This window comes from Myotis daubentonii, chromosome 2 (assembly GCF_963259705.1).
Source record: "Myotis daubentonii chromosome 2, mMyoDau2.1, whole genome shotgun sequence".
Taxonomy (NCBI): domain Eukaryota; kingdom Metazoa; phylum Chordata; class Mammalia; order Chiroptera; family Vespertilionidae; genus Myotis; species Myotis daubentonii.
The window spans coordinates 86285213-86357301 of NC_081841.1; positions in this window are offsets into that span (position 1 = coordinate 86285213).

Here is a 72089-nt window from a genome sequence, read left to right on the forward strand (position 1 = left end):
AGAGCAGGGCTGATCAGGGGGTTTGGGCGCCTTCCCCTGTCATGAACACAGCAGGGCGGATAGGGAGGTTGTGGCCCCACCCCCTGTCACACACAGAGCTGCAGGGTGATCAGGGGGTTTGGGCACTGCCCCCTGTCACGCTGATCCCGGTGCCGGGAGGCCTCTCAGCTCCGCTGATCCCTGTGCTGGGAGGCATATTACCCTTTTACTAAATAGGATCGAGGCATGGTGCACAGGTGGTGGCCGGTTGGTTTGCCCTGAAGGGTGTCCTGGATCAGGGTGGGGGTCCCCGCCGGGGTTCCTGGCCAACCTGGGTGAGGGGATGATGGCTGTTTGCAGCTGGTCACACACCCTTCATGGTGGGGGTCCCCACTGGGGTGTCTGGCCAGTCTGGGTGAGGGTCTGAGGGCTGTTTTCAGGCTGGTGGGTGACTGAAGTTCCCAACCGCTCCTTTGTGTCTTTTTGTTTTTATTCTCAGCTTTAGCTCTGAGGCTTGGCTCCAGCTCTGAGGCCTTGGCTGCTGAAAGCAGGTATCTGGTTTGTTTGGGTTCTATAATCGAAACACTATCAATTCCAGCTCTGAGATCCCGGCTGGCTAAAAGCAGGTTTCTGGGGTTTTGTTTAGCTTCTATATTTGTAACAATGTTTCAAACTGCAGGCTCAGAGGCCTGCAGCAGCAGGCGGGGAACGTTGGTTTCCTCCGTCACTGAAGCAAGCAAGCCTCATGTTCGTTTCAAGCTGCCTGGCTTCCGGCCGCCATCTTGGCTGGCAGTTAATTTGCATATAGCCCTGATTAGCCAATGGGAAGGGTAGCGGACATATGCTAATTACCATGTTTCTCTTTTTTTAGATAGGATACTAATAAAAGGAGTGGGTGGCAGACCTCTTTGGAAGACTCAAATAGTTAAACCTCTCCCCACTCTCACCTTTCAGGAGTACGGCTGACATTTATACAGAATAGAATTGTCCTCTACTGGCTAACATGTATGGGCACAGGTATGTCTGCTGGGGTTAGGCTTGTCTAGTGGTTTTCAGGGTCTGGAGTAGTGAAGAAACAGCATCTATGATAGGTTAGACTCATTTAGAGTCTTGGGATGGTGGACAGCTTAAGCTAAAGAGAATGGAGTTGTCCAATCTCTTTGTTGGTTGGTTCTGATATAATAAACTTTTTTTTTTTCAACATTATGATTTTTATTTTTTTTAGGTCTATTTTTTTAAATTAAATCTTTATTGTTCAGATTATTACAGTTGTTCCTCTTTTTCCCCCCCTGTAGCTCCCCTCTACCTGGTTCCCACTCCACCCTCTGCCCTTACTCCCCCGCACCACTGTCCTCATCCATAGTTGTACGATTTTTGTTCAGTCTCTTCCTGCACTCCCCACATCTCTTCCCCCCCGAGAATTGTCAGTCCACTCCCTTTCTATGCCCCTAATTCTATTATATTCACTAGTTTATTCTGTTTATCAGATTTTTTATTCACTTGATTTTTAGATTCACTTGTTGATAGATGTGTATTTGTTGTTCATAATTTTTATCTTTATCTTTTTCTTCTTCTTCCTCTTCTTAAAGAATATCTTTCAGCATTTCATATAATACTGGTTTGGTGGTGATGAACTCCTTTAGCTTTTCCTTATCTGTGAAGCTCTTTATCTGGCCCTGAATTCTGAATCATAGCTTTGCTGGGAAAAGTAATCTTGGTTGTAGGTTCTTGCTATTCATCACTTTGAGTATTTCTTGCCACTCCCTTTTGGCCTACATAGCTTCTGTTGAGAAATCAGCTGACAATCATATGGGTACTCCCTTGTAGGTAATTAACTGTTTTTCTCTTGCTGCTTTTAAGATTCTCTCTTTGTCTTTTGCTCTTGGCATTTTAATTATGATGTGTCTTGGTGTGGTCCTCTTCGGATTCCTTTTGTTTGGGGTTCTCTGTGCTTCCTGGACTTGTAAGTCTATTTCTTTCACCAGGTAGGGGAAGTTTTCTGCCATTATATTTTCAAATAGGTTTTCAATATCTTGCTCTCTCTCTCCTTCTGGCACCCCCATAATTCGGATGTTGGTACACTTGAAGTTTTCCCAGGGGCTCCTTACACTATCTTCATATTTTTGGATTCTTTTTTTCTTTTTGTTTTTCCATTTGGGTGTTTTTTGCTTCTTCGTATTTCAAATCTTTGACTTGATTCTTGTGATCTTCTAGTCTGCTGTTGGATCTCTGTATATTATTCTTTATTTCAATCAGTGTATGCTTAATTTCAGGTTGGTCCTTTTTCATATCTTTGAGGGTCTCGCTAGATTTATTGAGGGTCTCACTAAATTTATCGGTGGTTTCTAGAAAATTGTTGAAAAACTTTATAACCGTGGTTTTGAACTCTATATCCAATAGTTTGCTTTCCTTCATTTCTGTCATCTTTCACCTGTTTCATTGTCTCCGCATTTTTTATGCTTCCCTGTGTTGGTAGAGTGGCTTTGTGTGCTAGGTGTCCTATGGGCCCAGTGGCTCAGCCTCCCCAATTACCTGAGGTGGACACTCTTGGTGCACCCCTTTGTGGGCTTTGTGCACAGTCTTGTTGTAGTTAAGCCTTGATTGTTGTTGGTATCAGTGGGAGGAATTAACCTCCAGGCCAATTGGCTGTGAGAATCAGCTGTGTCTACAGTGGGAGAACTTCTGTGCTGGAGACACCCTTCTGGGGCAAGACTTGCTTCAGTGGGGCTTTAGTGCTCTCTGAGTCTGCCCCCAGAGTGTGTCCCTTATGGATCTGAGGAGTTGTAACCTGGATGGTCCCACTCTGACCACTGGGTACACTGGCTCTTGGATCTCTAAGGAGGTGCTAATTTAGTCTCTTCCTGAGGCTACCCAGCAGGATCTATGGAGAGACCTGCAGATTCCTCTTCTTTGTTTGGGGTTTGTAGGTGCCCAGATGAGGCCCAGCTGTGAAGCAATGCAAGCTGCTGTGGGGCCTTGGGCCTTCTTTTGGAAGTTCTGGGTCACTCTGACCCAGCTGCAGTTTGTTAGGTAATTTTAGATTGCAAAGGGCCAGGTCATTCATATGCAAAAGCATGTGCACACAGCTTGGGTGGGGCGGGATCTCAGGGAATCAACAGGGCAGAGCAAACAGCTATGGCTGATCCTCAGCCCTGCCCTAAGAGGCCCCGGGTCTCATTGTCCCTGTCATCGCTGCAAGCACCTCTGCGAGAAAGCTGCCCACGAGTTCCTCCTGCTGCCAGACAGTCAAGTTTCTCCCCTTATGAGTCTTGGGTCTCCAGAGACTCACCCAGAACTGGAGTTCAGAGCAGTCAAGAGCTTGAGACTCCCTCCCAATTGAAAAAGACAACCTAGTCCTCAGTTGCCAGCCTCCGTACCTCTGTATTTTCTTTCTGCACTCCTCTGAGTCTCAGTGTGCTTTTCTCTTTCCTCCTAGTTGTAGAATTTCCACTCAGCCAGCCTTCCTGTGGTTCTGGATGATGTCCATTTTGTCTTTTAGTTGTAGTTTTGAAGTGGTTTTGCGAGGCAGCAATTTCAGGTGCTTACCTATGCCGCCATTTTGGTCTCTCTAGTTAGGTCTGCATAATAAACTTTTTAAATTTCTTTATATTGTGTCTCTTTCTCAGCACTTATCCTATCTAATAGAATAGTAATATGCAAATTAACCATCACTTCACAATAAAGATGGCAGTGCCCACAGCCAATAAGGAGGGAATATGCAAACTGATGTGACAGGTGGAGAGTGGGCAGGAAGGCTTGGCTTCCTGGGTTGCCCTGGTGACCCGGGATGCCAAGCCTGGCCGGAAAGTGGGAGAGTGGGTGGCCCAGGAAAGCTTGGCTTCCCCAGGCCACCCCAGCAACTAAGGAATGGGGCTAGGGGTGATCAGGCCAGGAGGGGAGGGCAGTTGGGGGCAATCAGGCCAGCAAGGTGGGGAAGTTGGGGGGTGAAAAGACCAGTTGGGGGCCGTTGGGGGCGAGCAGGCTGGCAGGCAGGTCAGCAGTTAGGAGTCAGCAGTCCCAGATTCCGAGAGAGTTCAGGCTGGGTTGAGGGACACCCCCCCCCCACCCCTGTACGAATTTTGTGCAGTGGGCCACTAGTATTAAAATAAGAATATGCATGACAAAAGACACATGTACTTATCACTGTGTGTTGCTCTAGATGATGGTATGTTCTCACACTGTAGAGTTTTATGATCTAATAGCATTGTGTAAAATCCAATGAGGGAACATTTTAGGAAAGTATATCTTCATATTACAATGGTTTTATGAACTCATTTTTAGATTCTATACTCACAAAATTATCTTACATTTATATTTGTTTCTTTACCTTGATAAGCACCACAGCAATGGTGGTAAAGTCTTTAAAATGCTTTTGTTTCTGATTTAATTTTTTAAAAATTACTTTTGCATGTTCTTTAAAAAGTTAAATAGGTCTAAAAGACATGCTATACCTGCTCCCTTTTCTGGTTCCTCTGCTCCCCACCACCATTTAATTTTTACATGCCAGAAATAGCATTCTTAAATGAACATGTTTTTGTTTTTCAGTTGTAGGCAATTCTCAATATGAAGGATAAGATTAGGTTTCTTTCATCCCCAAGGCACTTCCAAATGCCACCCCCACCCTCCATCTCCCAAAACACACATTCTACATTTCTTCCTTTCCTTGCAATATGGCTAGCCTTTAGTGTTTATATTATTATTGCTGCATAAACACTTTTACAGGTGAGCCATCTTTTATATTATGATGACATTTCTCTCTGGTAAACTTTATTATCTGTGGATTTAGTAATTGTCTCATTTCCAAGTGTTTACTTTTCCTTGTATCTCTTACCTAATGACCTCTAAGTCATTCAAGCTAATAAACAGACACTTATTTTGTCAATGCATTCTTCTTAGTCTCATGATCTTGAAGCCTTCTGTTCTCCTGCTCAAATCATATTGGAGAATGTCTAAGTCTGCTACCAAACTGCCATCCTGGGCCATTTCTCCATCACCATTGATATTCTAATTGCCTCTTTTCTTATTCTATCCCATTTCCTTGACCCCACATCCTTCTTATACTTGGTTCACATTCTGAGTTTACATCTGGACATAAAGCAATAAAATCAGCCAAAATAATATTGATTCAAGTTTTGAGATATTTTAAATGTTTAATAACCCTGACTGTATGTATCATGATCAAGTTAATTAAAAAAATTAAAATCAGTCTTTAAGATGATTACTGACCCCACATACTTTGATTTGTTTAATGTGAGTTACCCATACACTGCAGATTATATTTCTTATACTTTGTTGATTCCAGGTTAATGGAAAAAATTGTCCCCCCCACCCCCTGCCACACACACATACATCTTTACCTTGCAATTCAACTTGTAAATTTCCTTATATTTTTTTTAGTGATACTAGCTACAACTCACATAATACTAAGGATACAGAGTTCTTTTCCTTGTTTCTTAATAATAAAAGTATAAAAGGAAGCCCACCCTAGACACTTACATGATTTTTATTTTTTCTTTTCTTCATATCTTCAAGTAGCTGCCAAATTTTGGATCTTCTTTCTTTTGTAAAAAATATATTTTTATTGATTTCAGAGAAGAAGGGAGGGGAGAGAGATATAAACATCAATGATGAGAGGATCATTGATCATCTGCCTTCTGCACATCCCACACTGGGGATTGAGCCCACAACACGGGCATATGCCCTGACCGGGAATCAAGCCATGTCCTCCTGGTTCATAGGTTGACACTCAACCACTGAGCCACATGGCTGGGCAGTTCTTTTATTATAACATCTACAGAGACTTACTCCTCCTTTGCTTTTCTTTCCTTTCCTTTGTAGGATATACTTGAGTACATTTTGAGACAGAAACTTGATAACTGATTCCTGGAATACCCTGGCTCATATCCATATAAAAGAGTAAATGTACAAAATTGATAACAATTATTGACTAATCTTCCTGTTTGTCAAGTGTGGTCCCTTAGTCCATGTACATGACCAGGCTAATCAAACCTGGGTGGTTTATTTAATCATTCTGTGGACCATTTGTTGTTTTCTTCTCCAAACATTCAGCAAATACAAACATATAAGTAGTTTCTTGTCTTAAATATGTTTTTAACCAGTATATTTTTAACATAGCCCTTATTTCACTTTCAGAGGTTGCTACTGCCAATACTGCTTATGTATTATAGGTCTAATCCACCCACATCCTATGAACAAATGACCAAGGGTTTCCAAGGAAATGATAGAAGGAACTGAAAAAGAAAATCAATGTATCTTGTGTACCTTTTATGTATCATGCATTATGTTTGAAACGTTCTTATTTCACACCTATTAGAATGGAAACTATGTGGACAGGGGTTTTGTTTTGTTCACTGCTATATTTTAGGTATTTGAGATAGTGCCTGACACAAAGTAGGCTCTGGATGATGAAAGAATGGATAGATGAATGTTGTATCTTGTTTAAAATCTTGACAGTAGCCTTTGTGATGTTATAAATGGCTTAAGTAATTTGCTTTCTTTCTCATAGCTAATAGTAATAATTTACAGGTGGGATTCAAATCCACACCTATATGACTCCACATTTATGCTTTTTATTATATTGGGCTTAATTAAAAGGTCTTTCTTGTTTAGAATTGGTTTTCATATGGTAATCATACACACACACACACACACACACACACACACAAACAAGAAAATGTCAAATGTGCCCCCCAAAAAAGAAAGTTTCCTTACATAATTTTAAATACTTCCATTTATTAGTTTTAGTCTTGCACAGAACTTAACACTTATTTAAAAATTTCTTTTAGCACAATCTATCCTATTGTCTTCTTGTGAGTCTTAGGAGAGTTGCCAAAGGGTGTGGTTCACCATGGTTAGATTTTCAGAAATCACTCATGTTGTTTACTTCAGCTTTCATTGTAATTAAACAATGACCTGCTTTAGATATTATCACTTGACAAAGCAGCATACAAAATACTATATCTGCATCTGATAAAATTCAGAATTCAAAAAATATCTATCACTTTATTCCAGAAATTCCTGGTATAACTCATTCCAAGATCTTAATGCAGTTTATATAAGCTCAAAGCTATGGATAAATGAAAATTTACTGTTCTTGGTATTTAATATGATGAACAGATCCTATGTATTACATGTTCCCCTATATGAAGTCATATTCAAGATTCCATTCCTAGTTTAGTTTTTATTTTTTCAATTACACACAGAAATCTCATTTTTGAAGGAATTGCATTGCTATCCTATAAAGAGCAATGGGCTTGGCAAAGCAGATCTGTATCTGAGTCAGAGCCTGGCCAATCCAAAAGCTGTGAGAACTTAGCAAGTCATGCAATTTCTGTGAATCTAAGTTAATCCATATGTAAAATGTGGACTGAGATTCATGTGTTAACTGTCCCTTGGGGCTGTTGTGAGCGTTAGATGAGAGAATGTATATGATAGAACTGCCTTATATATTGTAAAACATTAAACAAATGCCTTTTATTAGTAATAGTATAATAGCTAACATTTGGATTCATGGCAACTTTCTTGGTGAGATGTTCTCAAGCCTTATGAATGGTATATTTTTACACTTTCTCTATAATCAACAATCATCAGCTCCCTTCTTTCCCTTTTTCATCTTTCTTCTTCTGAAAACAGATTTCAGAGGGGTGGCAAACAAATTTAGGTACATTATGATTAGCAAACAGATATGAACAGTTTGGATAAAGAAAAATGAATTCTAAATAAATACTAAGAGTTCATATGGATAATACCAAAACTGAGTATAAATTTTGGATTTTAGAACTTGATGTTAATAGTATGATAACTGCTGTGTGTTAGAATGATATAGCCTCTATATTATAGAGGCACTAAGAGTTTCTGCACAGGATTCTGATTCATCTAAGAAAAATAAATCTACTCATGTTCCTTTGACTGTGTCTTCACACATTCAGTTAATATATAATGAGCATTTATGATGTGTCATACACTGTGGAAGGTACTGAGTGAGCAGTGGGGAACCAAGTGGACATGCATTGACCTCAAGTCAATTGGGGTGAGGGATACAGATATGAATAAAACATACGGTAATGCTTAAAATATATATTCTTATAAATTGTAATACATAATTTGAAGGAGAAGAACTGGATTGTGTGAAAGGGGACAAATTATTTCAATTTGTGGAGAAGGTCAAAAACAGGTTCTCCAAGGAACTATTTGATGTATTTTAAACATTTATAACTAGCTAAAAAGGGCTCATTTGCTCTTTTGTTCGCTTATTAATCCATTTATTCATTTAACTAATACTTGGGGAATCTTCTCTATAGGCATAGAAGTAAAAAAATAATATTAAAGGGATTGGAGGATGGGTGAAAAAAAGAAGGGATTAGGATGTTTAAATTGCCAGTTATAAAAACAGTCATAGAGAGCAGGTAACTGTTAAGGAACCAGATCTGGATAGTTGACCTCTCCAAATCACTTTTAAGTGCGATAGAGATGCCGTATAGCCTCAGAGGCCAACCCCAGAACACTGCCACCCAGAGGCTGAGCCACAAACTGACTCTTTGCTAAACACAAAATAAGGCAGTCTGGGAAACAAATACGGCCTGCTTTAAAATAAGGACTGTGGTTTACAACACAGAGGAACAGTGTATTGCAGGGAAACTCAACACTCTCCTGAATACCTGGCAGGACTAAAGGCGAGCCAGACTGAATAGAAGAACCGAAGGACCTTCAATACTGCAATTTTTTTTTCTTTTTTCATCTTTTAACTAAGAAACCATTTTTTTTCCTTCTTCTTTTTTTCTTTCTTTCTTCTTCTTTTTCCATCACCTGATTTTACCCTTTTAATTACTACCTTCTTATTTTTAACCAGTATTATTACTGCTGCCATTTTACCATTTTTTAAAGTGCCATTTTATTTTCTCTTTATTTTATTTTGGGATTAGTGTTCTCCATTCTATTTTCATCGTTATATTATTGGTTGTTTCAAGTTTGCATCCATCTCCAGGGAGCTGTTGCTGGAATTTGTTGGGATTAGTGGCGGTTCTATAGGAGTATTCTCCTCATATAAAAAGTCTCTTCCCCTCTTCCACTTCATTCTCTCTTTTCGCTCTTTTTTTTCTTTTCTTTTCTCGCTTTTATTTTCCCCCCTCCCTTTTCCCAATTTCATTTTTGCATTTCTTTTTTTGGTCCCTACTTTTCTTTTCTTTTTTCTCTTTTATCTTCCTTCTTCCTTATCCCCTAATTCTCTTAATTCGGGCAGTCACCTTTATTTGGGGTTATTAATATCGTGAATATATTTGTGTTTAGTGCCTGGTACATGGTGCCTTGTTGTGTTGTATTTTGTGCCTTTAAATCAACTCAGCAGATCCAAGCAACAGCAGCCTCCTGAGCACCACATCCTCTGCTGAGGAATAGCAGCTGTACGTGAAACCTCCCCCCACCAGCCAGAAGAGCCACCACAGCTGTGAACAGCACCCACCAGAGGAGCTGCTGCCAACTGAAGAGCAGCTGCTACCGCAACCGCCCGAAAAGCAACCACAGACCAAGGAGTCACTGCCACCCAGGGAGCAGTCACTGAACGACTCAACATCTAGATATGTCAGTGAGATCAAACATGGGTAGACAAAGAAACCCCCAAAGGAAAGAGAAGGAGGACTCTCCAGAAAAGCAGCTAAGTAATACAGAGGCATGCAACATGACAGAAAAAGAATTCAGAATAAGGGTCTTAGAGTGCATAAACCGGATGGAGGAAAAAATCGACAACCTCTGCAAGAAGCAAGAAGAAACAGATGAAAAAATCAATAACATATGGAAGAAGCTAGAAGAAACAGATGAAAAAATCAACAACTTAAGTAAGACCCAAGAAGAAATGAAGAGTGATATAGCAGCAATGAAAAACACCATTGAAAGTATCAACAGTAGACTAGGAGAAGCGGAGGACCGAATTAGTGAATTAGAAGACAAGGAAGCAAAACACACCCAAAATGTACTGCAATTGGAGAGAAAAATTAAAAGACAGGAGGAGAGCCTAAGGGAGCTTTGGGACAACATGAAACGAAACAACATACGAATAATAGGGGTACCAGAACAACAGAAAGATGAACAAGGATTAGAAAACCTATTCAAAGAAATAATATCAGAAAACTTCCCTGAGGTGGGGAAGAAAAAAGTCAAACAAGCCCAGAGAGTCCCAAACAAGGTGAACCCGAAAAGACCCACACCAAGACACATCATAATTACCATGGCAAATGTTCAGGACAAAGAGAGAATCTTACAGGCTGCAAGAGAGAGACAGAAAGTTACATACAAGGGATCTCCCATTAAATTATCAAATGATTTCTCAACAGAAACACATCAGGCCAGAAAAGAATGGATGGAAATTTACAAAGTGATGCAAAGCAAAGGACTGAATCCAAGAATACTCTATCCAGCAAGGCTATCATTCAAACTTGAAGGGGAAATAAGAAGCTTCACAGACAAAAAAAGGCTAAGGGAGTGTATCACCACCAAGCCAGCAATGCAAGGAATGCTAAAGGGTCTGGTATAAAAAGAAGAAATAAAAAGCTCAGAAAGAAAACAGCCACACAAAAAAAGAAATGGCTACAAACAAGTACCTTTCAATAATAACTTTAAACGTAAACAGACTAAATGCTCCAAACAAAAGACATCGAGTGGCTGAATGGATAAAAAAACATGACCCATACATCTGCTGTCTACAAGAGACCCACCTCATTAGAAGGGACTCACACAGACTGAAAGTTAAAGGATGGAAAAATATCTTTCAGGCAAATGGAAAGGAAAAGAAAGCTGGGGTAGCAATACTTATATCGGACAAAATAGACCTCAAAGTGAAGGCCATAACAAGAGATAAGGAAGGCCACTTCATAATACTAAAGGGATCAATACAACAAGAAGATATAACCCTGGTAAACATATATGCACCCAATGCAGGAGCACCCAAATTCATAAAAAAAACTCCTGGAAGATATCAAAGGAGAGATCGACAACAATACAATCATAGTAGGGGACCTCAATACACCACTGACAGCACTGGATAAGCCCTCTAGACAAACAATCAGCAAAGATACAGCAATCCTAAATGGCTCACTAGATCAGATGGACTTAATAGACATCTTCAGAACACTTCACCCCAAAGCCAGGGAATACACATTCTACTCAAATGCTCATAATACATATTCAAAAATAGACCATATATTGGGTCACAAGCAAAGTATCCCCAAATTCAAGAAGATTGAAATCATAAAAAGCATCTTCGCAGACCACGATGGCATAATATTAGAAAGAAACTACAATAAAAACAACCCCAAATACTAAAACACCTGGAAGCTGAATAGCATGCTATTAAATATTGATTGGGTTACCAATGAGATCAAAGAAGAAATTAAAAACATCCTGGAAACTAATGACAACGAAAACACAACAATCCAAAACCTATGGGACACAATGAAAGCAGTCCTGAGAAGGAAGTTTATAGCTCTGCAGGCCTATCTCAAAAAGCAAGAAAAGATGGTAGTAAATCATCTAACTCTACAACTCAAAGAATTAGAAAGAGAGCAACAAGAAAACCCCAGAATGAGCAGAAGGAAGGAGATAATAAATTTTAGAGCAGAAATAAATGACATAGAGACCAAAAAAACAATACAGAAAATCAATGAAACCAAGAGCTGGTTCTTTGAAAGGATAAACAAGATTGACAAACCTGTAGCCAGACTCACCAAGAAGCAAAGAGAGAGGACCCAAATAAACAAAATCAGAAACGATAGAGGCGAAATAACAACAGACCCCACAGAAATACAAATGATTGTTAAAAAATACTATGGACAGCTCCACTTCAACAAACTAGACAACCTGGAGGAAATGGACAAATTCCTAGAAAAATACAACATTCCAAAACTCAATCAGGAAGAATCTAAAAATCTCAACAGGCCAATAACTATGGAAGAAATTGAAGCAGTCATCAAAAAGCTTCCAGCAAACAAAAGCCCAGGACCAGACGGCTTCACAGGGGAGTTTTACCAAACAGTCAAGGAAGAACTAAAACCTATCCTCCTCAGACTACTACAAAAAATTCAAGAGGAAGGAACACTTCCAAGCTCATTCTATGAAGCCAGCATCACCCTAATACCAAAACCAGGTAAAGACAACACAATGAAAGAGAATTACAGGCCAATATCCCTCATGAACATAGATGCCAAAATCCTCAACAAAATCTTAGCAAATCGGATCCAGCAGTTCATCAGAAAGATCATACACCATGACCAAGTAGGATTTATCCCAGGGATGCAAGGATGGTACAATATCCAAAAATCAATAAACGTGATAATCACATAAACAAATTGAAAGAAAAAAACCACATGGTCATATCAATTGATGCAGAAAATCATTTGACAAAATTCAACACCCATTTTTGATAAAAACTCTCAGTAAGGCGGGAGTAGAAGGATCATACCTCAACATAATAAAAGCCATATATGACAGGCCCACAGCCAGCATCATACTCAATGGACAAAAACTAACACCATTTCCCCTAAGAACAGGAACAAGACAGAGATGCCCCCTCTCACCACTCCTGTTCAACATAGTACTGGAAGTGTTAGCCATTGCAATTCGGCAAGAAGAAGAAATAAAAGGCATCCAAATTGGAAAAGAGGAAGTAAAACTGTCCTTATTTGCAGACGACATGATATTATACATACAAAACCCTAGAGACTCCATCAAAAAGCTACTAGACTTAATACATGAATTTGGCAATGTAGCAGGATACAAAATTAACCCCAAGAAATCTGAGGCATTTCTATACACCAATAGTGAACTTTCAGAAAGAGAGATTATAAAAACAATCCTGTTTACCATCGCACCAAAAAAATTAAGCTACCTAGGAATAAGCTTAACTAAAGAGGTAAAAGACCTCTACTCAGAAAACTACAGGACGTTGAAAAAAGACATAGAGGAAGACATAAACAGATGGAAGAACATACCGTGTTCATGGATTGGTAGAATCAACATCATTAAAGTATCCATACTACCCAAAGCAATCTATAAATTCAACGCACTTCCCATTAAAATACCAATGGCATACTTCATAGATCTAGAACGAACTCTCCAAAAATTCATCTGGAATAAAAAAAGACCCCGAATAGCTGCAGCAATCCTGAAAAAGAACAAAGTAGGTGGGATCTCAATACCAGATACCAAGCTGTATTACAAAGCCACTGTTCTCAAAACTGCCTGGTACTGGCACAAGAATAGGCATATAGATCAATGGAATAGAATAGAGAGCCCAGAAATCGGCCCGAACCAATATGCTCAATTAATATTTGACAAAGGAGGCAAGAACATACAATGGAGCCAAGATAGTCTCTTCAATAAATGGTGTTGGGAAAATTGGACGTATATATGCAAGAAAATGAAACTAGACCACCAACTTACACCATACACAAAAATAAACTCAAAATGGATAAAGGACTTAAATGTATGACAGGAAACCATAAAAATTCTAGAAGAATCCAAAGGCAACAAAATCTCAGACATGTGCCAAAGCAATTTCTTCACTGATACAGCTCCTAGGGCACTTGAAACTAAAGAGAAAATGAACAAATGGGACTACATCAAAATAAAAAGCTTCTGCACAGAAAAAGAAACCATCAACAAAACAATGAGAAAACCCACTGTGTGGGAAAACATATTTGCCAATGTCATATCTGATAAGGGCCTAATCTCCAAAATTTATAGGGAACTCATACAACTTAACAAAAGGAAGATAAACAATCCAATCAAAAAATGGGCAAAGGACCTAAATAGACACCTTTCAAAAGAGGACATCCAGAAAGCCAAGAGACATATCAAAACATGCTCAAAGTCACTAATCATCTGAGAGATGCAAATCAAAACAACAATGAGGTACCATCTCACACCTGTCAGACTGGCTATCATCAACAAATCAACAAACAACAAGTGCTGGAGAGGATGTGGAGAAAAAGGAACACTTGTGCACTGCTGGTGGGAATGCAGACTGGTGCAGCCACTATGGAAGACAGTATGGAGTTTCCTCAAAAAACTGAAAATGGAACTCCCATTTGACCCTATGATCCCACTTCTAGGAATGTATCCCAAGAAACCAGAAACACCAATCAGAAAGGATATATGCACCTCTATGTTCATAGCAGCACAATTCACCATAGCTAAGATCTGGAAACAGCCTAAGTGCCCATCAGTAGATGAATGGATTATCAAACTGTGGTACATCTCCACAATGGAATACTATGCTGCTCTAAAAAGGAAGGAACTCTAACCATTTGCAACAGCATGGACGGAACTGGAGAGCATTATGCTAAGTGAAATAAGCCAGTCAATGAAGGAAAAATACCACATGATCTCACTCATTCATGGATAATAGAAACCATTATAAACTTTTGAACAATAATAGATACAGAGGCAGAGCTGCCTCAAACAGATTGTCAAACTGCAGTGGAAAGGCCGGGGAGGGTTGGGGGGCAGGAGGTAGGGGGGTAAGAGATCAACCAAAGGACTTGAATGCATGCATATAAGCATATCCAATGGACATAAGACACTGGGGGATAGGGGAGGCTAGGGGACTGTCTAGGGTGGGGGGGGGAATGGACACATATGTAATACCCTTTGTAATACTTTAAGCAATAAAAAATAAAAATAAAAAAAATAAAAAATAAAAATAAAAAAAAGAAAAAGAAAAAACAAAAAAAGAAAAGAAGACGAGAAAAAAAAAACAGTCACAGAGATATAAAGTACAGCATAGGAAATATATCAATGATATATTATCTTCACGGAGCTCAACAACAAAGAAACAAGAATATGGGGAAATAGCAACAACAAAAAGAGCAAGGCAATGTTCTCAGTCCTAAAATAAAGGTATGCAGATGGAGTTGTGGGGACAAAGGAGAAAACCTATCTCTGACTAGGTAACAGGGCATGCTTCTCAGGGAAGTATTTGTTTGATGTAAGTCTTGAAGTGTGAGAAGAGCTAGCCTAAAAATCTTTTTGCTATTCTAGGATGAATAAAATAATACATTCTTTGAAATCTGGGAGCTGAAAAGGTGAAAGAAGAGGGGGGGGAATCTGCAGGCCTTGAACTATAAAAATAGATGGCTGTTTTAGGGGAACTGTATTGAGTATGGCTTTCATTTCTAGGAAGAGGTTAGAATTCAGGCTGGAGAGATAGATCAGGGACAGACCACAAAGGGCCTTCTGATACAGGCTAAGAAGTTTGTGCTGTACCTCGAGTGCCATGTAAGGAACTGTTCTAAACATAAAGTTCTTCAAAATGAGTGTTAGAATGATCACACCAGCAGCAGCAGCAGCAGGGATATATTGCAATGGGTGGGGTCACAGGTTGGGAGAAGGCTGTGGTAATAATTGAATTGCAAAGAATAAGAGCCCAAAATGAGGCTGTGGAAATTAAAAGGAAGATATGAATTTAAAACCAATGTAAAGGATTTGGGGATCCACTTGGATGTGAGTTTTGAATGAGAAAACTAGTTTAGAATAGTTTTCCATATTTCTCACCAGAGATAGTGAGTGTATAATAATACCAACTACCATATTATAGAAATAAAGGACTAGGATAGATCTGAAAGCAAAGATGATGCATTTAAATCTGAATACAAGGAGTTTGAGATATTTAGGAGATAGCAGATATCTGGTAGGCAGTTGAATGTGATCATGAGTCACTAATGCCAGAGATGCATTCTGAAAATGTGGCATTAAGGAGATGCTGTCATTGTGCAAACATCATAAAGGGCACATACATACCTTAATGGTACAGCCAGGGTACACCTAGGCTGCATATTATAGTCTATTGCTCCTGGGCTAAAAATCAATATAGCATGTTACTGTTCTGAATACTGTAGGCAATTGTAACACAATGATAATTATTTGTGTATGTAAACATAGAAAAGGTACAGTCAAAATACAGTATGAAAGATAAAAATGATAGACCTGTATAGGCCACTTACCATGAATGGAGCTTGCAGGACTAGAAGTAGTTGTGAGGGAGTCAGTGAGTGAGTGGTGAGTGGACGTGAAGGCCTTGGGAATTACTGTACACTGCTGTGGACTTTATACACACTGTATACCTAGGCTACACTGAATTTATAAACCAACAGAAATTAAATCAAGAACAAGAGAAAGTTATGCCATCAAATGATGCAATAAATGAGATGCATGAGGCTGATGCTGCTATAACACAGCATGGTGTTTTACAGCACACCATTTTTTAGTAAGTTGAAAGAGTATATTCTAAAATAATAATAAAAAGTATAGTATAGTAAATACATAAACCAGAAACAAACTCATTTATAAAGCATTATCATGCATTATCAAGCATTATGCACTCTACATAATTGTATGTGCTATGCTTTTATATAACTGGCAGCTCAGTAGGTTTGTTTACACCAGCATCACCACAAACATGTGAGTAATGCATTGTGCTACAACATTCTGAGGGCTGCATGTCACTAGTCGATAGGAATTTTTCAGCTCCATTATAATATTATGGGACCACCGTCTTATATGCAGTCAGTAGTTGACCACAAAGTCATTATTTGGCACAGGTCTCCATGTGGATCTGAAGCTTAGAAATGGAGTCTGGATTAAAAACTATTGAATTGCTACTTAAAGTCAAGAAAATGATTAAGGGAAACTGTATACAGTAACAAGAAGAGAAAAGTCACACATTCAGCTCAAAGGAACACTGGCTTGTAGGGAGCAAATGAAGAAGAGACGGCTTTGTAAAAACTGAGCGTGTGCCCAGAGAGGAGAAAAACAGGAGAGGTTGGTGTCCTAGATGGGAGAAGAGGATTTCATAGAAGAAGGTGTGAACAATGGTATAGACTGTTTCAAAGTGAATTTAGTTAAAGACATCATTGAATTTGACATATGGAGGTCATTTCTCAGTCACTCAACCATTATTTGATGAGAGATCACTATGTCGAGGGCAATGAAAGACACTGAGGATACAATATCAGCTGAACAGATAATAGCCTCTGTATCCGTAATGCTTGATCTAACAGTGAGTATTTATCAAGTAATCTCTCAAGGAACCATCCAGAATCAAGAGACATCTGTCTGAACAGTGGGAATTGCCAGAAGAGTGGTGCCCAATGAAGGGCATCTTTGAATTGCCTTTCAATATGAGCTGGTCCAGAGAGTACAAAACGATTTGTGATGGTTCAAGTTCAAGTAAAACTTTTCCTGCCATGTATTCTCTTTCCAATCAATGCCTACATCTTCCCTTTCAGGCACAAATAGGAAAGAAGATCTGAAGCAGGCTGCAGTGGGGGGAGAGAAAGGTTAATGCTCAATTCACATTTGGAGTTTTTATTAATATTTTGGACAAGACAGTCTAATTATTGAATAGAGACTGAATTTGAGATATAAACTTACAGCACAATCATCTATTACTTAATATTAAGCAGAAAAGCTATTGGGTTGGCCAAGGATTTTCTCAGAGGGGAGGGGAAAACTACCCCATGTGAATTTTAAAGTTATCTATGGGAGACAAAAGTAATATTTCCTTTGCTAATACATCAGGAGTAATGGACTAGGGAGGACTGCAGCAGATTGAAGAGTGATAAGAGAAGAGGGCAAAAATAAATGGGAGGTTCCTTTCCAAATATACTTAAAAGAGAGAAAGTATATATATATAGAGAGAGGCCATGGCAAGTTTTCTTTTTTTAAATACTGGATAAATCTGAGCTTAATTACAGCAGTTCTCTCTTATCCACAAGGGATCCATTCTAGGATTCCCAGTGGATGCCTCAACCATAGATAGCACAAAACATTACAGATGCTATGTTTTTTCTATATAAGAATACTTATCATAAAATTTAATTTGGTCACATTAAGAGAATAACAACAACAATAATAATGTAGAACATTATAACAATACTAGAGGCCCGGTGCATGAAATTCATGCATAGGGGTGGTGTCCTTCAGCCCAGCCTGCACCCTCTCCAATCTGGAGCCCCTAAATGGGCAGTCAGACATCCTTCTCACAATCCAGGACTGATGGATCCCAACCACTCGCCTTTATGCCTGCCTGATTGCCCCTAACCTCTTCTGCCTGCCAGCCTGATCACCCCCTAACCACTCCCCTGCCAGCCCGATTGCCATAACTGCCCTCCCCTGCAGGCCCAGTCACCCCTAACTGCCCTCCCCTGCAGGCCTGATTGCCCCCAATTGCCCTCCTTTGCAGGCCTGGTCTGTCCCAACTGCCCTCCCCTGCTAGCCATTTTGGGGTGGCCATATTGTGTGTTGGAGTGATGGTCTATTTGCATATTACCTTTTTTATATAGGATACTATAATAAAAGTTTTGCAAATATGGTCTTTCTCAATCAAAATGTCCTACTGTACTCACTCTTCTTGTGATGATCTGAGATGATAAAATGCCATGGGGTGAGATGAAGTGAGGTGCATGAGACATTATCAAGTAAAATAAGGGTTACTTGTACACAAGAACAGCGATACTGAGACAGTTGATCTGATAACCAAGATGGCTACGAAGTGACTAAGGGACAATCTATATACAGTGTGGGTGCACTTTGGACAAAGGCATGGTTAAAGTCCTGGGGGGCACAGAGCCGATGGCACAAGAATTCATCATGTTACCCAAAACTGCAATTTAAAACTTATAAATTGTTTATTTCTGGAATTTTTCATTCAATGCTTTCAGACTGTGGTTGACCATGGGTAAGTGAAACAACAGAAAGTGAAACTATGGACAAGGGGGCACTACAGTTTGTAAAGGTGAGAGACCAAAGAAATATTAATGGCCCTAACCGGTTTGGCTCAGTGGATAGAGCATCGGGCTGCAGACTCAAGGGTCCCAGGTTCGATTCTGGTCAAGGGCATGTACCTTGGTTGCAGGCACATCCCCAGCGGGGAGTGTGCAGGAGGCAGCTGATCTATGTTTCTCTCTCATCAATGTTTCTAACTCTCTATCCCTCTCCCTTCCTCTCTGTAAAAAATCAATAAAATATATTTTTTTAAAAAAGAAATATTAATGAAGAGAGTGAGTGATTCTTGAATGTGTACTAATTCTTAGGTTCATTAGAACATGTCGTTAAATAAAACCCCTTGTTTCTCGATCATGAATATCCTATCTAATAAAAGAGAAACATGCAAATTGACCATAACCCCGACACCCTTCCCATTGGCTAATCAGCAGGATATGCAAATTAACTGCCAACCAAGATGGCGGCTGGCAGCCAGACAGCTGAAGTGAACAGGAGGCTTGCTTGCTCCAGTGATGGAGGAAGCCAATGTTCCCCCCCTGCCGCTGCTGGGCTCTGAGCTTGCACTCTAAGAAACAATGTTGCAATTATAGAAGCTAAACAAGCTCCAGAGACCTGCTTTCAGCCAGTTTAGGCCTCAGAGCTTAGAGCTGCTGTGATGGCAACAGAGTTTCAATTATAGAAGCCAAACAGACCCAGAACCTGCTTTCAGCCCTGAGAGCTGGAGCTGGCTCTCAGCTCCAGTGACAGCTATAAAAGGTAAATAAATCCCAGGGGAAAAAAAAGAAAAAAAGGAGAGGCTGGGAGCTTAAGTTGCCCTCCAGCCTGAAAATGGCTCTCAGTCCCTCACCCAGACTGGCCAGGCACCCCAGTGGGGACCCCCACCCTGAAGGGGATGTGACCAGCTGCAAACAGCCATCAGCCCATCATCCAGGCTGGCCAGGTACCCAAGCGGGACCCCACCCGGATCTGGGACAATTTCAGGGCAAACCAGCTGGCCCCCACCGGTGCACCAGGCCTCTATCCTATACTACAGGCAGGGCCCCATGTGCAGCCCTGGGCAGCAGGGCATAAGCCCTGCCCCCAGCCGGGACCCCTGTGTGCCACCTGTGTCCCCAGCTGGGACCCCTGTGCCGTCTAAGCCCTGCACTGCTAAGCCCCGCTCCCAGCCTGGACCCTATGACTATTGGAGAGCAGGAAACTGCCGCTGGGCCCTGGGTCGCTGTGGTGACCTGGCCATTGGTAAGTAGAAAAGTGCAGCCTGTAGGCAGCCCCCAGCTGCGCCTGATCTGGGAGCAGGAAAGCAAGCCCAGCCTGAGGGAAGCTCCCAGCTGGGCCTGATCCAGGAGCAGGAAAGCAAGCCTGGCCTGAGGGCAGCCCCCAGGGGCCTAATCTGGGAGCAGGAAAGCCCAGCCTGTGGGCAGCCCCCAGCTGGGCCTGCTCCCCGATCACCATGGCAATCGGGGAAGGAACGCCCGGCTTGCAAGCAGCACCCCCATTCTGGCCATAGCCCAAGGGAGAGTACAACATGCAGTGGAGGTCAGGAGCCTGAGAGATCAACACAGAGGGGCTCCTGCTCCGAGCCTCCATGGTGTGGTTGGGGGCAGGCCCCCAGCAGACACACACACACACACACACTCACACACACGGGACGCCTGCTCCGAGCCTCTGCTGCCAGACTGTGGCCATCAGTGGGACATCCACTGAGGGCTCCCGGACTGTGAGAGGGGCAGGCTGGGCTGAGGGAACCCACCCCACAGTGCACGAATTTCGTGCACCGGACCTCTAGTTAGCAGTATAATTAAGAAACTGTGTGGTTTCTTTACTTTATACATTATCTTTCTTTCCAAAGTCCTCAAGTTTATTCTTTGTCATCTGCAAGTAAAAAAAAATCACCCATTTCTGGTAAAATTACTTTAATTTATTAATAACTTAAAACATATTTGGAATCTTGGAAGACTGAATGTGCAAGCTTCAGGACAGTGTTATATTCACTTTTAAAATGTAAACTTTATTCACTCCTGAATCTCAGCAGACGTAACAGTAGCTGATACGCTAAAACATATTTGGTGAATGAAAAACTTAAGAATAGTAGTAGAAACCTAAAATATTGAGTGAACAAGAATGACTGAAAAGTACCACATAAAAAACAGTCATAACAGGTCATAGCCTATTTGAGTCAGTTTTAAAAATCAGAGATCAGTAGCCTGAAAAAGAATTTGATCTTCAAATGAGCATTACTTTTGTATTCATTCAATATATTTAAGGTGAAGGATTACTTACTAAATTTTAATTTATTAAAAGTGAGACTGAAGAGTAGGTTCACTTATATTTTGCTTTTACCAAAAACTCTGTAAAATAGTTAGGATGGTTAAGAAAAGAGAATGAGAGCATGTGTATGTCAATTACTCTCATTAACTCAATATAGGACCAACAATAAAATCCAAGTTTCCAGATTAAAAGATTTCGTAGAAGATAAATTTCTGGAGCCTAACATTCCTTCAAATATTTTTAAAGAGAAGTTTATCAGAATTCCAAAAGCACTATATCATGGTTTAGCCTAATAGTGACTCCATTAAATAGAGGAAATGATTTAAACTCCATCATTTTAGACCCGTGCATATTCATTTAGTCACATTGGAGTATTTTGTTCTTGTTGTAGTTTTAATGCATATAATTTAACAAATGAGTGTTTACATGAACTATATGAGTATAGTATTCTGACATTAGAAATTATGAACTGAATTCAACAAAGGAATCTGATTTACAAACTTTTCATTGCATAGTTTCTCCCTCTGCATTTTAGCATGTAAATGACATCCCTATTTATTATAGTCAGCTATTTTGAAAACTTAACTACCAGTTTTAACAATAATTATTATATTTATAGAAAACTAAGTAGATGCAATTTGTTATTCTTGAAGTTGCAGCTTTACTATAAATAAAGGTGGTAATTATCATAGGAAAACTATCATATAGTTTGCATATGAATGAACAGAGCACATGAGTGACATGCACCTGTCCAGGTTGTGGACAGTCCCCTGTTAGGGTGTGTATGGGAGGTTTTAATGTTTCTCTCTCTCTCTCTCTCTCTCTCTCTCTCTCTCTCTCTCTCTCTTCCTCTCTCTCTAAAAATAAAAAAAAAATAACCCCAATGATTACCGTATACTAAGCAATGATTAAACAAGATTAGGAAATGTAAATGACACATTTCTAATCAGTGTATGCCATTGTTAAATTATTTTCCATAGCACTATTTTCTTGGGTAAGGTTTTAAGTGTAGAGCTCTATCCTAGGATACTATCTCTGGAGAAGATACTATCAGTATCTACATATTTCTCCCTTTCAGTCATTTGACTAGTCTTTTAAGGTACAGTATTTATAGTTTGGATCATGTTTATACTAAAGCTAACTTGAAGAATATCTCAAGGTTTACAGAGTATTTAAGCTCATATGTGCTTTGGTTGACATTTTCAAGATTCCTCCTCTTTTACTTTGTCAGTGTTTCCCTCTCTCCTTCTGCTGCTTCCTGAAATCATCTTCCAAATAAACTACTTACACTAAAATACTTGCCCCTGAATCTACTTTGAAGTAAACTGACCTAAGACAGAGGTATTCATAATTGGAATTTACATGGTAATATGTGTAAACCAACAGCATTCAAATCTATAGGCATCAATTGGAAAGAATAATAATGATGATGGTGATAAAAATACTGCCATTTTATTGAATGTTTCTTAAGTAATTAGGTACCAATACCTAGTCTAAATATTTTTACATATTAATGTAATCTTCTCAACATCTCTCCTTTTGAGGTAATTTTATTATGACCCCCATTTTATGGGTGAAAATACTGAGGCTTAAAAATAGTAAGTCACCTTACTGAGGTTCCATTACTAGTAATTTTAGGAATCAGGACTTGAAGCCAATACTCTGAACTCTCACTCTATCACTCATCAGAAAGTCCCCCCAAATAGCAAACTCCTTAAAAATTTAGGCCTCCTCAGACTATGTTTATATATCTTCTTGTAAAAAATATTTTTGTATTTTATTTTCTTTTATTCTTAATTAATATTGGTTTATGTTACTTAAAGTTTCATGTGATATAGAAATAAAAGTTTTGTTTCCTTTAAATAGTAATTGAACTTTGACCATGGACAATAGTAACTATTATAAAGTATTCTTCACCCTGGCCTGGTGGCTCAGTTGGCTGGAATGTCATCTAGTACACCAAAAGGTTTGGTGTGATTCCTGGTTGGGACAAATATGGGAGGCAACTAATCAATGTTTTTATCTCTTCCTCCTTTTTTCTCTAAAATAAATGAAAAACATATCTTGATTGAGGATTAAAACAAAGAATTACTCAACAGGACAAATGAAACTTGAGGCATGGTATGCTCATGAGTCATTCACCACGTGTGAAGTTACTTTTTCTAAGAAGGCTTGAGACCAATAGGTTGAAGTCATAAAGTAATAAATCTTTTGGAGAAGAATCTTATTTCTGGTTTGTTTTAAAAGGAAGAAGTTTTTATTTTTCTATAAAAATGGAGCCTATGGCTTACGCTAACAAATTCTGGGCCAAACTTATATTTGTTGAATAACAAAGAACTTGGCCTATTTAGCCATCATTAGTTTAAAATTAACCAGACAAGATTACATAATCTGAGGAATCCTGCTATGACGGACATCCTATCTAATAAAGAGGGAATATGCTAATTGACCATCACAACATCGCAAAGATGGCAGCACCCACAGCCAATAAGGAGGGAATATGCTAATTGACTGTCCTGTCCTAAAAGATGGTGGCACCCACAGGCAATAAGGAGGGAATATGATAATTGACTGCTATGACCTCAAAGATGGCAGTGCCTGCAGCTACAAGATGGCTGGCAGGGGAGGGCAGTTAGAGGCAACTGGGCCAGCAGGGGAGGGCAGTTGGTGGTGACCAGGCCTTCCGGGGTGGACAGTTGGGAACGACTGGGCCTGCATGGGAGGGCAGCTGGTGGTGACCAGGCCGGCGGGGAGCATTTAGGCGTCAATCAGGCTGGTAGGGGAGTGGTTAGGGGGTGATCAGGTGGCAGGCAGAAGTGGTTAGGGGCAATCAGGCAGGCAGGCAGGCTGGCAGGCGAGCGGTTGGGAGCCAGCCTTCTCGGATTGTGAGAGGGATGTTACAATTGATTCCCAGTCAGAGCACATGCTTTCCCCACATAAGCCATACAATTATATTATATAAATACCAATCTATGTAAACCCTATATGCCACACTAGGGTTTACACATGCTACTATTCTTAGCCTCCCCACAGGGATCAGGCCTAAACTGGCAGTCAGACATCCCCAAGGGGTCCCAGATTGGAGAGGATGCAGGCTGGGCTGAGGGACCCCCCTCTTCAGTGCACAAATTTTGTGCACTGGGCCTCTAGTCTCTATATATAAAAGCCTAAGTGACCGTTACAACTGAATGACTGGAACGACTGGTCACTAAGACATGCACTGACCACCAGGGGGCAAACAATGCAGGAGCTGTCCCTTGGTGGTCAGTGTGCTCCCACAGACACGCTCCCTTGGCCAGTGGCCGGTCAACCTCCCGTGGTCCCTCCCAGGGCTGGCCCTGCCACGCTGGTTAGGATGAAGGACGCCACCCATGCACCAGGCCTCTAGTGGAAATATAAGTAAGGTATTCAAGATTTAAAATATCCACTAGCTTCTGAAGATTCAGTTGTACTTAGAAAATATATAAATCTTTGGTACATACTAAAAAAATGAAAACACTGTTACTATTCACTTGTATTTATTTTGATAATACTATTATCGTGATGAAAAAGTATTAAGTACTATTTCAAAGAGCTTAAACACCAATATCCGGCAAATATTTGATTAAGGTTTTCTTTTTATAGGGGAATTTCATTTCCATGACTCTGGAAAGATTTTTTTTTCTTTTCTTTCTCTTTCCTTTTTTCTTCTTTTCTTCCTTCTTTCCCTCATTATTTTGCTCTTCTCCCTTTCCCCTTCCTTACTTCTTTTGGAAATAAAATACACAATATTGTTTTACTTATGGTCAGTTTAGATATACCTGTTTCCCCAGATATGCACAAATTCTGAGGAAAAACAGAAGACAACTTTTATTTTCTTATTATAATTATGCAAGTAACTATTGTAAAATACTGAGTCAACAGTTAAAAATCCAAACATGTAGAGTTAATTTTCCAAGGGAAAGAATAAATATCAGGAAAACAGCATACTTAGAGATAAAGTACTATACAATTATCTACATGAAACTCTGCCAAATATATTTTATTTAATGATTCTAATTTGTTTGCAAAATTTTTTGTCTTCTATAAAATGATTGAGCAAATATGTATCTCTAGTCTTCAAAAATAATGGCTCTTTTGTCATACTTTGCTTTGCATTATAGGTAGGTAATGCCATGATAGCAGTATACACATTGTAATCTAGGACCCCAGAGAGTGAACATAGAATCTCAATCTCAATAAGTAAGGAGAGAGAGAGAGGAACAGAGAGGGGGGAACTCTTCTGGCAAATTTTATCAGAACATAAAGTTAAGAGGCAAAAAAATATTCAGCATGGTGTATCCAGTAACGCTAAAATAATACATTGAATCTCAAATTTGTATCTAGTGATATGTATTATAGAGTCTTTAACTACAATTTTGAATGTGTTGAAAGTAAAGAAGCCAAAGTAAAGAAGTAAATATTTCCTTTAGCATTATTATCAATGTGCAAGTTTGTGTGTTTTTAAATGCATACGTTTTTGATTATCTGTGAAATAAATTCAGAACAGATAAGCCACAAGGAATCAAATGAACTCGTTAGTTTCATTCATGGGCCTGAATTCCTGCAGTATGTGCAAATAATGCATCAAGGTAAGTTCTTACCAAGAAGGGAGGTGATTACCATGGAGGGATAGAAGAAAGTGTGATCACAACACACTTCTTTCTTTTCCATTTAAATATATTTTTATTGATTTCAGAGAGGAAGAGAGATGGAGAGAGAGGAAATATCAATGATGAGAGAGAATCATTGACTGCCTGCTTCTGCACGTCCCCTACTGGGGATCGAGCTTGAACCCAAGCATGTGCTCTGACCGGGAATCAAACCTTGATCTCCTGATTCATAGGTTGATGCTTAACTATTGAGCCTCACTGGCCGGAAACAATACATTACTTGGATCTAAACTCCTTGAAGGTAGGCATCATATTTTATGCTCCTAATGTATCTATCCCCATAGCGTTTAGTACAAACACTGATTGTATTAACTTTCAATGAATGCTTATTGGATAATTGATCAATATTTCACTTTAGATTTGGAAGGCACACTTCAATTGATTTTACACCTGGTCATTTAATCTATGTTCCTTCATTTTGATATTGAAGAGATAGTAGTGATTTTAACTGTACTAGGCTACTGCCCCACCTCACTTCTTTTACATAATTTCTTCAAGTCCTGTGATGACAGAGAGTAGAGATTGTAGTATGTCCAAATTAGAAGAAACTTTTTAAAAACTATCATACCTCTGGAATTGTGGGGTTATGGCTTTGTATAGCTCTAAAATTAGCTCAAGAAAGGACATGTGTTGGAGCCTAGAAGCTATACTTTCTTTCTCTAATTGCAACTCACTGTAGCCTCTTGTTTCAGTAATTCTCCACCCCCATCACCTAGGCAGGTGTTAACAGAAGAAATGCGGGGAGAAAATCATCAATGTGACATTCACCCTCAGTTCTAGAAACACACATCTTTTTATGAAATTCTCCAATTATTTTGACATAAAATACCTTTCCTTGGGCATTACTAGGGCTTGGGACTTTCTTTAACCTCTTAGCACCAAAGGCTTTGTTTTGCTTTGCCCACATAAGCAGTGCAATTATATTATACAAATTCCAATCTATGTAAACCCTATATGCCAAATCTAGGGGAAATTTGATGGCCAATTATTTGAAGACTTGAGGCCTGGTGCATGAAAATTCGTGCACTTGTGGGGGAAGGCCTTAGCCTGGCCTGTGCCCTCTCACTGGGAGCCCTTGGGGGATGTCCAACTGCTGGTCTAAGCTGCAGTCAGACATCCTTAGCACTGTTGCAGAGGCAGGAGAGGCTCCCGCCACTGCTACTATGCTTGCCAGCCACTGCTGCAGATGCCAGCCCTTAGCCCAGCTTGTGGTGAGCCGCACTCCCCCTATGGGAGCACACTGACCACCAGGGGCAGCTCAGGCCCCGCCCCCCATAGCCCCTCTGCTGCCAGTTGCCACAGCCCCCCAATTGTTGTCGCCTCTCTCTGCCTGCTGGCACCCACCTTGGCTGACCTGGTGCCGCCTGATCACCAGTCCTGCTCCCTGCTGTTCAGTTGATTTGCATATTAGGCTTTTATTTTATAGGACTAGAGGACCGGTGCATGCACTGAAGGGAGGGGGTCCCTCAACCTGGCCTTCCCCTTCTCACAGTCCAGGAGCTCTCTGTGGCAGGAGGTGACCTGGAGATCAGGGGAAGGCAACGCCCCCATCATACCTCTGTTGCTGCCACTGCACCAAGGCAAGCCTTGGCCGGCCCTGGTTACCTGAGCCCCCAATGGCTCTGGTTACCTTAGCCTGGGGTGGCCCTGGGCGGCTAGGCAGCTGCCATATGAGGCTTGTCTGTGCCTCAGGCCTGCCCTGGGTGTCTGAGCAGCCAACATCTGAGGCTTGCGGGCACCTTGGGGCGGCCCTGGGTGGCTGGGGGGCTGAGGGCAGGTCTGGCTGCACTGTGCACCTGCCAGGGTCCCCCAGCTGTGCTAAAAGGATTGTGGGACTCTGGAAGGGCTGAGGGAGACTGGGCACCATTATCTTGTGGCTATCGGTGCCACCATCCTATGGCTATGGGTGCCGCCATTTTGTGATGGCGTGATGGTCAATTTGCATATTTCCTATTTATTAGGTAGGATAATAGAAAATGTGTGTGATTGCAGTGTGATCAATATATTAAATAATAAAATTCAAGATAATATACAATTGAAACAGTGCCTAGTGTGGCAGAAGAGAAAATAAATAATATTGACAAAAGCAGATTTGAAAATCCTTGCCAATTAAGTTAGAAATCAAGAATTGCTTTTCTAATACCGATCTGCATCCATTCAAAGATTCTATTCAGTTTCTACAACACTGACACCCCCAGATATCTAATTAAATGGTCAGCCTATAAATGAAGTGTCCATTTTATTTAGAATTTATAAGAAAAATATTAATAGCATTCAGTATTTCATTATAGGGCTCTCTCATTCTAATATAAACTTCCAAACTTCTTTCCTTCTGAAAGCACTTGCAATTTGGACCAACTGTGGGCTTTTTATTAAATAGGTTTACAATGAATGCACCAGCTAAAGTAACAAAAATACATTAGTTTGCCTCTATTCTGGTCTTGCATCATGGTTCTGCAGAGCTGATTTGAAGACTACTCTCCAGCTAAGTTCAGAGGAACAAGAGCAAGTGTAAAACCTTCTGTAGATGATAACCTGGATGGAAAAGTAACACACTGATATCCAGCCTTTTATGGCAGCTAGTGGGTGAGTTGCTCTGAGAGAACAAAATCTTGCTTGGAGCCACCTGTTTCCAAAGTTCTTTCCCCTGCTCTTTGGCTTGTCAGGTTTCCTGAGGCCAGCCAGGGGTCAGGAGGCAGGAGAAGCCCATCTGTAATGCTCAGGCAATCTCCGGTCACAGGTGACGGGCAGGTCATACAAGAAACAGGAAATATATAAAATATGCTCAATCAAATTATTTAACATTTTTGTCAGTTTATTCATCCATCCATCCATCCATCCACCCATCCATTCTCATTTTAATGGAAAAGCAAAAAGACATACAAGAAACCATAGCTTAACTACACTTAGGTTTCTACAGAATCCAGGCTCTTCATTTTCCTCAAAATAGAATTGCCTCTTATATTACATATCATTTGATACAAGGGAATAAAGGTAGTTGCTCATTTATTTTCATTCCTGCACGCTCCCCACTTGGTTTAAAAGGAATGAAAAATACTTTTGTCCCCTTTGAACTAAAGTGAGGCAGGTACAAGTCTGACATGGAACAACTTCTGCAAAAGGACTGATTAAATCTCTCTTTCTTCTCAAGATGAAAAGGATCTTTAAAAACAAACTGAGGTTTTATATCTGTAGGTATTAAATTCTCCCTTTGCATTTGCTTTAGTTCAATGTAGCGTTTGTGTGGTTTATTACACCTTTCATGTAGCAGATCTAAACACCTTTGTGAAGTGGGAGATAATGGCATAGTGTGCTATAGGTTTTAAAGGTCCTATGTTCTAAGCCCGTGAACAGCCCTTTGGAGAGAAGCTCCGTGCTAATGTGAAAAGTTTCTTTTTCTGGCTGCAGTTTAATTGTCTGTTCACTTTAAGACTTGCTTCTTACAAATAGAATGTTTGAAAGTTATTTTTTCCTCTCTGTCAGGCCTAAAGCATAAGTTGCCAAATTTAAGGGTAAATATGAACCACCTGGAGTGTTTGCTAAAGTGTTGATTTCTGGGATCCTCAGCTAATACACTGATTTAGTAGACTTAGGGCTGGGACCCAGGAACCTGCTTTGTAAATGAACATTCAGTTGACTCTGTTGCAGGAAGTCATTTTGAGAAACACTGGCTTGAATTTCCTAATTCTAGGAAAAAAAATAAATATGAGGACATTCAGAACTTTCTTTGCAAACTATTCTCAAGTTCTGATGAGGGTTTTTTAATTCCAAAATGTCTTTAACAGAACAGCAAATCATTTTTAAAGTGAAAAAATAAAGATTTAAAAGAAAGTATGATTGCCTTTTCTTCCAATGGAAACTATGAATACTATGCAAAAACATGTAATTGAAAAGCAAATTAATCCACTGGTTTGATTACAAAGCAGTACAGAGATTTCATAAAACCCGGTTATAGATCATGAAATCCAGTTCTTAAAAAGTGTCTTGGTGAAGATAAACATATAGATTATAGTGCAGATTAGTTCAATAAGTAAGATTCTGTTGAATGTTCCAACTTGTTGGCTGTCAGGCTGGCATACACTACATGCAGAGATGGCAAATTGCCTACCATTCTAGTATAAATGTTGACTTGCTCACCAAGAAACCTAACGCAGGCCTAGATCCTTTTCTATTTCAGTTCAGTTGAGGGTTGATGATGGGGAAGATGATAGTGGGCCCTTTCTGACAACACCTGGAGACCAGGCACACCTGGAGATCCTTTAGTGAAACCCAGGAATGGAAATGAGACTAGAAAACATCTCAGGTATTCTGGTGGACCACACAGAGATGCTGCTCAAACCTGATTGACCAGCTGCTGCTAATGTTGCCAGCTTGAGGAATTGGCAGCCTGTCCACAACACCTGGAGAAATGGTGTATGGATGCCTATTCTAGTTCCATGTTACACAAATAGACTCCTAGAGAAGCTAATTTGGATTTATACATGCTCAGCTGGTTCCTGCTGTTGAAATTCTCAGGAATTTTCAACAATGTGGAGTCTAACAGTGCTAAAAAAATTAACTCTATTTTTTAACATATTTTTATTGATTTTAGAGAGGAAAGGAGAGAGAAAGAGAGATAGAAACATCAATGGTGAGAGAGAATCATTGATCAGTTGCCTCCTGCACACCCCACATTGAGGATTGAGCCCACAACCCGTACATGTGCCCTGACCAGTAGTCGAACCGTGACCTCCTGGTTCATAGGTCTACACTCAACTGCTGAGCCACTCCAGCTGGACTAACTCTTTATTTTTTAATCAATTACCCCTGCAGTGTAAATATTAGAGGCAGCATAGCAAGGTGATTGGGAAAGTAGGCTGTGGATCTAGAATGTCTAGATTAATAGACTGGCTCCACCATTTTATACCTGTTAGCTATTGACCATATTAATGCAACATTCTGTGCATCAACTTTATTAAGGTATTAAATGCAAATAGGAGATGTTATATCTATGACATGAAGTATTATAGAATTCTTAGGAGGATTCAATTAATTAACATGCATGAAGCACTTATCATAGTGCCTGACACAAAATAGATGCTCAATAAGTGTTAGTTTTATTATTGTTGTTGTTGAAATTCATAGAAGAAAACAGGTGGGAAAATATCATTCTTAATTTTAAAGTTTTGAAAGTTAATGTGAAACTATTTTGAATTAGTCTTAACATATAATAAAAAGTACAAATTTTAAGTATACACTTTTAGTAAGTATTGACAAATGTATATGCCTGTGTGATTGGTATTCCAATTACTATATGGATCATTTTCATCATCCCAGCAAGTCCCCTAATGTACAATCTTTCACCTCCCACCAAGACCCCAGGAAACACTCTGATTTCTAAAACCATAGCTTTCTTTCGTATGAATAAAGCGATGGTTTTAGAAATCAGAATTTCATACACTCGTAAATGGAATCATACAAATGGAATTTCATATAAATGGAATCATACAAAAGGTACTCTTTTTGCATCTTTTTTTTCACTTCACATGATGGTTTTGAAATTCATCTTTGCTGTGTGTATCAGTAGTTTGTTCCTTTCTATTGATAAGTATTTAGTTTTCTTAATATGCTATAATTAATTTGTCTAACCATTTGTTGATGAACACATAAATTGTTTCATATAAATCATTCAGTTTTTTGCTACTAGAAATAAAATTGCTCAAACATTCTGTATATGTCTTTTTGAGAATCTATGTTTTCATTTATTTTAAATAATTGCCTAGAAATGGGATTGCTGAAACATAGGGTGCATATATATTTTAAAAAATTTATCTTTGTTATTGAAAGTATTACAGATGTCCCCTTCTATTTCCCATTGACCTTTTCTAGCCTACACCTGTCCCCCACCCCAAGCCTTCACCACACTATTGTCTTTGTCCATGGGTTATGCATATCCTATATAATAAAAGCCTAATATGCAAATTGTACCCTCAGGCGGTCTTCTGACTGGGAGTTTGACCACTCACTATGATATGTGCTGACCACCAGGAGGCAGCATGGAACATGACAGGCATTAACGACACAGTGCTGGCAGCAGGTGGCAGTGGAGGCACTACTGGCCTCGATGGGCCCTGATTAGAGCAGGACCATTTTGGGATGGTGGAGCAGTTGAGCAGGCAGCACCAGGTCAAGCGGGATGCCAGGAAGGCTACGGGACTAGGGGCACAAGCTGGGGCCCAATCTCCACAGGCCACCCCGAGAGACTCCACCTATGCATGAATTTGTGCACCAGGCCTCTAGTCTACACTAATAAAAGACAAACATGCAAATTGACCGTACCTTTGCTACACATTAAGCCATGCCCACCAGCCAATCAGAGCGACCATATTCAAATTAACCCAACCAAGATGGTGGCCGGCAGCCATGGAGCTGGAGCAAGCAGTAGGCTTGATTGCCCCAATGATGGAGGAAGCCAAGCTTCCCAGCTTCCCCAGCTGGCTCTGAGCTCGACTCAAAGCAACAAAGTTTCAATTATAGGAGGTAAATAAACCCCAGATACCAGCTTTAAGCTGGCCGTGGCCACGGAGCTGGAGTGAGCAGGAGTGAGTTGCCCCTGGCGATGGAGGAAGCCAAGGTTCCCTCCCACCCGCCCTGGCCGGCTCTGAGCTCTTCTCAAGGCTACAAAGTTTCAATTATAGAAGGTAAATAAATCCCAGAATAAAAAAAAAGAAAAAAAGGAGAGCCTGGGAGCTTCCATTACCGGGGGGGCTTGGCTAGCCTGCAAACAGCCATCATCCCCTCACCCAGGCTGGCCAGGCACCCCAGTGGGGACCCCCACCTTGAAGGGGGTGTGACCAGCCAGCAAGCAGCCATCAGCCCCTCACCCAGGCTGGCCAGGCACCCCAGCGGGATCCCCACCCTGATCCGGGACACCCTTGAGGGAAAACCAGCCGGCCCCCACCCATGCACCAGGCCTCTATCCTATATAATAAAAGGGTAATATGCAAACTGACCCTAACAGCAGAACGACTGAGAATGACTGGTCACTATGACACACACTGACCACCAACGGGCAGACGCTCAATGCAGGAGCTGTCCCCTGGTGGTCAGTGCACTCCCACAGGGGGTGTTTTGCTCAGTCACAATCCAGGCTGACAGATGCTGGTACAGTGGTGGTGGTGGTAGCCTCTCCCGCCTCCTCAGGAGCGCTAAGGATGTCCAACTGCAGCTTAGGCCTGCTCCCTGCTGGCAAGTGGACATCCCCTGAGGGCTGCTGGGTTGCCAGAGGGATGTCTGACTGCCAGCTTGGGCCCAATCTCCCAGGGAGCGGGCCTAAGCCAGCAGGTGGACATCCTCCGAGGGGTCCCAGACTGCAAGAGGACATAGGCCAGGCTGAGGAACTCACCGAGTGCACAAATTTTTGTGCACCGGGCCTCTAGTATACATATAAGTTCTTTGGTTAATCTCATCCCACCCACCCCTGCCTTCCCTCTGTCTTGTACTTGTAGAGACTTGTTTTGTGTTCTAACACATGGTCTTTCTTTGAGAATAACCATGTGTACTTGAGAAGAATGTATATTCTGCAGCTTTGAGGTAAAATGTTTTATAAATGTCAATTAAATCCATCTGATTGGTACTATTCACTTTTGAGACTTTGCTTGATTTATGCTAATTTTAAAATAAACTATCTTACTGTTAGACATGGGCATCTATCTCCAGATTTAGCAATCATGGCTATGAGCTCTATAGCCATAATGAGCTATTCATTTATCAAAGTTACTTCTTACTAATAGAGAATGTTCATGTCTAAATGGTCAAATATTAAATAAATATGGCTATATATTGCAAAAAAAAAAATAAATCCATCTGATTTAGTATGTCATTTAGAGTCTGTTTCCTTGTTGATTTTTTGGCTGGAAGATCTATCCAGTGAAGTCAGTGGGGTGTCAAAGTCCCCTACTATGACTGTTTTGCTGTCAATCTCTCCCTTAAAGTGCTCCAGAAGTTTATTTATATATTTAGGTGTTCCTATATTGGGTGCATATATATTTACCAGGATTATATCCTCTTGTAGGATCAATCCCTTTAGTATTATGTAGTTACTTTTTTTGGTCTCTTGTGATGGCCTTCATTTTGAAGTCTATTTTGTCAGATGTGAGTATTGCTACCCCAGCTTTTTTTTTTTTTTTTTTTCGTTTCCATTTGTATGGACAATTTTTTTCTATCCCTTGACTCTTATCCTGTGTGAGTCTTTTGTTCTGAGGTGGGTCTTTTGTAGACAGCATATCGTTGGGTCATGTTTTCTTATCCATTCAACTACCCTATGCCTTTTTAATTGGAGCATTTAATCCATTTACATTTAATGTTATTTATAAGAAACTTAAAGTATTTTCAAAAGTGGCTATTGTATTTTATACTCCTACCAACAATGTATGAGAAATCTATTTGTTCCACATCCTCAAAACTGTTATTATTAATTTTAGTCTTTCTAGTTAGTGTGAAGTGATATCTTATGGTTTTAATTTGTAATTTCCTAAAAACTAATGATGAGTATATTCTCATGTATGCGTTGGAAATTTCCATGCCTTTTTTAAGTGTCTGCTAGGACTTTGGCATATTTTTTATTGGTTTGCATTTAAAAAAAAAATATATATATCTTATTGACTTTTTTACAGAGAGGGAGTGGGATAGAGAGTTAGAAACATCGATGAGAGAGAAACATCTATCAGCTGCCTCCTGCACATCCCCTACTGGGGATGTGCCCACAACCAACGTACATGCCCTTGACCGGAATCGAACCTGGGACCCTTCAGTCCACAGGCCAATGCTCTATCCACTGAGCCAAACTGGTTAGGGCTGGTTTGTATTTTTATTACTGAATTGGAGGAGTTCTTTATTTAATCTGAATATATAAAGTGAATTACTATCTCAGCTTATTTATTGTCATAATGTCTCTTTAGAAACACAAATTTAACCATAATAGAGTATAATAATTATTTTTTCTTTTATGGTGAGAGCATTTTATCTCTTAACAATATCTTTACCCAACCCAATATTGTAAAGACATATACCTATGTTTTCTTATACAAGTTTTACAGTGTTAGTGTTATATTTAGGTCAATAAAATATCTGTATTTAATTTTTATGTATCATAGAAGTTGAGTTTTGATTTTTATGTATATTGAATTGTTCCAGCATAATTTACTAAAAAATTATTCTCCCATTGAATAAATTTGCTACTTTGTATTTGGTTGACCATATAAATGTTTGTCTACTTTGAGACTTAATTCTTCTATTTATCTGTTTGTCTATCTTCACACTGCTACTACATTTTCTTGACAAATATAGCTTTATAGTATGCTTTGAAATGAGGTAGTATAGGTCCTTCAATTTTGTTACTTTTTCAAAAAATTTTAGAAAATTTTTGAAAAGATGGACTACATAAAGTATTTTACATTCTCCTAATCATTGTAGAATCAATTTGTCAGTTTCTCCACAAAAGCCTGGTGGGGTTTTAATCGATATTTCATTCTACCTACAAATTTAAGACTAATTGACATCTTAACAGCACTGAGTCTTCCAAACTATGAACATAAGGTAATGCTTCATTTATTTAGGTTTTCTTTAAATTGTCTCAGCAATGACTTAGAGTTTTAATGTACAGAACTTACACATCTTTTGTTTGATAAATTCCCAACTATTCTGTGTGTTTGTTGCTATTGTAAACATATTTTACATTTGTATTTTCCAATTGACCTTTATGTATTTTTCTATATTTATTTTGTACTCTGTGACTTTGCTAATTTTACTTTGTTAATTCTAATGGAGTTTTGCTAGATTTTTTAGGGTTATCTACATAAATGATGTCTGCCTATAAGGACAGTTAAATATCTTTCTTTTAAATCCAGATGCTTTTGACTTATTTTCCTTGATTTAACCCAGGTTAGGGTCTTTGATACAATGCTAAATAGAAGTGGTGAGGTCAAACATCTTTGTCTTCCCCAGTCTCAGAGGAATTAATCACTATTACATAGACGACTATTAAGGTACTAAGGTTATACATATGAATGCCCTTTATCAAGTGGAGGAAATTCTCTTATTTTCCTAGTTTGCCAAAGGTTCTTAACATAAATGGCTGCTGTACTATATCAAATAACTATTTGTGTTTATTGAAATGATGTGATTTTTTTCCTCAATATTTCCTGGAATGAATTCTACTTAGTCATGATATAGCCTCTTATTTATATTCTGGTAGATTTAATTTGTAAGGAATTTTATGTCTATGTTTATAGGAGATATCTATAATAATAAAAATGTAATATGCTAATTAGCATGTCCTTCCAGTCAACCTTCTGGATGAAGCTGGGGCTGTGAGGGAGGCTTGGGTCCCAGGTGCCTGCTGGCAGCCAGAGGGAATCCCAGGTTCTGGGTGCCAGAGGGAAGCCAGTGCCAGCACCTGGGAAGGAAGGCCTACTCTTGCACAAATTTTGTGAATCGGCCTCTAGTTGGTCTATAATTTTCTTTTCTGGTAATGTCTTTGCCATATTTTGATGACTTCATAAGGCAAGTTGGAAAGCATTTACCTCCTCTATTTTTTAAAGCATCTTAAAAAATTGATATTTCTTTCTTAGATGTTTGATAGACTTTACCAGTAAAGTCATCTGAGCCTGGAGTTTTATTTTGAGAGTTGTTTAATTATATCCATTTATTCAATAGGTATAGGACTATTCAGATTTTTCATTTTTACTTGTTTCAGTGTAGAAAATTATATTATTTAAAGAATATGTCCATTTTATCTGTTAGCTTATATAATAAAAGGCTAATATGCAAATTGTCTCCTCTGGAGTTAGACCGGGAGACCGGGAGTTCGATCACTCACTATGACGTGTGCTGACCATCAGGGGGTGGTGTGGAACATGGTGGGTGACCAGAGGCAGCAGCAGGGCACTGAGGGAGTGAGGGAAGGAGGAGGTGGAGAGACTGGGAGGTGGGGAACCTGATCAGCCCTGATAGCTGGCCAGGCTTAGGGACCCTACCTGTGCATAGATTTTGTGCACTGGGCTTTTTGTTAAATAATTGTCATAAAGATGCTTTTAACATCTATTATTATTTATCTATAAATAATATCAGGATCTATATTGATGTTGCCCTCTAGCATTCTTTTCAAGCCTTCTACATCCTTACTAATTTTTTTGGCTAGTTATTCTATCAATTATTTTGAGAGGGGTATTAAAGTTTTCACCCACCATTGTGGATTTGTCTATTCCCCATTAGTTCTGTCCATTTTTGCCTCATATATTTTTGTAATTGTAGTCTGTAATTGGATGTGTACACTTTTAGAATTATGTTTTCCTGATAAGAAAATGCTATCTTATCTAATAATAGACAAACATGGTAATTGACTGTACCTTTGCTACACCTCCTATTGGCTAATCAGCACGATATGCAAATTAACTGCCAACAAAGATGGCAGCTAATTTTCATACTGCAGGAAGGGTGGGTCAGCGCCATCCTGCTTGCCCCACTGCCATCCAGGAGTGCTATTTGCCACCCGGGGCGGTGGGGTGGGACAGCACCATCCCGCCTGCCCTGTCACCATCCGGGCCTGATATCTGCAACCTGGAGTGGCGGGTGTCCCGTGTGCGATGAAACCTGGGGTGGCTAGGTGGCGCAGCAGCGATCGGCCGGAATGCCCGGGCGTCCCGTGTGCGACCTGACCCAGCGTGGCGGGGTGAAACAGCGTGGCTCCTCTGTCACCCCAGCTTCCTCATTACAGCTCCCTTGGGGGCCTAAGCCTTTAGTCAGACATCCCCCGAGGGCTCCCTGGCTGCCAGAAGGATGTCTGATTGCAAGCTTAGGCCTGATCCCCTGGGGAGTGGGCCTAAGTCGACAGGTGGACATCCCCCAAGGGGTCCTGGACTACAAATGGGCACAGGCTGGGCTGAGGGAACCCCCCCCGCCCCGCGGAGTGCACAAATTTTTGTGCACTGGGCCTCTAGTTTATATATATAAAAGCCTAAGCGACAGAACAACTGGAACGACCGAAACTACTGGAACTACCGGTCACTGACATGTACTGACCACCAGGGGGCAGACGCTCAATGCAGGAGCTGCCCCCTGGTGGTCAGTGCACTCCCACAGCGAGAGCGCTACTCAGCTGACTGACCTGTCCAAATGGCCCACCAGCCCTGCGGCTGCCATTCACTCCCTCAATAGTCTTGCAGGTCCAATCTCCAGAGAATGGGCCAGGCACTGACAGATCAGAACTGCTGGCACAATCCTGACAGTGCTTCCAGCCTCCTGGAAGTCGGCCTTGGGCACCGTGGCCACTTCCCCTTCCTAGATGCTCCACATGGAAGAACCAATATAAAAGTGGTGGCCAGGTGGCTCACAACAACCAGTGTTTTCAGCGTGACAGATATGGATCCTGGGCTGGCAAGAGCATCCCACTGCCTGTCTGGAGGGCCAATTGCAACCCAGAACCCCCCCCTCCCAACCCCCTGGGGACCCCACCCATGCATGAATTTTTGCACCGGGTCTCTAGTTATCATTATAAAATAACCTCCTATCCCTGGTGATACTTCTTATATTGAAATAATCTCATTTCACCATGTTTTTTAGTCTTAGAAATTAGAAAGTTTATTTACATTCTTTTACTTTCAACTTGTATATTATTTTATATTTAAAATGCACCTTCTTCAAATCGTATCTAATTGAGTCAGACTTTTAACTAGTCTGACAATTACTTAATCAGTTACTTTCTAGAATTCTATTCTAGCTCTTCTGATATATTTTTAGCTATACCTCTTGGTATTGTTTGTTAGTGGTTGCTTTAGAGATTATAATATATATATACCTTTAACTTACCAAATTCTAGTTGAATTAATATTATTATACTACATATAATGTAAAAACCACAGAACAGTATAATTCCAATTGCCTTTCTTTGTGACATTGCTGTCATATCTATCACATTATAGAGTTTTTAATATATGTAGATATCACATAATTACTTCTGCATGTATTATAGAGTCCATAATATATTGATATTAAATTTTACTTTAAATAATTAATAAAATATTAAAGAATTTTTAATGAGAAAAATGAGTCCGGTATACTAATAGTTACCCACATATTTACTATTTCCATTGTTCTTCATGGCAATGATGTTCTTCAATACTCTTAAGGTGGTAGTTTCGCTCCTTAAAGACACATCTCTTGTATGCAGAGAAATGCTGCTTTGCAAGGTTGAGATGCTATCTTTGGTCCAGTTACCTCAAGGTAAAGCCTCAAATAGAGATTTCAGTTTGAGTGACTTACTAGGGGAGTGTTCTTAGAGGAAAGCCTATGATTGAAGCTGGATAGGGCAGGGGATGAAAGCTAAGCCTGACTCTGGTTTCAGATGGAGTTAATATCAACTTGATCCTGGGGAGAAGATCTGGAGTACAAATTGTATCACAGGAATAGTTCTATATTGACCAATGGTGCTGATCTTTTGTATGTTGTTTCAGTAAGTTATTGGCTAAAGTCTTTCCTCCTGCTCCCAGGAATGGAGCAATGCACAGCCTTGTGGATCAGGCAGCTCCTGTTAGCTGAAAACTGTTCTCTAGTGATGGGCAGATGCAATTTGTTCTTAGGCAAGATCTGGCCAGGGCACTAAGACATCCACTACAGGGCTATTGGTTAGAATTCAGTGCACTCCTTAAACCAACAGCTGCGATTTATTGACATGTCCCCAATAGGTATAAGAAGTAGGTTCAGAAACTAAGTGGTCCAAATGGAAGTGACCCTAGTTACTCCCCCTCCCAGTGAATTACTTGGGGGAATTTGTGTTTCCTCTCACCACTAGTTTAGGCTCAGTGGGTCTTAGAGGTCTTGGTTAGTAGTGGGATGAGGTGCTTCCACCAAGTGATACAGTACAGAGTTTTCTAAATTTAAAAATGCAGCGACATTATGAGTTCCCTGTGCCTGTACAAGAGCAGGATCAGGAAGGAGATACACTGGCAGGAATAATTGGTCCTGCTTTTCATTAGGAAGTATGACTGCTGCTATATATGGGGATTAGGGAGAACGTGTTCAGCAGAAAAGTGAACCTCTGGGGCATGTTTTGCTATCTTCATACCCGATATTAGTTGTATATGGTCAAATAAATCAATCAGGCCATGATAACCAGGGGTTCAGCTCCCTCAGGAAGGGGGATCTGGGTCACCGCACTAAACAAACTATTAGACTACAGAAGTGCTATCTTAGGGTTAGGAAAAGCCAGAAGATTATGAATATCAGTTTTGCCTTGGAGCTCAGCATTTGTTTTGCAGTATCGGGGACACTATTCATTCCAATAATACTTTCCTTATAAGTTGTCCCAGGAATTCAGATCATAGTACCCTGGAGATGCTGTAACTCATTGGAGAGACCTCAATGTGAAAGCAGATGCATCCGCGTATTGCAAGCTGTGGGCTGTAATCATTTTTTTTAAAATATATATATGTTATTGATTTTTTACAGAGAGGAAAGGAGAGGGATAGAGAATTAGAAACATCGATGAGAGAGAAACATCGATCAGCTACCACCTGCACACCTACTGGGGGTGTGCCCGCAACCAAGGTACATGCCCTTGACCAGAATTGAACCTGGGACCCTTCAGTCTGCAGGTCGACGCTCTATCCACTGAGCCAAACCGGTTACGGCAGGCTGTAATCATCTTTGGTGACTCAGAGAGTTCCTGCCTCACATCTCTTTACTGGGCTGGTCTTCTATCCTCCAGCGGATGTGTGTTTGGCTGCTAAAAGCTTACAGCTGCCTCTCTTTTCTGAAGAATTGCCCCCATTAGGATCTGACGGGAGCCAACTGCCTCAGAGCATTAGCCCATAGACAATGATTGATATGGAAGTTTAAAAATTTTCCTTTTTGTTCCTCAAATGGGGAGCAACGCTGCAGGGAAATTTAGTCCCCAGTTCCCTTCAGACTAGACTGAGACTGTATCCATGCATCTGAATTCCTGCCCCAGATTCTGCCTCTAGGGCATCTGAGCTAAGACAGGGTGAAAATCCACTTAACTTTTTAGCCTCTAGAGATTCCTTGATTTTTTGCCAGCTGACTAAATACATTATGAGAGATTTTAAAAATATTTAATTCATCAGAAGGGTTAGTGTCAGTTTCTTATTCTCCATTCTGTCAGAAAGTAGGTCAATTTTATCTCTGTCCCTGTTTTATCCAGACCATTTTCTCAGTCATAATATTTACTGAGCACTTACTATATACCAGGCAGAATTCCCAGGATTTTCATATATTAACCCATTTGAACTAATCCTATAAATTAGGCATAAATACTATACTCATTTTACAGAAAAATAAATTAATACAGAAATTAAACAACTTACACAAGAGCATAGCTGGTAAGTGATCGAACCAGGATTAAATTCAGCAGTGTGGCTTCAAGATTCATAATACTCTACTACTTCTAACTTCTTCTATATTTGTTTCACATGGTACTTAAGTACTTGGAGAACTTGGAGAGTGGTTTTCCTATCACGAACACCTATGGTTTATAATACACAAGTTAATGTTGAGCTGTACATAGAGGGAGAAGGTTCTGTGGATTAGCTGGATTTTTGCTATCCAAACTTTGCTTACCCACGGGTGCTCTGTAGAACTTCATCATAATAAATTCTGCTTGCAGAAGTTTAGATCTGCAATGGGAGGAAACACTGAACCAGGACAATAATATTAACAAAATCATTATTGATGAGAAAATATTTCTTACATTTCCAAAACATTTTGCATTACATTACCACTAATAGGTTTTCTTGAATACCTAGTATCTGCCACGAATTTTCAAACATTATCTGTAAAATTCATTACAACTCTTTAAAAAAGCATTTTTAGTCACTGAAGAAGCATGTGTTGAGTGAATGATGAATGAAATATTAAATAACATCTTACTAGCCAATATGCCCCCCCAAAATAAAGAATCACAAGGAGTTTACTGTACGTCAGAGCTGTGTAAATACTACATTGGAGAAAGTTTTTCTGATAAGGAAGAAAGAAACATAAGTACTATAGAATTCAGTAACATAGATGGAGAAAAGAAATTTCTTCAAAGAAAATAGATTATATTACAATCAGACTTTTATTCTCATCATTCTCATGAAATTGTTCTTTTAATAAATGTCTCTCTTGAGACCCAGGTTGCATTGTCTAATGTTCAAACTTCAGGCCTGATTGTATTCAGCAGCATTTCATGCAGCTGATGATTTTATCTTCCTTGAAACATTTCTTGGCATCCAGAACACTGCTCTCTTGGTTCATCTCCAACCTCCCTGGTCACGCTTTAGTTTTCTTTGTGAAATCTTCCCTGATTTCCCACCTACACATGCTGGAGTGCTGCGGCCTCGGCCTGTACTCCTTCTCATCCCTCCGTATGCACTCACTTGGTCATCTCAGCGAGCCTATGTTCATATGCCCAGCCTGGCCCTTCTGTTTGTATTCAAGAATCGTATACCCAACTGCTACTTAATATTCCCTCTAGGGTCTCATTGCAATCCCCAATTTCAAGTCTAGAGAACTGCAACAGCCTCTTACTTCCTATTGTCTATGCTCCATATGGAAGCAGAGTGACCTTTAGACTCAACTAACACTTATCTTTCTTAAACTATTCCCAAAAATTCAAGAGAGTGCTGACTGGGGTGGCTTAGTGGTGGAACATCAACCTATGAAACAAAAGGTCACCAACTGGATTTCCATCAGGGCACATGCCCAGGGCTGCCAGCTAAATCCCCTGTAGGGGGATTGTCATCGATGTTTCTATCTTTCTTTCTCTCTTTCCTCCTCTCTGAAATCAATAAAAACATATTTTTTTTAAACAATGAAAGCCCTCCCCATGAATAATAGGCTCTATTTGATTTGAGTGCTACTGCATCCTGTGCCCTCATCTCTTTATTCTTATCTCACTCTTCGCCTTGCTTTTTCCCTCTAGCTACTCTGGACTTCTTGCTCACCTTGAGTATGCCAAGCACACTGACCTTTGCCTTCATGGTTTACTTTACTGGGAAGATCTCCCCTCACATATCCACCCACTGTCTCCCCTCTTTTTTTGCTTCTCTTTGAATGCCAACTCCCTGGCATCCATATAAAATAGCATTGCCTCCCCGTCACTCTGTATCTCCCTGCCTTATTTTTTTTTCTTTTTAACCTTTTCTACCACACAGGGTGGCTTATTGTCTCTTTGAAATATGAGCTTTATAAGAACATGACTTAATTTTATTCACTGAATATTCCCATTGCCTAGATTAGTGTCTCGTACATAGTAGATACTTAATAAATATTTATTGAAGCAGTGGATGTGTGAAAGCATTTTTTTTATTAAAAATAATATATTACTAAGATATGTTGCTTTGCAATGAGCTTTCAGACAAACTTTGTCTATAAAAACTATTCAAAAATCTGTGAGCCCCTTCTCTATGATTTTCCCATTGACCTTTGAAAGCTCTATATTCCTGAGGTGAAGAGAGTTGAGGAGGCTCTTCTACTTCTTTTCCTTTGGCCAATATTTAATCAGGGGGTGGAAAGAATAAGTAGGAACTATTTTCTTCTCTCCTGAGAGCAAAATGAAATTTCTGTAGTGCCTAATTATTTGGCATGCAGAGGGTGGCCCTACAAATGGGATAGACATCCTTAAAAATGAAGCCTGGAGAAGCTACCTTTGCTATTGCTGTCATTGCTTTACCTGGAGTCTGTCCTTTAGTCCCTAACACCCAGTGATCTCTGCTTCCAATCCATTAAATAAGAGAGAATAGTGCTGCCAATGTGGCTCAGAGGTTGAGCATTGACCCATGAACCAGGAGATCACGTTTTGATTCCCAGTCAGGGCACATGCTTGGGTTGGAGGCTCAATCCCCAGTGGGGGGCATGCAGAAGGCAGCCAATCAATGATTCTCTCTCATCATTGATGTTTCTATCTTTCACTTCCTCTCCTTTCCTCTCTGAAATCAATCAAAAATATTTTTAAAAAAACAAAACAAAACACAAAAAACCATACAGGATGACTGATGAAACAATACAACTAAGGTACATTGGTGACTCCTGATTGAAAAACTACTACAGTTATCTTGGGACCAGAGAACATTTGGGATGTTTAAAATTACTCACATTAAACATCATTGGCTAAAAACAAACAAACAAACAACCCCCCCCCCCAACTTATTTGTAATTTGTTGTGTAGAGTTTAGCTATTCAACATTTTACTTTATTCATGCTGGGTACATCATTACTCACAAATAATATTTTTTGTTTAAAACTCAAATACTACTTAAATTAGTATGTTCAAGTACAATTGTCCCTAAGGAATGTAAGACAGTAATCTGAGAGTGTGCAGGCAGGAATGGAAGCTCTCTCAAGTGAGTTCTGCTGCACCTTCTTTCTGCTAGATGGGCTTATGGATTTAATATCTGGATATGTTTGGTTACACAAGCATTGCTCTCTTGCTATAAACTAAAGTGCTCATTCAAGAGCTTGACTCAATATATATATTTTTAATAGACCATTAAAAAGATAGTGATTTCAACTAGATTATTATCATGTGAGTTTCTCATTGTGATGGCAGAAGTTGAAGAAAAAAATCCAATAAAAACAAATTAAAAAAATGGCTTTGATTCCTATTGAATCTGCCTGAGATGTTAAGAAAATTGTTAAAGACTTGTCCACACTCTCATCATATAAAGTTGATCATCTGTCACAATTTTAAAAGAAAAATAGATTGAGGACAAATGATAATTACATACTGTCAGTTTTATAATAAAGACTAAAAGATTTGACATTGGAATAGTGTCATTTAAACAATTCAATTGAGAAATGATCTCGAGCTGTCCTTAATACAGTTGACATGGTTGGACATATACATATTTGTTCTGTTCCTTTAACTAGCTGGAACATTGTTCCTTAATTCCAGAAAACATTCCTAGTCATTTTTATAACAGTACTGAGTAAAACCAAACAGTACATTTCTAGGGGATTATAGCACTAGTCAGATAGTCTTAATCACTTGAAGAGCATTACTAGATGCAAGGCTTAAGGCCAAAATATGCTAATTATGCACAGAGGCACTGTCTATCTTTTAGGGAGGCGTCTGAACAAGATGGAACAGTTTCACCACCTATGTTCTATTTTCTAAGCATTTTCAGGATTTGTAGTTGTCAAATAACGGAAATGTTAGAAAGCATTTTCGGTTGCTTGTAGAAGAGGCTATAGTCAAAATACTGTTTCATGATAGCACAGTTTAGGCAGTGATAGCTTCATCATTTTTGTTTACCAGGTTAGAGCCACTGTCCAGAGAATGGCAGAAAGCATAACATTTTACACTTGATGGCTGGTAGTGAAGGTATTGGTAGCTGTTAACACTTTGGTAAGGTGCGAAGGAGCAATATGGCTTCTAGTGTCCTCCCAGGGCAAGCAACAACCCTGCCCAAATCCCAGAGCCAGGAGTAATTCAGCTAATAGTATAGTTCACCTCCAGGCTGTTGGGGATTCCCAGGCTGGTGTAGGCTCTAGAGAGCACACAAGAAGTGGGTATCTAGCTACCCCCACTCCCTGAGAAAAATAAATGTCTCTTTAGTGACCCTGTCAATATCCAGGAAAGCAGAGTCTTCCTCCCAGGCTTCATGCTTCTCCATTGCCATCAATATCTGGAAAAGGAAAAGTAATGCCTACACGTGTATAGGCTATTAAACACCTATTCAATATTTGTTAAGTGAGTTACTTAATATCACATGTGTTGGTCTGTGGCCAGGGCAATGATCATGGTCTCCCTGCTCGTGGTTAAGTAACTTTCCTACTGTAAACTGTATGTCCTTGGTGCCATGATATTGTGTTCAAGGTTAGGGTGGTTAAACTATCTCTCCTTGCCATGTTGTGGTCTTTCTCTGTACATGTGTTCACATACATCTATTTCTGACTATCCAATTGAATTGCAGAATCACCTCTGACAACAGGGGTAAATCTTCTGCCTCGGTTTCTCTATACATAAAATGAGTATAAAATGACTTTTGAACTCATAAAAGTATAAAATGTCATTACTTTAATATTAGCTTTTCTGATTGTTCAAAATACAGTAACACTCTGTACTCCTTTAGTATCTTTCATCTGACATGTGAACGTGTTTACTAAACTTCTACTAATTATTCAAGTTTCCCAACACTATTGTAAATAGGGACAGTATTATTATCTCCTTTTTTTTAAAAAAAATATGTTTTTTATTGATTTCAGAGAAAGGAAAGAAGAGAGAGATAGAAACATCAATAATGAGAGACAATCATTGATCGGCTGGCTCCTGCATGCTCCTCACTGGGGATCCAGCCTTCATGCCCCACACAGGGGATCAAGGATCAAGCAGCAACTCGGACATGTGCCCTGACTGGGAATTGAACCATGACTTCCTGGTTCATAGGCTGACACTCAACCAAGCTGGACAGTCATCTTGTTTTGTTCTCTTGTAGTATAAATTCTTGAATAATTCTTTCCATAGATTACTCATTCTTATTACTATACTAGAAGCCTGGTGCAAGGAAATTTGTGCACTGGGGGGAGAGGGGGGAGTTCCTCAGCCTGGCCTGCCGCCTCTCACAGTAAAGGAGCCCTCAGGGTATGTCCTACTGATGGCTTAGGCCCAAGCCACAGTCTGGCCTCCCTCTGCGGGAGGTGACCGGCCAATCATGGGAAGGTACTCCCCCCATCACCCCCTCGCTGCTGCTGCCTCTGGCCTCCCTCTGCAGGAGGCGAGCCCATCATGCCACTGCTGCTGCCACTGCCAGCCACCGTGGCTTGCCTGAGCCCCGGCCTGGCCCTCGCAGCAGCAGCCACCATCCGTGGCCTGCCTGAGCCTCGCTGTGAGGGCCAAGGCTCAGGCAGTCACTGCGGCTTTGTCCAGAAGGACATCAAGAAGACACCCGGTCTAATTAGTATATTGCCCTTTTATTAGTATAGATGTAGGCTTTTCTGGTCCCTATGAAAATCCTTTATTTGCTCATTCTTCTGAACATACTTTTTTCCCTTCCCTGTACACTTTCTTTAAAAATTTTCCCTTCCTTTTGCATCCACCACTTGATTCATTCTATATTCCTCTTTCATGTGTTGGCTACTTGCTTTAATTTGGTCTCTCTGTCTATATAGCCTAATTTGCTTTCTGTTTGTGTTCATGGTGAGGAAATGCTCTTTTGGAGAGTAGAAAAGATGGGTATTTTAAAAAGGGTAATTTAAAAGACCCTCTATTACACAAAAGAAATAATTCTACAATGTTTCTTGTTTCTCTAAATTAATGCAATTGAAAGCAATACAACTTCCTTTACAAATAGCTGAACAATTGCGTGATGTTTTAATAATATCATTTAAGAATACATTTTCTGCAGCCAGACTTCCTGGGTTCCTCACTCTGCCACACCACTTAGGAGCCAGATAACTCTTCCTTGGAGAGTCAATGCTATGTTCCTGTTCACTGCTCACTGTGTTCTAAGTCTCTGCTTTCTCCTTTTTCATGTTCCTGTCACTGAGTCTCCACCCTATCTCAACCACTTAATTTCACAGTCATAAGTTAGACTTTGTTATTAACCATCTATAATATGAATTACCAAATTTAACCTCCCTAGAGTTCTCTGACTTTATAGCTTACTCCTGAGGGTTCTGACTTCATTATTAATTTCACAAGTTCCTACGATCCATCACTCCCTCATTTACTTTTTACTCTCCTTCTCTAGTATAATTCTGTGGTCCATTCTCAAGACCTTGAGCCTCTTTTGCTCCATCATGATCACCTGACCAATCAGATTTTTCAGCCCACTCTGTACCTCTGCCCTCCCAGAAGAATGTGGCTGAGGAAAAGTCCACAGTCAGACTGAATGGTCTCACTTCACCATAACTGTGAACCTGGCCCTGAACCTGGGCCCACATACTCTGCCTTATCTCCCCATACTATGGATGAGCGGTCCCTACTAAGAGATAAGGCCATCTCTAACTTGTGCATAAGGCCTGCTCCCTTCTCACCAACTCAACAACTTTATTTCAACTATTGTTCTCTCTTTCTCTGGAACCATCTATGTCTCCTATCATTCATATGAATAGAAATCTCTCTCATCTTAAAAAAAAAAATCTCAAACTCCTCTCAATCCCTCAATCTTAGTTTCCATCCCTGTGTAGCAAAACTCTACCAAAGAATTGTCTATATTCACTCTCTTAAATTGCTTTATTCGCATTCCCTTTTGAACACTTTCCAGTTAGGTTTTTAATCCTATAACTTAATCAAAAGTGCTTTGGTTAAGGGCACCGCGGACATTCATGTTTCTAAATTCAGTGATCAATTCTGCCTTCACCTTAACTTGAGTACTCGGCTGCATTTGACAGAGTGCACTCCCATATCCTGCTTGAAATGCCTTCTTCAAATAGCTTCCAGAAAAGGACCACCCCTTGGATTGGACCACCACTTCTTTTTATCTATCCTGTTTTCCTGTATTTTAAATGTTGGCAGGCATCAGGGCTCAATCCTTAGGAAAAAAAAAAAAATCTGGCTAGACTCCCTTATCCAGTATCATGACTTTTAAGACCATTTGTAACACTGATGGCTCCCAGTTTAATATCTTGAATGCATCTCTCTTTCCTTTTTCAAACTCTTCAATCCAATATCTCTACTTGATGGAGGTACTGAACTGGCACTTTAAACTTAACCTTTCCAAAACTGAACTATCAATCTTCCCCTAAAATTTGTTCCCCCCAAACCCTCTCCCCATTTCAGTAAATGGTAGTTTTGTTCTTTCAATTACTCATACTCAAAACCTTTGTCAAAATATAATTGTTGTAAAAGATAGGAACATGACTCTCATACAAATATAAAGTGATTTGTGCCAAAAATTTATTTATGTGTCAAAAATTTATTAGCTCACATATGAGGAAACCAGCAGGGTGGTAAAGCTGATACAAAAAATCAAAGATTCAAAAGAGATTAAGACTCCAAGTAGAAACAGATATTATATCGTCAGGAAAGCAACTAAGTTTGCTAAATTAGGGACAAAGGTGGTTAATAATCCTCAGGACAATAAATTGTTGAGGTGATCTTTCTCTGCTAGATGGAAAATAGTTGCATCTCTACTGGCAAAAGTTTATAAGTGAACATGTACCTTGATGATATTGAAGTTATTATATAACAATAAATAATAAGTTAACATTGGTTCATGCCCTATGGATGAAATGATCCTTGTGAGGGCCTATGAGGCAGGTCTAATATGAAAGAACTCACAGTTTTCTCTTTGTTTTATTTCCAAATTTTGGGTAATATTTCTTAACACATTCAGTCATCCATGATTTCTGTCTTATATTCACACGTTACATCATCAAATCTTGTTGACTCTAATTTCAAATTATAGTTAGCATCTTCTCGCTTCCCTCAACCTTTACTAGTACTGCTATCATTCTGGCCCCAATTATCACCATTTCTTGCTTAGATTGTTGACCATTCTTCCTGACTGGTTTCCCTTATATTTTTGTAATCTAGTTTCAATAAAGCACACAGAGTGATCCTAAAAAGCTAAAGTCAGACCATGGTATTTCTCTTCTTAAAATCTCTAATAAGTTTATGTCTTTCACTTTCCTACCCTTCCCTCAAAAAAAAAAAAAATTCTTGCAATTTCCTATAATGCCTCACACAATCTGTACCTCTCTTCAAGCTTATTTTTGTTCTGAGAGCTTCTCTGACAACACTGGTCAGTTACAATGTTTGGCCCACAGGGCCCTTCTCACTGTGTTTTTTTTGTCTTTGTTTTTGTGTGTGTGTTTTTTGAGCACACGTATCATATTTATACCTCAAGGCCTTTTGGATTTGTTCCTCCTGCTTGAAATATTCTTTTCCCAGATGCACTGCTTGCTAAGTCCCCACCTCCACTAGGTCTTTCTCAAATATCACCTTCTGAGAGAGATCTTCCCTGACCACCCCATTAAAATTCCAACCCATCCCCCCTACATTTCTGCTCCTGTCACTCCCCTTACACTTTCCCTGCTTTGTTTTTCTTCATTACATTTATTTTCCTTTATATATATATATATATATATATATATATATATATATATATATATATATATATATATATATACTTTCAAGAGAAAGTATTTTGGTTTGTTTTGATCAGCAACATGTTCCAAAAGGCTAGCTCATGGAAGTCATTGTAATAGTTTTGATTGAGTAAATGAGTGGGTGGAGTATTAACTTTTCATCAATTTCTAGTACCATTTTTGTTTCCTACATGGTCCTTGTTAACTTTATAATGATTTATTTCTAAGTACCATCCTAATATTGTTTCTAATTATATATAATTAAAACCAATTATTGTCTGCAAACAAGACACTGGGTTGGTCCTATGGAGAACACAAGGGAAATCAGACACAGGATTTGCAATCTAGCTGGGGATATAAGACTAGCAGATAAAATGTTAAATGCTAAGAAAAGATATAAGTAACGTTTCAAACCAAAAAACTGATGAAATGTCAGGAGGCAGAAATACTTGACTACTAAAATAATTTGCTCTCTGAGCCTCACAGTTATATGTTGTAGAATCAAAAGTTTATAGACAGTAATATATTTTCCAAAATAAAAAGGAATATATTTAAATATATAAAATAATTAAGAAACTTGCAATAGGTTATTAAATGACATTTTAAAAACTACTTACCTGGGATATGTTTTCATTTATTTATTTTTATTTTTATTTTTAGAGAGAGAGAGAGTAAGAGAGGGAGAGATGTTCCTAGCTTTTGAGCAATTCCAAAAAGACCTTTTTTGGGTGGGAATTGGTTATTTTGTTTCTAGTCTTTTCTTCAATGCTGTTATCTTTATGCTGTCCAGGATTTGTCCTTGTACTGAATTCCACATTCTGCTTTTTTGCAAGTCTTTTTCTCCCTCCTCCCCCTACACACACACACACACACACACACACACACACACACACACACACTCACACACACACACACTCACACACATCTCCTGATTGTGTTTATTAGAATGACCATTCTTCTGTAGCTCTGATCATAGAACTAGATACTTACTCATTAAGACAGGTGTGTTTTAATTTTAAACCCAGGCTTCTGCCAGCAGCTTACCATTTTTGGTTTCTCAATCTTGCCACAAAAAGAAATATTTAAAATATATCTTCACTGCCCCTCTCACCATCACCTATGCACCTCAAAATTATATCTTAATAAGTTAAATCCCATTATAACCAATGCTGCTCTGTAAAGAATGTGCTTTGCTTAAGGAAAATGTTTATATTTCATTCCCTGACTTCTTCCAAAAAAGGTTTTAAACTACTTGGTAAATGAAGAACAATGAAAGCAGCTTTATCAGCACAGCATGTTTAATTTCTTTTGAAAGTAACATTGCTAATCTTGCTGCAGTATTTTAGTTGATACTACAGAGAAAATGCCATTTGTACTGAGAAGCTGCCAAATATAGCCGAAGTCGAAAGATAAATATAATGTACTTATCAAGGGTGTGTTCTCCTCTGATTTTCAAATTCTCCTTACCCTTAGGGGAGGCACCAAGATGTCTACATTTGATATAATACTAACTTTATGGGCAATGTTAAATGAATAGGAAATAATGGATTCTCAGACTGGCTGTGGCAGCTAAAGGACATATTCTCTGTGAAAACTGATCATAGGCAACAATGTAGGACAAATATCCTTTTTCAATGACCAAATCTTTAATACTAGTTTCTGCGATAGACATCATTGATCTTTAAACATAGTCAAGAAATTAAGGTGTTTATTTTTTAAAAAAAAAACCTAATGATTTTCTTAATCTCTAGCAAAAACTGAATTTAAATATGATATATTTAGTGTGCTCAACATTTTCTCATTATTTCTGTGTTATAGAACTTCCCTGTGTAAATGTAGGTCAAATGAAAATCATGTTTCCTTTGCTTTCTCTAAAGTCATTTTTAATTTCTTTTCCTTTTTATCTGTGCTATTTCTGCTTCCCTTGATGCTGAATGTTCCAAAGTTGAAGAATGTCAAAATACATTGCCCTAGATATATATACTAGTAGATAGATAGATATATTACTAACAGTCATCAAAGTCCTTTCAAGTCTAGAAAGAAATAATAAAATCTTAAAAATATTGTATTGTTATTAGGTTCAAATAAGTCCCACATATTAATAATAATGATTAATTTTTATTACTTCCTAGAGGCTCAGTGCACAAAAGTTTGTGCACTCTGGGGGGTCCCTCAGCCCGGCCTGTGCCCACTCGCAGTCTGGGACCCCTTGGGGGATGTCCACCTGCTGGCTTAGGCCTGCTCCCCGGGGGATCGGGCCTAAGCTGGCAGACAGATATCCCTCTGGCAGCCGGGGAGCCCTTGGGGGATGTCCACTTGCCAGCAGGGAGCAGGCCTAAACTGCAGTTGGACATCCTTAGTGCTGATGAGGAGGCGGGAGAGGCTCCCGCCACCACTGCTGTGCTGGCAGCCATCATCCTGGTTTGTGGCTGAGCAGAGCTCCCCCTGTGGGAGCGCACTGACCACCAGGTGGCAGCTCCTGCACTGAGTGTCTGCCCCTTGGTGGTCAGTGTGTGTCATAATGACCAGTCATTCCCAGTCGTTCTTCTGTTAGGGTCAATTTACATATTACCCTTTTATTATATAGGATAGAGGCCTGGTGCATGGGTGGGGGCTGGCTGCTTTTCCCTGAAGTGTGTCCCAGATCAGGGTGGGGGCCCTACTGGGGTGACTGGCCAACCTGGGTGAGGGTGCTGATGGCAGTTTTCAGGCTGGCCATGGCCGCGGGCTGGAAGCAGGTATCTGTAATTTATTTATCTTCTATAATTGAAACTTTGTAGCATTGAGCAGAGCTCAGGATCAGCAAGGGCAGGAGGGAAGCTTGGCTTCCTCCATCACCGGGGCAACCAAGCCTCCTGCTGGCTCCAGGTCCGTGGCCACCGCCATCTTTGTGACAGGCTGATGGAGTGAGGGTGTGATGGTTAATTTGCATATTACTCTTTTATTAGATAGGATGTTCTTTAATAAAAAGTGTTAAGTGTTTGTTTTAGAAAATGTATTCCTTTACAGGTTTAATGAAGTTCTTGAACCTTCTGTGTAATATTGATCCCTGAGTCATAATCACAGCTTTGTTCATAATCTTTCATTAATAAAAAGTGTTACTAGTAATAATAATCACAGCAAACTTTTATTAGGTATACTAAGCTTTGCTACATCTTTTATTTATTTATTTATTTATTTTTAAAATATATTTTATTGATTTTTTACAGAGAGGAAGGGAGAGAGATAGAGAGTTAGAAACATCGATGAGAGAGAAACATCGATCAGCTGCCTCCTGCACATCTCCTACTGGGGATGTGCCCGCAACCAAGGTACATGCCCTTGACCGGAATCGAACCTGGGACCTTTCAGTCTGTAGGCCGACGCTCTATCCACTGAGCCAAACCGGTTTTGGCTTTGCTACATCTTTTTTTTTTTTTTAATATATTTTATCTATTTATTTTTTACAGAGAGGAATGGAGAGAGATAGAGAGTTAGAAACATCGATGAGAGAGAAACATCGATCAGCTGCTTCCTGCACATCTCCTACTGGGGATGTGCCTGCAACCAAGGTACATGCCCTTGACCGGAATCGAACCCGGGACCTTTCAGTCCACAGGCCGACGCTCTATCCAGTGAGCTAAACAGGTTTCGGCTCTTTGCTACATCTTTTAAGTGCATATATTATTTAATCATTGGGAAGCACTAACATGAAATTCTTGATAGATAAGAAAAATAAAGTTTGGGAAGATTATTAAATTTGTTCTGGGTAATGCAGTGAAAGTAGGTTGCATTGCTAATAAAGTGAGAGAATCTATAATAATAAAAGGGTAATATGCTAATTAGATCAGAAGTCTTCCATGCATCATTCCAGATATCCTTCCTGACGAAGTGGGGGCTGGAGAGAAGCCAATCTGGTTCCTGGTGCCTGTGGGCGGCTGGAGGAGGGAAGCCCTGGTCCCAGGTGCTGGAAGGAAGCTGGTGCCAGCAGCCAAGGGAAGGATATTTTTGCATGAATTTTTGTGCATTGGGATCTAGTATGGATATAAACATAAATCTGCCAGACAACATTACTTGAGCAAAGAACTTTTTTATATGATCTTATTTAATTTATTTTTACAAATCCTAGGAGATAATACATATCATACCAATTTTATAGATGAGGAAACTGAGATAGCTAGTACTTCACTGAAGATGACACAGCCACCAAGTGACTAATTTATATTTATTGAATGACTCAGTCAACAAGTATTTTTTCAATGTCTACTCTGCCTGGCATTGTGCTAGGCCCGGGATTTATGAAGATGACAAAGACATATTTATTGTCCTGTGGGAATTTGCTGCCTGAGGAGAAACAAAATAGAGAGTTTTAGTGTGGTGCTTAACCCCCCAGAGGCCTAGGGGAGCCCACTGGACAGCAGGGCTCTAGTTCAGATAGCAGCATTAGAAAAAGGAATGCTGCTTACATTGAATGTTGAAAAATGAGTAAAAATTATCTAGGTGAAGGGAGGGAAGAAAAGAGGAATGTTTTATGAATAAGGGCAACAAGCATGCTCCAAGTCTGGAGATGAAAGAAGGCTTGACAATATCTAGGAGTCCCAGGTGTCGCCAGCAGAATAAAATGAGAGGCAGGGAACAGGACATTGTGAGTCAGGGAAATAGCAGATGTCAGACTGGAGTGACTGGGATGCTTTCTAACTTTTTGGAGTATCTATTCTGAAGGCAATAGGAAGCTGCAAAAGAAACTTTACCAGATAAGATCGGAAAGATCTGGCAGGTGTGGTGATTGAACTGGAGATAAAAGAAGGAAGAGAAAGTATGAAGCCACTGTGGGAAATGTCACAAAATGATAAATCCTAAACTAAATCATGGACTGCCAGAATTGAAGAGTGGGGGGAGAGACTAAAGATATTAAGATAGTAGAACTGACAATATTTGGGAAATTACAGGTTAAGGAGGCTGAGAGAAAAAGAAGATTTTCAGATAACTTCCAAGTTTCTGTGCGCTTCTTGTGGTTTTTAGGTTTTGTGTAAAAAGCATATCTATTTGATATAACTAAATCAGCTGCATATACTCTTCTAACTAGCCTATTTGTCATTAATATTTTCAATTAATAGATTAACTGTGCAGTTTTTTGGCGGAGGGTGTCTGATTTGTATTTACTAAAGAAGTAGGGTTGTTCAGATGCCAAATAAACTTTTCAAATGTCTAAACTAAATTAATTTGCCAAGGGATGATTCCTTAATTCTTATCACTAAAATGTTTCATTTACTTTTAAAATTGCCAAGTTTCTGGGCCTGAATCTTCTGTCCATCATTGGCTGCCTTAGTGATTGAACACTGTATGTTTATACTGTGAAGGTGGAAAGAAACATTTTTTATGAGGTTGATTAAAAGGAGCACTTGAAAGTTGCCAATTTAGTTAAATATTTTTCTTTAGTCAACCTTTTTCTTATGCATTCTGATGTGATGATTACATAATCTGGAAAAAAAATAATGAGTCTATCTTTACAAATTGTGGATTTGTTTGGAGATCAAAGGTTAGAGACTTGGAATCCCATAAAAGTCCTTCATTCTGTCCTAAACACTAAGGGTCTGTTGAGATGGACTATCTGGGTTCTGTAGTGGGGCTTCCAACTCCATGTCAGACACCATGATGTGTTCTAGGTTAGTGTAGAAGTTATGACCTATCTGGAAGGTTAGAGAAAGGAAATTTCAACATGCAGGTATTAGTGTTTGATGTACTTGGTTTCTGAGAATTACTCATTAGTCAGTCCCTCTGAGAGTCAAATCTGGTAAAACTCCAGAAGGTAAGTCCTGCCCCTTATCAGAATCGTGGGGAGACTTATTTGTTGCCCATCTCAACAAGGAACAGAGCAGTTGAGTGGGAAATGTGGTAGACAGACCACATGAGAAAAAAGACTAGAGTTTGACCTTCAAATCTATATGGTAAAGAAGAAATCCAATGAGTGGAACAAGAAAAGAGCTTAAAAATGAGTGATGCCTGGAATGCCTGTGAAGGTCCCAGAGATGTAGGAGAAGGGGATTCTGTAGCACAAAATGAGCAGAAGTTGGCCAAAGCTGGGTGATGCTGATAGTAATTCTCCAGCCTTCCTTGAGCCAATGGAAGAATTGAGTAACCATAGCCATGTCCAGTAGCTGAGGAGTAATCATGAGCCAGGTGCCCTTCTGTCTACACCTGGTCTGTATACGCCCCTCACCTGCACCCCAGAACTCTTAGAACTTTATCACATTAAAAAAAATAAAGAAAAAAATTAATAAAAGGGGAAGGGGAAAAAGTCCTGAGGACAATCCTTAAGTGAGTAGTTTCTAGGAAGAAATCCAGTTCTTCCCAGCTAGTGTGGCTCAGTGGTTGAGCATCAAACCTATGAACCAGGAGATCACAGTTCGATTCCTCATCAGGGTGTATTCCTGGGTTTTGGGCTCAATCCCCAGTAGAGGGTGTGCAGGAGGCAGCCAATCAATGGTTCTCTCTCATCATTGATGTTTCTATCTCTCTCTCCCTCTCCCTTCCTCTCTGAAATCAGTAAAAATATATTAAAAAGAAAAAAGAAATCCAGTTTAAACCAGAAGTGATTGAGTTATCTTGTCTTAAAGAAACTCAAGTTTGTACTATCAAATAGAGTTAAGGCTTGAGAGCTAAGTGTGGTTATAGAAAACAAGTGAGGGTGAATTGTGAGTGTGACTGCAGAGTTACTGTCAGGGTAGGCTCTTGGCTGGAGGTTGGATTCAGGGCTCCGCATTGTGCAAGGTAGTGGAAAGAGTATGGGCTTTAAAGCAGACAGATGGGATTCCTCCTCTTGGTGACCTTGGGAAAAGTATTTTACTTTACCGAGTTGTAGTATTCCCCCTACTAAAATGGGTTTAAAAAACAAACGTATTTTTGTAGAAGTACATGCTTTGCCACGGTAAAGACTCAGACTGTTGCTATGCAATGAAAAAAACAAAACACTGGACTGAATAAGACATCATTGGCCGGTGTCATATAGCTCTGCTGCATATTCAGTAAATGACTGTCTCCTTTTTGTAATGATCTGAGAAGAATTGGGTAATATGGAAAGTATCTCCTTCAAAATGTGAGAGAATCTAGGAATAAATTAGCATTGACTTCAAAGGTTTCTAGTGAGTAAATCTTTTTTATGAGTGACCAATGGGAGCTTTATACTTCTTCATTAGTCATTTTTGATCATTTATATTTCACAAGAAGAGTATCCATTTTATTGAGAATTTTTTATTTGTTTGTAAGCATATGTAGACAATTTTTTTCTGAAACATTTAAATTTTGTTTTCAACTGTTTTCATAGTTCCTAGTTTATTTTTAATTTTTTTGTTTTTCTCCATTGGATTTGAAGAGAGTTTTTTTCCATTTATTTAAAAAAGACCAGCTGTGTTTTAAAAACTTTCTCTCGTGTTTTTTTTTTTTTAATTTATGTTTATTTTAATTACTTCCATCTTTTTGCTTTCCTTGGTCCTTTCTTTTCTCTTAAATTGGATATTATTTTCATTTATTTTCTCCAATTTGAAATGATTAACTTTTAAGAATATAAATTATTCATGAGTACTACTTATTCATTGCATTCTTTATTAATAAAGTATTTAGGGCCATGAAATTAACCATAACTATATAGTTTATTGTATTCCTTAGATTTTATATGGCATTTAAAAAATATTTTATTGATTTTTTTCTTTTTAGAGATAGAAGTAGGGAGAGGGATAGAGAGATAGAAACATTAATTGGCTGCCTCCCACACACCCCCTACTAGGGATTGAGCCTGCAACCAAGGAAGGTGTCCTGACCAGTAATCAAACTGGAAATTGAGCCAGAGACCTCTTGATTCATGGGTGATGCTCAACCACTGAGCAACACCTGCCAGGATGATATACGGCATTTTTTTAAAATTAAATCTTTATTGTTCAGATTATTACATTTGTTCCTCTTTTTCCCCCCCATAACTCCCCTCCTCCCAGGTCCCGCCCCACCCTCCGCCCTCACTCCCCACCCACTGTCCTCATCCATAGGTGCACGATTTTTGTCCAGTCTCTTCCCACATCTCCCACACCCCTTTCCCCCCCAAGAATAGTCAGTCCAATCCCTTTATATGTCCCTGATTCTATTATGATCACCAGATTATTTGTTCACTTGATTCTTAGATTCACTTGTTGATAGATGCATGTTTGTTGTTCATAATTTGTATCTTTACCTTTTTCTTCTTCTTCCTCTTCTTAAAGGATACCTTTCAGCATTTCATATAATACTGGTTTGGTGGTGATGAACTCCTTTAGCTTTTCCTTATCTGTGAAGCTCTTTATCTGACCTTCTGTTCTGAATGATAGCTTTGCTGGATAAAGTAATCTTGGTTGTAGGTTCTTGGTATTTATCACTTTGAATATTTCTTGACATTCCCTTCTGGCCTGCAAAGTTTCTGTTGAGAAATCAGCTGACAGTCGTATGGGTATTCCCTTGTAGGTAACTGAGTTTCTTTCTCTTGCTGCTTTTAGGATTTTCTCTTTGTCTTTTGCTCTTGGCATTTTAATTATGATGTGTCTTGGTGTGGTCCTCTTTGGATTCCTTTTGTTTGGGGTTCTGTGCACTTCCTGGACCTGTAAGTCTATTTCTTTCACCAGGTGGGGGAAGTTTTCTGTCATTATTTCTTCAAATAGGTTTTCAATATCTTGCTCTCTCTCATCTTCTGTCACCCCTATAATTCTGATGTTGGTACGCTTGAAGCTGTCCCAGAGGCTTCTTACACTATCTTCGTATTTTCGGATTCTTTTTTCATTTTGCTTTTCCAGTTGGGTGTTTTTTGCTTCTTCGCATTTCAAATCTTTGACTTGATTCTTGCGCTCCTCTGGTCTGCTGTTGGGAGTCTGTATAGTATTCTTTATTTCAGTCAGTGTGTGCTTAATTTCTAGTTGGTTCTTTATCATAACATCGAGGGTCTCATTAGATTTCTTGTAGTTCTCATTAAGTTTATCGGCAGCTTCTAGGCAGTTCTTGAGAGACCTTAAAAGTGTGGTTCTGAACTCTATATCTTCCATTGACAATTTTTTCCTGTTTCTTTGTCTCCGCATTTTTTTTTATGCTTTCTTGGTGCACCACCTAGTGGTCTTTGTGCGAAGTCTTGTTGTAGTTAAGCCTTGATTGTTGTAGTTAATACTGGGGGTATTTGACCTCCAGGCCAACTGGCGGTGAGAGTCAGCTGTGTCTGCAGTGGGAAAACTTCTGTCCTCTAGGGAGGTGCTAATCTAGCCTTTGCCTGAGGCTATCCGGCAAATGGCTCTGTGCAGGGTTTGGGTGGGGCTGGTCACATGGGATCAAACAGGGCAGGCTGAGCGAGCAGTTATGGCTGCTCTCAGTTCCTTCCCCAGGGGCTCTGCCTCACAGAGTCCCAGCAACTGCTGCAAACCTCGGAGAGAAAGCTGCCTTCGAGTTCCAACCGAAGCCAGACAGTCCCGCTTCTCCCGTTTGAGTCTGGGTCCCTAGAGACTCGCCTGGATCTGGAGCTCAGAGTCTGAAACTCCCTCCCGATTGAAAACAACAACCGCTGCCAGCCTGCTCTGGGCGCACTCCGCACCTGAGTATTTCACTTCAGCACTGTGCCTCCTCTGAGTCTGGGTATGATATTCTCTTTCCTCCTAGTTGTAGAATTTCCACTCAGCCAGCCTTCCTGTGGTTCTGGATGATGTTCATTCCATCTTTTAGGTGTACCCTTGAATTGGTTGTTCGAGGCAGCACTCTCCGGCGTTAACCTATGCCGCCATCTTGGTTGCCTCCTTCTGATATATGGCATTTTTATCTTTATTCTCTTCAAAGTTGTTTGTTATTGACAAAATATTTTGAGATTTTTAAATCTCTAAGCAATTTAATTTGAAAAATATTATAGTCATATATGCGTAAAATTTCCATTTCATAAAATATGTAACTTTTTGCTACCAGGTATTTAATCAGTGTTTATAATTTTTTTTCAAGACACTTCATATTCAGGTGTATTTTTGTTGCTAAACACCATAATGTTTTAAAATATAGCTGTTAATTCTGTTTTATTAATAACAGCTATTCAATATATTCTGATTGATGTCTTTTATTTTTTTTTAATGGACTAACAATGTATTGTTAAAATCCTGTATTATTATAATAGTTTTTTTCTTTTTTAATTTCTAGTAGTGTTTTTCTTGATGTATTTTGATACTACATTATTCACCTGTAATAGTGAATCTGTCATGTGTTCAGTTTAGATGTTGTCGTTTATCAATAAAAATGATCTTATCATTTAAAATTTTTATGTTTAATTACAGTTTACAGTTAATATTATTTTGTATTGGTTTCAGGTGTACTACATGGTGGTTAGATAATCATGTAGTTTACAAAGTGATTTCCCCTGATTTTTCCAGTGCCCACCTGGTACCATACGTAGTTACTACAATATTAATGTCTCTATTCCCTCTGCTGTCCTTTACATCCCATGACTATTTTGTAGATCCCAATTTGTATTTCCTAATCCCTTCACCCAGCCCCCGATGCCCTGTTTATTGGCAATCATCAGTATGTGAGTTTCTGTATCAGAGTCTGTTTCTATTTTATTTTCTCATTTATATTTTCCTTTAGATTCTTCATTAGTGAAATCATATGGTATTTGTTTTTCTATAACTGACTTATTTCACTTAGCATAATACCCTCTAGGTCCATCTATGCAGTCACAGTGGTAAGATTTCATTTTTTATGGCCAAGTAATATTTCATTATGTACTACTAGAGGACTGGTGCACAAAAATTTGTGCACTGGCTGGGTGGGGGGGTGTCCCTCAGCCCCACTTGTACCCTCTTATAGTCTGGGACCCCTTGGGAATTAACGACCTGCTGGGTTAGGCCCGCTCCCGGGTGGCAGAGGGCAGGCCCAAACCCTGGTGCAGCCCCTGGTCGGGCTCAGAGTAGGGCCGATTGGGGAGTTGGGGCGCCGCTCCCTGTCATGCACAGAGCAGGGCGGATTGGGAGGTTGTGATGCCACCCTCAATCACGCTCAGGGTAGGGCTGATTGGGGGGTTGGGGCACCGCCCCCTGTCACACTCAAGGCAGGGTCGATGGGGAGGTTGCGGCGCCACTCCCTGTCATACACAAAGGATGGCCAATCAGGGGGTTGGGGCGCTGCCCCCTGTCACTCACAGAGCAGGGCCCATCAGGGGGGGTTGGGACTCTGTACCGTCACGCACAGAGCAGGGCCGATCAGGGGGTTGGGGCACTGCCATTGTCACACTCAGGGCAGGGCCAATGGGGAGGTTATGGCTCTACCCCATCACAAACAGAGCAGGGCCCATGGGGGGGGACGGGGTTGGGGCGCGGACCCTGTCACGCACAGAGCAGGGCCGGTAAGGGGGTTGGGGCGCCGCACCCTGTCACACACAGAGCCGCAGGGCGATCAGGGGGTTTGGGCGCTGCCTCCTGTCACGCTGACCCTGGTGCCGGGAGGCCTCACGGCTCCGCTGATCCCGGTGCTGGGAGGCATATTACCCTTTTACTATATAGGGTAGAGGCCTGGTGCATGGGTGAGGGCCAGCTGGTTTGCCCTGAAGGGTGTCCTGGATCAGGGTGGGGGTCCCACTGGGGTGCCTGGCCAGTCTGGCTGAGGGGATGATGGCTGTTTGCAGCTGGTCACACACCCTTCAGGGTGGGGGTCCCCACTGGGGTGCCTGGCCAGTCTGGGTGAGGGACTGAGGGCTGTTTTCAGGCTGGTGGGTGACTGAAACTCCCAACCGCTCCTTTTTTTCTTTTTGTTTTTATTCTGGGCCAGCTTTAGCTCTGAGGCTTGGCTCCAGCTCTTAGGCCTCAGTTGCTGAAAGCAGGTATCTGGTTTGTTTGGGTTCTATAATCAAAACACTGTTTCAACTCCAGCTCTGAGATCCCAGCGGGCTGAAAGCAGATTTCTGGGGTTTTGTTTAGCTTCTATATTTGTAACAATGTTTCAAACTGCAAGCTCAGAGGCCGGCAGCGGCAGGCGGGGAACGTTGGCTTCCTCTGTCACTGAAGCAAGCAAGCCTCATATTCACTTCAAGCTGCCTGGCTGCCGGCCGCCATCTTGGCTGGCATATCGCTCTGATTAGCCAACGGGAAGGGTCGCGGAGGTACGGCTAATTGCCATGTTTCTCTTTTATTAGATAGGATATGTACCACAGCTTTTTTTATCCACTGGCCTATCGATGGGCACTTGGATTGCTTCCATATCTTGGTTATTGTAAATAACTCTGTGATGAACATAGGGGTGCATATATTTTTTTGAATTAGTGTTTTGGATTTCTTTGAATATACACCCAGAAGTAGAATCTCTGGGTCATAAAGTATTTCTATTTTTAATTTGAGGAACATCCACACTGCTTTCCTTAGTGGTTGTACTAATTTGCATTCCCACCAACAATGTTTGAGTGTTTGAGGGTTCCTTTTTCTCCACATCCTTGCCAACAGTTGTTGTTTGTTGATTTACTAATGAGAGCCATTCTGAAAAGTCTGAGATAGTATCTCATTGCTGGTTTAAATTTTCATTTTTCTGAGGATTAGTGATGTTGGGCATCTTTTCATATGTCTATTGGCCATCTGTATGTCCTCTTTGGAGAAATGAAAAATGACCTTATTTTAACACTACCATATGTTTGAGGTTGGCTAATGCTAATATTGTTATTTTGCTTTATTTGTAGAGTTTAATTCTTTACTGCTATGCTCTTGCATATTTAATCATCTTTCCAAGTTATACTAGAAGCACTTTTCTTTTATTTTAATGAATTTTCTCCTTGAATAATATAACTCATTTTTAAAATAAAGAATAAAAATGCTAGCATAAGTGCAGGCTTATTAAATGTTTCCCCCGATTTTCATATGCTGTGTTGTTAAAATGCCATATTTGACTCTACCGAGACCTTTATCCCAATTTCAGCACTTTTCCTACTGTTTTCCTTTAAACAATCTAGTTCTTTTTTTAATTTTGATTGATTATGAGATTAATGTTGGAGGAAAGAATTGTTAAATGAAAACCATTTACTAATAGAAAGCCTTCTCAGCCTTGAAATAAAATAGCTTTAATGACCAGAATTCTTGCTGTTTTCTTTTCATCCATGTATGAAAAAATGATCATTTTGGAAGCTAAAGAGCACTTAGTCCATAGAAATAAAAATAACTAAGCATCCATGAAAAGAGGGAGGTGCTCTAGACAAACAAGAGGATTAGAATGGGAGTTAACTGCTCCTTCTGTTCCATCTGCTTTCCAAATGTGAATCACTTCTTGAGGTCAGCATATCACAGAAAATGTGGGCAAGGGCAGAGGCTCATTCTCGATTGAAAAACTTTTATTGCACTTGTCAGCAATAGCTGCAATCAGACCAACCACTGAAAAATTTTTTATTTTTGATTTTTCTTAGTCCCAGATTGTGCTTGTCTAAGGAGCTTTCTTCTTTTTAAATTTGAGATCAACAGTAATATAATTTCCAAGTTTTAAATCAATAACTTTGTCTTTCCTTTTTCCAACTAAATTGAAAGAAAAATGATACATATCTTCTCTAACCAATTTACTGATGGGGAATTTTCTTCTCTGTACACACTATATGCTTTGGTTTAGTTCCTAATGGGTTTCACATTCACTGTGAGAAGTTTCTTCAAGGGAGCTGGAGGTTAAAGTTCTCTAACATGAAGACAAGAAAGCATTGACTCATTCTAATATTTCATTTCTTTCCAGTTTATGGATTTTTGTTTTTGACCTTTAGTCTCTCATGGCAGGCTAGCCTTATCTCACCCAGAAGATAATTAAAGAGGGATGATTTTCTTAAGCAGTCACAAAGGAAATGATTTTTAAAGAAAATAGCCACAGATTTTTAATATGGCTAGTTTTACTTATATTTGTTATGCTGCTACTGATTAAAAATGACCTTTTTAGATCTTCATCCTAAGATTTATTTCTCTGCCTTCTGTGGGTTTTTCTGTTACATTTTCTTATATTTAAGTATCTTCTAATTACCTACAGTTGATTATTTTTTAGGGATCTGTCAGAGCTGAACAATGGATAAAGAAAAACATTCCTATCCTTAGCAAAGTGCTATGTGTACACAGGGGTCACAAAATAATAGAGTGAACTTTGAAGAATAGACACAGGTCACACAGATAATGAGATAGTGGCAAGAAAACAATAAATTTAAAACATTAGACTGGAAATGAAAAACATACAGCTAAAACATTCCAGAGACCTGAGAAAATACCAGTTCAGAGAAAATACTACTGACACAGAAATATTGTGCGTCTCATATCAATGATAAAAAGAGCTTATTACCTTTATCTGTTTGTTAACTATTAATATCCACTTGTTTCTGATTGCTTTGTTACTAGGAATGTAGTGTCAATTAGGCCAGGCTCACAGGTATAATTCCTATGTGAGTTGGCTAGATAGTGTGGTGTGTTGGGTCAGCCTTAGGTGCAGACATCTTTCCAAAGGCCTGGCTTGCAGGACCGTGGCTCTATTTATCAGGCAGATGACTCTGGGGAAATCTGTTAAATTCCCTGAGCCCAAGCCTCCGGTGGCTCATCCATAAAATAACGGTAATCGGCTCTTACCTTTCTATCTCGAAGTGGTGTGAAGAAACAGAAAGATAACGTAGCTCTCTTTAAAACTGAACACTAGGACACAGTGAAGGTTTTGATTAGTGCTATTCTATGCTTTGCAAACCAAGCCTCTAATGTACAAAGATGACAAATCGTCTGCATTTCCTAGGACTGCCTGGTTTGCACTAGTGAAAATCCCACATTCCTGGAAAACTTCTCTCCTCCAAGCAAACTGGATTGTTAGCCTATAACATGGAGGCCGGAGTTCATAGCAAGTACCTAATGCTCAGGTTAGAAGCGGTTTTCTTCTTGAACGGCGTGTTCGTTAATTTGTTGATCGGAAATTTTGGAGCATCCACAGTGTGACAGCACTTTTCGAAACAATGAGTAGCTAAATGGTAAACAGAACAAATTGGGTGTCTGTCCTCTGGGAAAAAGGCGATTCTATTCAGAGAGAGAGAAATTAAATCAGGCAAACCTACAAGTGAGAATACAACTGTAGCCCTGCCTAGTGTGGCTCAGTTGGTTGATTATAGTTCTGTGCACTGAAAGGTCGCCGGTTTGATTTCTGGTCAGGGCACATGCACAGTTTGCAAGTTCGGTCCTCAGCTGTGGGGCTTACATGAGACAACTGATCGATGGTTCTCTCTCCCATTGATGTCTCTCTCTCTCTCTCTTTCTCTCTCTCTCTCTCTCTCCCCCCCTCAAAAGCCAATAAAAACATTTTTTTAAAGAATATATATTGTATTAATCTGTAAAAAAAAAGAATACAACTGTAAGTTGGGAGAAATATGCTGATGAAAAAGAACAAGTTTCTATGAAAGAGAATGGCAAAGACTAACTTCAGACTATGAAAAGGAAGGGGACTATGTGAATTAAAACTGAATCCTGAGGATTTTAAAAAGCCAGCAGGAGAATACTGGGATGTATATGTGTACAGTGGTGGAGGGGACAATGCCAGGTGGCAGGACTTATCATTCCACCTGGATTATCATTTCCAGCTTTGCACCCTCGATAGAGCACAGAATCTGGCACAAAGTAGGTAGGTACCCAAGGACAATTTGTTGAATTAGTGAATGTATCCGAGAGCACAACTCTCAACAGTTAGTGATTAATTCTGTAGTTTTAGTCCCTCTCACTCTGGTGTACAGTTACTTTCCTACTATTCCTAACATCACGCTGAGAAGGTGAGCCTCCTGACTCAGCTATCTCCTGAGTACTGTGTATCATCCTGGAATTGTGGCACCCTATCCAAAGCCATCCCTGTTGCTGGCCTGCTCCAGAGATCGGCTGCTTATGCCCAATGTCCCAGAGGCCTTCACGATTTCTTACACTGATCAAACCATGACCAGTCATAAATCCTGGGGATTTTGCTGACTTTTATTTTAAGGAATTAAAAGGTTTAAAGTGCTATGAACCATGTTGCTCTCCTGCGATTATTTTAACCCACATTTGCCTTCTACACTAAAAATTTTAGCTTTTCTGCTTACAAGTTTGATTGCTTTTTAAATTAAAGAAAAAGTTGCCACTCACTGTTCTTATCTACTTTACAGTCATTTTCCCTTAATCACACCATGTTCAATCACCACATGGCCTTCAGTGCCAGGTTTATTTCCATGAGACCTCAGAGGCGCTCTTCTGGGTTGCCATTTCTTTTTCCTCTGAGTTTTCTGGATATTTTCTTTGTTTCTCCTTTTGCCACTTTGTAAAAACCTCATGATATAGCTATTTATACACATGGCTAAGATAGTCTTTAAATACCTTAAGAACATGATCAATATTTTAGTTCCTCCTCTCCATATTCTCTCTTACTGCTGCTTGTACCATGCATGTGATGGTCCTAAATCAGTAAATATTTTTTATTTATTTTTTTAAAAAAATTTTATTGATTAAGTTATTACATATGTGTTCTTATCCCCACGTTACCCCCATAAAATAGTTTTTAAATAAAAAAAATGCTTTTTGGTGACACAAAACAAAAATGAAAATATTTTGAGAATAATTAAAAGCAGCGAATTTAGGTTTGGGGAAAAAAAAGGGGAGACCCTAGTAGACCTTGTCGCAGTGTGGCCTCCAGCCAGATAAGGGTAATTGAGGCCAAGGACACTGTGGTCACGGATCAATGAGCACTCTCATTTATCAAAGGAGAGGAAGCTGATGAGTCTTATGTAAGAGGAATTGTCGTAATCAAATTGTTCCAGGATGTTCTGGAGTATTCTTGTTTGAAGTCATCTGTCTTGGAGTTAAAACTGGTAAAATCCTATATTAAAAGAAAGAGGAAGGGTTATTGCAACCTATGTGGAGGTGTTGCCCTTCAGACTGCCCCCCAAATATACTTGCACCTGAGAAAGCTGAATTACTCTGTGCTCTCAAGCATCACAAATAGGTAATTGGAAGGGTAGATTTAGCAGAATCATGGGCTCTACAATCATGGATGTCAGCACACGGGTTACTTTATCTAAGCTGACTGCTGGTGTAATCAAACCAATGACTATAATCCAATGGGATGACTATGCCTAGTAGAATGGAAAATTATATTTTAATTTTGCATTTATAGATTGGATGAAATAATGGAATGATCTTTTTGTGGAATACTAACTGATAGGCGAACAGGGAAGCCCCTTGAGAGCTTCAGGCCCCCAAATCTCTCTCTTGCCATAGAGTCAGAGACTTCCTACTATTTTTATGGAGGGCTTTCCTTTCTCTAATATATATTTCTCTAATTTTTTATTTTTTAAAAAAGATGCATACAGCCCTAGCCAGATTGGCTCAGTGGATAGAGCGTTGGTTTGCGGACCAAAGGGTCCTGGGTTCAATTCTGGTCAAGGGCATGTACCTCGGTTACAGACTTCTTCCCAGCCCAGGCCCTGGTCAGGGCTCATACAGGAGGCAACCAACCAATGTGTTTCCCTCACATTGATGTTTCTCTCTGTCTTTCCCTCTCTCTTCCGCTCTCCCTAAAAAAAAAATCAATGGAAAAAATGCCTCAGGTGAGGATTAACAAACAAACAAAAAAAGATGTGTACAATTCTGGAAATAGATAATCATATTTTACATGTTTTGAATGTCAGATTAGACATTGAGCAATCAATATTCATGAATTACTACTGTAAACAAAAAACAGAGATTTTTAGAGAGGAACTCATGTCATTAGAGAGTAATTTTTTTATTAACACATGATTCTCAATTTTATTAAACATCTAGTATGCCTTCTTTCTTTTGTGGATCCTACATTTAGAAAAAATCTGGACATGAGCAGATATGAAGTGTTTTTCTGTTTATTATTAATTTTACATGGTGCGAATCAGAACACTTCTGGCAAACATGTGATACTACAGTTCCCAAGACATTGCTATAACTCCAGCCAACAGTCACAGGAGACATGTTATTTATCAGTAAATATTTGTTAAATTAGATATTACCATAGAAAAGTAATAAAGTTGCTGAAAATTCGTTGATAGTATAATGTTAACGTTTCCTAAAGTAAAGAACCATTTATCCAAGTAGTTATTTAAATTTAAACAATACTCACTTCACGTTAATACTGCTTCAGAGTCCACAAACTGTTAGCAGCAGTTGCATTTTTCTACAAACTAAAGACACAATGTTGATTTCATTTATTTTTCCACTTAGCTGTGTCATACCTTGTGACAATTCATGTTTACTTACACATGTACATAGTGTCTTTCTAAGCAGATTCATTTGTTCATTTGACCATTTATCCTTCCACCCATCCCAAAATCCTCCAGTGTGAGCCAGGCATTAGGCACAGAGGAGTCAGTGGAAGAATACACAGCCTTCTTCTCAAGGGATTCAGAATTTAGAACTTACAGTCCCTATAGTAGAGTAAATCACCAGACGGACACCATGGAAATAAAAGCATTGCAGATATGGGCTTGCATGAGGTTAACAACTTTAACATGACAACATTTATTAGTAAATAAGCAAATACCTTTTCTTCTCAAGACTTATTCCTATAAGTAGTTAAGATAAAAATGAGATTAAACAAAAATATTGAGTATCCCTTAACTTGGGCCTATTGCAGACTGGTTCATTTAAAAAACAAAAAGAAATATTCTGGTGAACATTAAACAGATCAGTTTAATAAACTACCTTGCACTTTAGTAAATAATTAACATTTCTCTTCAGACTTTCAGAAAGAAAAGTAAAAGTTCCTTTTGCAGTTGTAAGAAACCAGCTTTTAGCTGGGGAAGTATCTTTTTAAAATAAAACATTGCTTGTAGTTGAATGAAGAAGGGGTAGCAGTAAGGTGTACTTAATGTGGTTGATCAAAAAGACTTGTACTTTCAACCCAGACTCATTAACTATGCACTTGGGTCCAGAAGAGCAATGCAAGTGTCAGAGTTTAACTGAGGGCAAGAAAGGAATACCAAGTTCCTAGATGCTTGAAGCCATTTAAGATATCATGTTCTAATAACCATGTAATTTCAGGTCATGGTTAAAAACACAGGAATGGCATTCTTTCATTCAGTACTTTCCTTAATTGTCTTCTCAATTTTATGAATTTGCTTCATTCATTTGCTCTCTTATGCCAAAGTAACTGTTGTGTTCAGGGATACACCACACGCACACACACACACACACACACACACACAAATGTATGTAAACATACAATTATATGTATATTTAAATATATTAAAGCATTTAAATGACCTCCTATCTTAACCAGATCTCCCCAATTTTCACCAGCATAACCTGATCTAGACCTGGAAATTAATTAATAACAGCTAAAACACATTTTTCAAGGTATTATGCTTTGTGTGCAACCTGAGCTTTTCTCACTCAACCCTCACAACTACCTACTCTGTGCGGTTTGAGGCAGTTGAGACCAGCCCAAGGTTTTATATGACTGTGCTATGGTTTCTTGTTTTTGTTAATCCTTACCTGAGGATACTTTTTCCATTGATTTTTAGAGAGAGTGGAAGGGAGGGGGAGAGACAGAGAAAACATCGATTGGTTGCCTCCTGCATGTGCCCTGACCAGGGCTTGGGACCTGCAACTGAGGTATGTGCCCTTGACCAGAATTGAACCAGGGACCTTCAGCCCGTGGGCTGTTGACCTAACCACTGAACCAGACTGTGCTATATTTTGAAAACCATTGCCATTGCTCACTTTATCTGACAATAATTAAAGGACAAACTTCTGTTTGTTTTATAAATTAAAGCTGTGTCTGATACTTTGGTACTTTGGACTGCTTCCTTTATATGTCAAGAGAATATGTGCTACCCCTTCTGGATAGAATATTATTTCCTCCTAGTCCTTCACCTGGCTAAAGTTCTTACTAATTTTTTCAAATCTCAGCTCAGGATTACTTTTCTGAAGACATCTATGAACCAAACTGGGTCAATTTCTTCCTTAACACCCTGCATTTAGCTCTATCTTAAGCATTTTAAACTGAAAATTTGAAGAATAACTTGTTCACAGTTGTTTGGTTAGCTCCTAATATGGACCTGCCAGAGAATAAATATCTGATGAATGAATGCATGAATGAGTTCCCTACATATCAAAATTTTTTCTGAATTAGGTTTGTGTTACTTGTTTGTCATGCAAAAGGATAAAGGGATAAACATATACTGATAAAAGAGAAGGCATAGCTGATCCAGAAACAGACAATCATACCTATAGATAAAATGAGATCTGTTTAGAAAGCAGAAAGAGGACAATAAGTGAAAAGAACTGAACATCTAATTGCTGAGATTATGAAGGATTAGAGGAAGATGAAATAAAACTGAAGGTACTTCTCACAGCAAGTTGCTAATCCCTAAATTTCTTTTTCTGATACACCTAGGTGTTTTTGGAACTAATACCAATCATAGAATTCAGTTATGTTTTTTAATCATGATGCACCCACAAGTGGGTTGAATATTATCTTTTTTTAGCAGCATGTAAATGTTCTATAAATATGCTAAACATTAGTTCAGGAACTAGTTATTTTCTCACTTCAATAGAGAGGAAAATTATCCTATTCATAGGGTAATATTCCTTGTCCACAGAGATAGAGCATAGGTCTTGTCAACACACAGTTTATTTCAGGACAATAAGAAGGAAGCCACAAACACATATTTTAAATTATTAGATTCTTGCAAAATCAAGGTAGAGGTCAGAAGTATGGTAGAATCTTTTCCTAGTTGTTTAGGAAGAAATATTATTCAAGCTTTTATACAACTAGAGGCCCGGTGTATGGGTTGGTACACTGGCGGGATCCCTCGGCCTGGCCTGTGGGGATTGGCCAAAACAGGTTCTCCTACACTCCCCAAAGGGTTCCAGATTGTGAAAGGGTGGTTCTTGGGTGATGCATGCCAGAATCGGGCTCCCCCTTCTCTGGTTCTGATTGCATCACCCGAGAACTGCAGCTACTAAGTCACTGCAGCTCAGCAGCTCCTGCATTGAGTGTCTGCCCCCTGGTGGTCAGTGCACATCATAGCTACCGGTTGGCAGGTCAAACAGTCAGCCAGTTGGCCAGTCACTTAAGCTTTTACTGGTATATATATATTATATTCATGGGAAGATGCCAGGCTGGGCTCAATCTTTCCTATCTTCCTACTGGACCTCACTTGGTGATGAAAAGTTTGGGCAAAGTGATCTCTAAAGTTACATTCACTTCTAAAATCTATGCACTATTGTGCTTCTTGACATTTCTTCCTCCAAATAACTAAAGTCATGCCCTTTAGTTACTTTGCTGGTCATCTATGTACTCTAAGATAGACAAACACTCATTTAGAAGGAATTCTTGTTACCAGTTCCTATGTGAGAATGGTAAGAGAAGGCTTTGGAGATGGATAAATGGAACATTCATTGGAGTTTGCCCATTATCAACTATGTGAACTCAAGTAAGTTTTTCAACTTCTGTAAGCTTCAGTAGCCTCATCTGTAAATTGGGGTTAATGACAGATCATGCTTAGAGAGTTGTGATAAGTATTAAATGAGATAATACATATAAAGTGCTATACATTTGTTAACTGATATTACTGTTTTATTATTTTTGTGAGAAAATGTTCAAAGTTTCAGATATTTGAATATTCACATGTGAATTTTATTTATTTACATGCTTTCCTATTATCTTAGAGTAAAACAATAGGTTACTTAAAAAATAAAGTTTAGTCAGTTACTCTTGGAGCCACGTATGTGGTCTAGTTGCTATATAACCCCTACAATGTTAATTTCTTATGCTGAGACCCCAATTAACTTTAGTTGAATTCCTGTGAAGTATGAATCTCTGCTAATTTTGGATAGAACAATTGGATATGTCACAAAATGTGTCATCGAATAAATCATGTTTTCTTCCAGCTAATCCAAAGACCTGGCAATATACTATTATAAAAATGGGAAAGCATGTTTTTACTTTGCTTGTAAGGTGATTCCAAGATCTTGGCCATTTTTTTTGAATGGGAAACTGAAGACATGCTCATTAATTAATGTGTGATTAATTGCTTTGCTAAATTATATTTACTATAATTGATGATTTTCTCATTGTGTCTGTAGCTTTGTTGTGCCTTCCAAGTTTTTTTCCACTGGAGATGGTGCTTTTTATTTTTTTTTCATTAGTGATCTTATTCCACAAATGAGACTCTTCTAGGAGCCAATTATCTATAGTTTGGATAAAGGCAGCCAATTATCTTGAGATAATTTCATAGACAGCATTAGTTTCACGGATTGTTTATTTAGGGTGAGGATTGCCTAAATAGGGTACAAGATATGAAATCCT